At 41.0% G+C, this 72,089-nt stretch overlaps 3 protein-coding genes across 4 annotated transcripts; 1 reads left to right on the top strand and 2 right to left on the bottom strand.

Annotated features, from left to right (window-relative positions):
- The first annotated feature begins 23,343 nt into the window (after positions 1-23,343).
- SH3BP4 (SH3 domain binding protein 4) lies at positions 23,344-44,332 on the top strand. The gene is made up of 5 exons (XM_053470639.1): positions 23,344-23,436; positions 34,191-34,409; positions 37,679-40,035; positions 41,620-41,808; positions 42,753-44,332. The coding sequence occupies exons 2-5, from the start codon at positions 34,292-34,294 to the stop codon at positions 42,975-42,977; spliced, it is 2,889 nt and encodes a 962-aa protein (XP_053326614.1). The 5' UTR covers positions 23,344-23,436; positions 34,191-34,291; the 3' UTR covers positions 42,978-44,332.
- A 4,040-nt stretch (positions 44,333-48,372) lies between these two features.
- LOC128501238 (UDP-glucuronosyltransferase 1A1-like) lies at positions 48,373-65,816 on the bottom strand. 2 transcript variants are annotated; one of them, XM_053470640.1, is made up of 5 exons: positions 64,946-65,816; positions 51,114-51,245; positions 50,564-50,651; positions 49,342-49,561; positions 48,373-48,971 (listed from the first exon to the last, which is right to left on the bottom strand). In XM_053470640.1, exons 1-5 carry the CDS (start codon positions 65,810-65,812, stop codon positions 48,662-48,664), a joined length of 1,617 nt encoding a protein of 538 aa, XP_053326615.1. In that variant the 5' UTR covers positions 65,813-65,816; the 3' UTR covers positions 48,373-48,661. The 2 variants fall into 2 exon arrangements, with proteins under 2 accessions (XP_053326615.1, XP_053326616.1); XM_053470641.1 differs by lacking the exon at positions 64,946-65,816 and adding an exon at positions 54,020-54,929.
- LOC128501239 (UDP-glucuronosyltransferase 1A1-like) lies at positions 60,814-61,922 on the bottom strand. Its single transcript, XM_053470642.1, has one exon. The coding sequence runs from the start codon at positions 61,660-61,662 to the stop codon at positions 60,814-60,816; it is 849 nt and encodes a 282-aa protein (XP_053326617.1). The 5' UTR covers positions 61,663-61,922.
- Positions 65,817-72,089: the final 6,273 nt, after the last annotated feature.

The following is a 72,089-nucleotide window of genomic DNA, read 5'->3' as shown; positions in this document are numbered from 1 at the left end:
AACAGATCATCCTGACTTGACCAACTCATCCCCATCCAAGCAGTCCTCTCCTACTGTTTCACTTCCCCTCAGCCAACTAGATTGTAAGCTCACAGGGCCCTCTTCTCCACCTTTTGTACCAGTTTGTTATTGTTTGTGATTTAAATTTTTTCCTACCAACTCTGATTGTAAAGGGCTACATAATCTGCTGGTAAATGTAAGGTAACCAGCATGGCCCTTCTTACTGGGAGGCGGGAAATGTTCCATTTCATTGCATGGAGAAACTCGTAGCCGTGAGTTTTGTACGTCAGTAGTACATTTAGCCAAAGAAGACCATGGGTTATTGCAGGGCCTCATCAGTCAAGGGACCCTTGGGACATATTTCTATCTACTTATGAAATTAAGACACCAACAAGAAGTACTATACTTTTACACATGTAGTACATTTTAGATAAATATTAATGTCGCTTTCACTGCAACTGAAAATACAGACACATAGGTAGCAAAGAAAAATGTTCTTTCAATTACTGAACACTATGTTTTCTGTGTGTTTCTCTATTTCCGTCTTGGTGCTACATGAGTTATTGTGTGGGATATCAGGTATTTGAGATTAGGAAGCTGCCAAGTTATTTCACCCCAGCTGCTAGCATGACATGACTTACTTAAGAAGGAAAAATACCCTCAATGCACTCACATGATGATTTTGCAGAGTTTATTTCTTCCAAATCTGGAATCAAACTAAAAAATAATCAACTGGCTTATCTTTATAATAGAATCTCAAAGGCACCCGTTCCATGCTGTGCCATTATTCAATGCCAATATCATAGAACACATCTCTGTAGCATTTTGATTTAGCCTAGCATTAAAAAATGGATGACTGTAGTTATAATAAATTATACATTGCTAATTTTGTAAGTACAGGTGATGACATGACGGGGTGTGACCCTATATATATATATATATATATATATATGTATGGATAATCACAATGAAGGGGGGAACAATTGGCAGAAAAGGATCATAGTCAAAGTCCAAGGACCGGGGTCTAAACAAACAGAAAACAGGACCCACAATAATGTAGGCCCTGGAAGTACAATGCTCCAGCAAGGGAAGCCCTTATAAAGGTTATAAAGGCCCTTAATTAGTGGACGAGCAGCAGGTGTGACAGGAATTTGAGACACACCACCACATAGGCCGTCAACTCCCCTCTGCGTTGCAAACAACGCCCAAGCTTGAACTCAGATGACGTGACGCGACTCCGCTGGGTTCCGGCATTCCCTGGGCGGTAACAGAGACGTTGCTCGCGCAGAGATAAGCAGCCTGCCTGTGCAGAAGCGATCTCAGGGGTGGCTAAGGCCCCCTAGAGTAGTGGGCCCGGTTGCAGTTGTGAACCCCTGCAGGCTCAACGGGCAGCTGTTATGGATCCCCCAGAAATGACAGGGCCCAGAGCATCTGCCCCTTTCCCCCCCGCGTTAAAGATGGGCCTGACCCACAAGACTTTCTGGTCCCATCGTTTTTGACACCATTCTCTTTTGATTACCTATATATATATATATATATATATATATATATATATATATAGCAGGTAACACCTTGGGTGTGGATACTTAATTCTTCAAGTCAGTTTTTTTCTGGATTGTGTCATTTTTGTATTTGACATTCTCATGCCTTTACCACATGTAAAGATTGGAGCTGGGTACAGGGAATTTCTGCCCCTTTAAAAAATATTAAGGGTGGTAAAGAAAACCCAACCTTGTACTGATTATGACAAGAAGGGAATGAGATCTGGTTATATTGTGGAAACTGAGTGAAGAAACTAAGAGGAAAATACAAGGCTTGTCAGGATTTTCTAGAATAAATATAGTAAGCCCGTAATCTTCTTACCTTTGTTTTTACTCTCAGATTCCAATAACATTTACAATAACAGAAAATATAATCTATTGTTAACCTAGGGTGTTTTTATATTTAGACTATAAATTGCATTAACCAATTGCTTCCCATTGAACACAGTGGCGGGGTTTTGAGATTCATTTGTAAATTATTCGTGTATACGTTTTGCTTGAATACAATATAACACATTCAATACATATGTATAATAGGAAAAGTCATGGTCTTATGTAGTAGTATATTTTGTGACATTGTAAAGGCACAAATCAAAAGTTACCCCAGAAAACATTTCCTATGAGATTATTTCTGGATAATTAGGTTTTGATTAAATGTGACTAACCAAAATATTAAACAAAAATAAATCAAGTGATACAGAGAAAGCCAACAGTGACTTCTCTTACATTCTCCCACGATTGCATCATGCCTCCATGTTTGGATCTGGTCTCAAGTTACATCATGACATCATTAACATCAAGTTAATTTTACATAAATTTGCCATTTCATTATTAAAGGAGAGTCTTTATTTTATTGCAATAAAGGTCCTTTATCCGTAGACCTGAAAGGTAATGTAATATTTTGTGTACTTTCCAATCCCAAACACCATGCTGAGCTGTTCCTTTATGGCAATGCTAATGAAGTCCTTTCTTTCATAAACTTTCATGAATCAAGGGGTTCCTCTGAGTTTTTAAGCTGGGGCATTCTATATTTACCCCAAAGCATTATAATAAGGGTTTGGTTTGTTTGTCAAAGGCCAAGACAATCGATCTAGAGCACATTCTCATGATACATATGTAGGTGTTTAAAGCATTAATTAAACATTTGAATTAAAAACAGAAAACAATACCGTATTTTTTTTTTTACAAAATTCTTTACTAAACTTGGTACTAGTAAAACCCTAACTCGATTCAATGAGCCATCTAAAATACAGCTTAATCAAGAACAAAAAAATGATGCTAAAACCATACTGTAAGCAAATCAACTCTTGGGACACACTTTGCAAACGTAAGGATGAATTTCCTCATAGTGAACTATCTCCAGTAACTAAAATAGATACTAGCCTACATATACTCACTATAACACATATACACACACTTACACTAACAATCACTTGCATTGTACACTCACTTTTATACCCACTAACACACAGATGAACAAACTCACTCTAACACACTTACACAAACACACTCATTCCTAAAAAAATGTATGCTAAAAAAACCAACTCCATCATGTCTCACTCTTCCAATTACATCTCACACATCACATCTCACACTCTTACTTTCCCTAGAGCGTTTCCTCATAGATGCTTGCAAGGCAGTCATGTAATGTCGTGTAACGTGATCCCACTGTACTCCTGTTTCTGTAAATGGGCTGGCTCTGTTTGATGTATTTTGGACCGGTTTCCCCTGTTATCTAAGCAAACAAAACTTCTGGGCAAATAATTTAGATCAAAGTAATCAAATAATGTAGGATTGTTTAAGCAGGGTCCTCCTAACCTTTTGTTTCTGTCCAAAATGTAATGCAAGGCTGTATATATAACGTCCTGTTTACCCATTGTACAGTGCTTCAGAATATGATGATGCTATATAAATCAACAAAAAATAAAAAAAATATTTAGCTTGTGGTATTCAGTTATGATACAGGGGATAACTAGAAGTTAACAGAAAGTATGTGCCCTACAGAGCTGACAATCAAATTAAGTGCCAAGACCAACAAACCCGTAGGCATTATTTAGGTGCACATGTTTGGCTTTAAACCAACAGATCAGTGCAGGGTGTGGTTGTTAGCGTCTTGGAATGTTTCTATGAATAGGTGCAAATTTAGATGATTTCTGATATGCAAAGAAAAGATACTTGACATGTTCTGAAAGCTAGAGAGATAACAAATATAATGTGCTGTATGGTAGAAAGGTCATAGACGTGATAGGACAGAGCTGACATAGTCAAGTGGCAACAGAGCATGAAGAATGAATGTTATTATGGCGTCAGAAGAAATCTGATATGTTAAGGAGGGGCAAACAAGTGACAAGAAGTGTTTTAATACAGATGGGAACTTAATAAAGTGAAAACCAGGACTGTGGTACCTTCTCACCTTCTACCTAAAAGGCGTATTATGCCTGTGTGTGTGAAAATCCCAAAAACAGTATATGTGATAGGCTGTGTAATTGGCCGTATTTGTGGGCGGAGTCTGGGGCATATTTAAACCCCTACCCCTTGTCTCTCAGTTGATGACAATTGTTTAGAAAGAACGGTGTTTGAAACAAGACAACAAGACACAATGTCAATGCTTGTTGGTACATGTGCAATGGAGTACATATATGCAGTCACATGGTGGTGCACTGCAGAACAGAAGTCAGGAGGCAGTGTTCCCTTTTGCTTGATCATTAAAAAATATATTCAAGGCAACTACCTCATATGATGCCGATTATTCAAGGGAGAGTCTTACCCACCGAAGCTTAATTGTTTATTGTTGAAAACTGGAAGCGTTTGACGTAGGAAAGTCAGCGGCACCTAGGTTACAAGAAAATAAAGGACGACAGAAGAGAGAAGGAGAATCTGGAGATGCAAGCTTTGATGGAAAAACAAAAGTGAACTCAGTCATGATATTTAGACAATAGACTGGCAGTGACAGGAAAAGACATCATCGATAAACATACACATGTCATAAACTCGGGCTGGGATTTATTTAGTTTGAGACATTTCCTGGCCATCCATGAAAAGATTGCACCAAGACAGTGTTTTGTAAGACTGAGGTGTGGTACGCAGAGATTGACTTCCCTGTCACCCAAACAATGGTGTTCCTTAAAGCATAAATAGTCAACAAGTTCAAAACGGAAAGTAGATACAAGGCTCTCAGGATATACTTTAAAAGTGAAAATGTCATCCACTGTGTTTTTTTAAGCCATTTCTTTAAACCAACACTCATCTGCCTCCTACTTATCAATTATCTTCTCCTGCTGCATCCGAATAATTTTCCATTGTGAAAACTAATAGTGTGTCCTGTGTGTCTTGCCTGGATTGAATTTTACTCTTAACACCATTTTAGTTTAAAATGATTAATGTGTAATTTGATGCTATTTTTTCGATATTTTGGTAAAATACATTTCACACTTTTTTCCTTTTAGCAGGAGATAAAAATATAGTACTCACTTCATGGCCCCTGGGATTTTTCTGTCACCATAATGTCTTTATCGCTAATTAGATTTAGTTTATTTTGATTAATTATAAATCTTTTTCAAAGTGTATTAAAAGTACATTATTTTTACCAGTGTTTCAAGTTTTATATTATTGTACTTATTGGCAAAAAAAGAGATGGGGAGAATCTGGGGTAGGGGATAGTGAGGAAAGATGTATCTGATGGGGTGAAAGAAGGGGGTATCTGATGGGGAAAAATGCTACCCCCCCAGATTTTTAGGGGTTCCTACATCTATGCTTGTATGCTTAAATGTATGGTGTTAGAGTGTGCGTGTGTGTATGTATACTTGTATGTTTTTATGTGTAAGTGCATGGTAGAGTTGCTATGGTGTATGGTGTTGGATGGGCTGTGTGTGTCTTTATGCGTAAGTGTTTGATTATTAGAGTGGCTGTGTGTGTATGTGTAATTGTATGTGTATGTTGTAAGTGTGTATGTACTCGTGTATGTGTAAACTGTTAGTGTGTGTGTGTATATGTATGTTTATAGTGTACGTGCGCGCTGCCCCTGACCATCCTCATACCTCTAACATCCTAATTCATTACAATTCCCAACCACAATCATTATCCCCCAACCACAATATTCATATTCCTCTCACCATCATCACCATAGTTTGCACCACAATCATCCCCTTCCATCCTCATGCTCCCTCACAAAACTTCTCATTGTCTCTATACATATGCTTTATCATCTTTCCCTTAGCATTCTTCTCTTCATGTTGATACAATATTTAATAATAAGAAGAATAATAATGCATACAATTAAACGCAAGGGCATAAATAGAAACCACAGGGCCCTGGTGCGAAAATTACTTAATAAGAAACCAACCTGCCACCTATATCCCCAAACAGTTTTAAGTGTCGCTTGGCTTGGCTTACCATCTCAGCCCCCAAACAGCCTGCCTGTGCACTTACACGTTCATGTTAACACACACACTCATGCATACATTCACATTCTAACATACATAGAAACATACTTTCTCTTGCACCCCTTATTACACCCGCAGCTCTCTGTCTATCCGACCCTTTTGAAGCTGTTCTCACTGCACGCCATGTGCCCACAGCTTCCATCTCTGGTCCTAGCACACAGCTTTGCTTTTACTGCAGGGTCCCGTCTGGCTGTGCTGAATATGAGGTTGTATACCTGTGTATACGCGTGCCTACAAATTCAGCCGCCAATGCAGCTGCAGGGGCAAATTAGATGGCCAGCCTTAAGACCTGGCCTAGGGAAGGCGACTGCCGGGAAATCTCCCTGTATCTGTATGCTTCTGTGTTTGTTGTATTGCAACTCATATTGTTTCATTAGGCTAAAGCGGTCTGAGGGTGAAAGGTATTGTAGGCTACAGCTGTCTACAGGATGGATACTGCCCAACTCATGCTTGTTATTTGAGCAACCACTTTTCAGTAAACTAGCCTACTTAATCTGCCTTCTAGGTGGATAATGAGCCATTAGTTATGTGCTGTTAAATTCAGATATTCATAATGTTTGCAGCTACGTGACTGATCCACAGATTGCGTATGAACTGATTGTTGTTTTATAATGAGTGGATGGACGAAATGGGTGCTTATACTGAGCTGTACAGCTCCAGGCTATAGATGAATATTAAACACTTTCAAAGAAATCAAGCTCTACTCTTGAGAAACCTTTAAAGGCGAAGGCTGTTCTACTCATAAGAATGCAAGTTTTTCATATTTTAGCTACTGAAACCATATTCATAGTGTTTATTATATGCATGGCCAAACACTGAAAAATATTTTTTGTTGATATTTTCCTTGAAAGTTTACACAGGATATGGGCCATTTCAAAGAAAAAAAATACTTTTTTGAAGCCAAATCTTTTCTGACACAATACACACGTTTTTATTTATTTTTAATAATTTTGGGTTGGTACAGGGAGTTTGGAAACTTTTTTGCAATACTATTTTTTTATATATATTAAAAGTTCAATTTATAATCTATGTATTCCAATGTTTTTCTTGTAAGTAGAAGTGGCGAAGGGTGGTATTAGAGGTAGGGAAAGACAGGGCTAAAGGTGGGCACAAGGCACCAACCCACCGTACCCAAACAGCCACCTTAATGGTGCTCAACTGCAGAGCATTGGTGGCCACCTTGGAGGTCATGGGGATCTGCCCTGCCTTGGCCGGCTAGTTGAGATCAAGAGTGAGACTGCTCGGCTGGACAGTGGAAGCAGCCCACATACTGTCCTGTGGGAAATGAGATGTTTTAAAATTGTTACAATCCAATCCAATGCCAAGGGACACAGACTGCACAGAGAGACAGCCATAAGCCCTTATGTTATAGTTTTCATCAACTGCTATTGCTTACAAAAAAGTAAATAATTACATATATCCCGTGGCTTGTAAAGGTAATTTTAGGGTCCCCAAAACACACTAATATATTTGTCCCACTTTTTATCTCTGCAGTTACACACCGTACAAGAATTTTCCTTCTACTTATAGTCTTGTGTGTAGATTATAGGTTATCTTCGCAATTAAGTATTAATGATAACTATTTGGTCGGTTTCATTGCTAGTGAGTCGTAGCCTATGATTTCCATTAGTATTTTGATCTTGATAAGGCTGTGCTTGGGTCTCTGGTCACGTGTGGTTTAGTGTTTCATTAAGTCGCATCTAGGCAACGGCGAATTTTTGGAAAGCTTGTCAAAGGAGTCTACATGGTAATAAAAATAAAATAAATTTCTCCACCTAATTTTAACGTTACTAATGTGTTATAAATCACGTGCCTTCTGTACTGTATTTGTGACCTGGCTGGTTCCTGTAAGTGACCAATCTCACCTATTACTTAGTGGTTCCGTAGTAAGTAAAGGCCTTATTATCACATCTGTACAAGGCATACTTCCAACTGTCCTATCTTCCACAAGATAGTCACAATTCTTGGGCACTGTCTCGTTGTCCCGGTGAGTTGCCACAATGTCCCACTTTTGTAAGGGGAGCATGGACTGGTTGGGCTTAGACAAACCCTGCTAGTTAACATAGTTACTAATGCATGGAATTTTCGGTGCATTTACCTCAACATTTTTTAGAACGCGTCTGTTTTAGCTAACAATGTATTTCTGTCTTGTTTGTATCTGCTAACTGTACCAAGTTTTAGCGCTCTCGCCCAAACTATCCCTCCTGGCACAGAAAGTCCACTCACATTTAAAGAGTTAATAAGCTGTGCTCTTTAATGTTTAATTAATACTTCCACTCATATTTTTTTATGATCTTAAGTTGTTGTAAGCACTGATAATGTTAACGTTAGTTCTTTCACTCAAGTCCTTGCTTGCTATGATCCTTTATCTGGTATTTATGGTCGGCTTCACGTAACACAATCTTTAACATATCCGGTACAGATATCCATGCAGCGACATAACTTTTAATGTTTTCATTTTTTTTTATATTTTGGTAAGGGTGTCTTGTTTTAAACAACATTACATCCAGAAAATGTCCTAAGTCAGGCTTAAAGCTATGATAAAGTAGGAACGGAGAAGATTATAAAATGTTTTAACTAAACCACTTGCTTGCCACAAGATATTTCTTAGTGATCCTGGAATGCTGGCTGCACCCCAGAGACATCTGCTGTGCCAAGTAAATGGAATGTTTCATCTTAAAATGTCAGGTTTTATACCTCGGACTCCTGTGTACACTTTGTGATTCAACAGACTGGCATTTTGCTTGGTATATACATGGTGCCACCTTGAAAAGTACTATGCTGCATGTACTTAGCTTTCCTAAGTATAAAAAGACCCTTCTCATGGGTGGTCCAAAGCTATATGATTTAAGGCAACTGTAACACGCTAAATAACACAACACATACACTCATGTCTGTGTGTAATACTTGCAAGGTGGTGTAATAAAAATGATTGGACCCTCCACCCTGCAAATGCACTTTAATGCATATGAGGCATCAACACAGCTAGGACCTCTCAGGGTTTCGTCTGGAGACCCCGGGTGAGGCGCTACTTCTCCAGGTCTCCGGGTCACAAAGGGGAAACTTCAGGTCGCAGGACCTCCTACCTGCATCCTACAAGGTAGGAGCTTCAGGTAGAAGGAGCTAGAAAGTTCCCGGGTATGAACATCAATACGCCCGGATGTAAGGAGTTTTTGTATGAAAATGAGTACAGTTATTCATTGGAATCCTGTCATCGTAATCATTTTTCACAAGTCCCCTGCTCCAGCACAAGGCTAATGCAAGATTTCAGTTGCTCAACTAGATAATTCTATTTATGCATCTCATATGCACCTAGTTCTCCCCAGTCCAACCCTGAACAAAGGCTTTGACATAATGCTACCTATGGCTTTATCAACATGTAACACCAGGAGGCTTTCCTATTTCATGCACCGCATGGACCGCATTTCTTTCCACAGATCACCTCTTTTTTCCTCATATGGTACCGAAGCACTGGGATGTAGGAGTTCTAAAGACAGATTATAAATTATATGTGTTGGATGTGTGTCTTTATGCTGAGTTTAAACCAGATCTGGTAGTTTAAATGTGCTATTTTTCATAGAAGCAAATGAAAACTATATAAAGCAGATAATTGTTTGTTTTCTACTTGGTTGTCATCTTTGATTTGTTCTATTTTGCAATACACAAGGAAAAATGTCTGTTACCTGCCATCAAATTATATGCTTCTGTGTTTCCTTGGGGAACAAGAGCCAATGTGTGAGTGTCCTTATCTATGTACAGAGACATTTCTTCAAGCCCAGGTCCTTCCCACTATACTTAGTTTTGGAACTTTCCTGGGATGGGAAAATGTGCTGCTTACTAAGTGTTTAAGTGTTTACTTGTTGGGATATTATTTTTACACACAGCTTGAGAAGATCTATAACATGTAAGAAAGGTCTAACTGGAAGGTCGAGGGCTGGTTGAAGTAGACCTAACACAAAACAAAAGCACAACTATATAAGCAGAATGATTTGTGGATTTAAAAAAAATATTTTTATGATATATTTAAATATTTCAAAATGTTAAACAAGAAAAAAAATCGATATTTACATAGTTAATAAAATCACAGTTACCAGCTCCACCTGTATATACAATGGCGTCTGTGGGCATCTCTCCCTGGGTCTCTCTTGCCTGCTCAGCCAGAACAAAATTGACACCAGCTCGACAGCAATTCTTCAAATTCCAAAGATGTCTTCTGATGCCCTTAGGCTCTTACAAAATATGGGTTTTATCTCTTTTTTCCAAAAAACCCCTTTACCACTGATTTTTATGGCAATGCTAATGAAGTCTATTCCTCCATGGACTATCTTTAGTCTGTGTCCATTTGGGTGGCTAAGAGTAATGCCAGGCAAAAAAAAGAAAACAGCTCAATATTTTAGATTTTTTTTTTAAATCTAATACTACTAATAAAAAAAGCGGGGGGGGTTTCCATTTTAGCATTTTCTAATTTCTTTCTTCTCCCCTTTTCTTTATTATTCTCTCCTAATATGGTATTTTCTGCCTTTGGATTACAAAAGCTCAACCAGTGCTCGGCACAGCGTGTCCATGTTCTGTAGTATTGTACCCGATAATTGAAAAGGTTTTACTAAGTAAACAATGGGCACAATGACCTGTTACTAAGTGTGTGTATGAGCATATTTATCCATAGATCTCTATGTCGATTATCTGCTAATCTATTTATTTGCTCATCGAGAACCACTTTTGTTTCTATTTATGTAACTGCGTCCCCTTTTCTTTGTTTCTTTCGTTCACTCTGGGACAGACACCAGAAGTCTATGTGCCCATGTCTGGTGCCAAGGAAGCTGGAAGCCCAAGGTGCCTTCTTCGAGCACCCAGAGCAGTTTCCTGGGTGCACTCACAGTTTTGGTAGGGGCTCATCACTGTGGGGAGCAATTAAGTGCAAGAAGATCACATGCTACATGGCTTTATTTTCATTTCCCTGGCCCTTTTCTCACCATATAGCACTTTGTTCCCTTTACCTCACAATTGCATTTTTGTAAATAGTTTTTGCGTGATTTTTTAAGTGGTGTAAAACGTGATGCAGGCCAAACAGATTCACAGATTTCGAACAGTGGAAATGCAGCAGTGGAGCTGGATCCCGGCTTTCTTGGTGGGAGAGACGGTTGATGCCTTGTGGCTCTCTTCTCTTCCTGAAGGTTACAGTGGTCCTCTTCATTGCGCTATGAGTAGTGTAGCAGACCCCGTCTGAATGATGGCCAAAACTTTACTGATGATTTTTAAAAGCTTTATTGTAAACTTTCCTTTAACTCCAAAAATTCACCGTAAGAGCTAAACAAAATACAAATAATATGCATTAATGACTTATCCCTAAATTATCTATCTTTTGCATATTACTAGTACAACGTAAAAAATATACAGACCTTATGCCTTTTCAGGGGTTTGCTAAACAACCTTGTATATGAGGATGGACTCTGATAACTCTTGTTGATATGCTGGCTCTCTTGTATTACAGTTATGACCAGTATGACTGTTATGACCAGTATATCCCAAGACCATTTCCTTCTGAGTAACAGTCCTACCCCAAACACATTCCCCCTGCAACATGGACAGTGTAAACCCTATCCACATTTAAAACTTGCAAAAACTATGAGAACATGAATACAACAAATTATAACATAAATGACAGAGTTAAGTCTGTTACACTCCCACCAAATTATACATGTTTTCCAAACATGAGTAATTTCCACTTAATAACACATTAATAACTATAATAAATTATAGTGAAGTCCTTTAGAACATTCAGTCATTCAGCTTCCAATAATAAGATCAACTTCTGTGCTGGTCTCTCTACTGCTGAGATCTTGTTTATCCGTTCTCCTTTCTTGTTTAGTGTTTTATCACCAAGTGCTATTGTGGCCGTCCTTACTAGTCCATCTGGGCTGATTATGGTGTCTATAATCCGTCCAAGTCTCCATTCATTTCTTGGCGAATTATCATCTGCATCCATGACCACATCACCAATTTGAAAATTCCTCTTGGAAGCATGCCAACACTGCCTAGTAGCGATGTTGAGAAGATACTCCTTTTTCCATCTGCTCCAAAACTGTTCAGTAAGATACTGTACTCGTCTCCATCTCTTTTTCCCATATAAATCTTCTCTTGTGAATTCTCCTGGTGGTGGAAGGGCTGTGGTGGATTTCATGGTAATCAGATGGTTAGGTGTAAGTGGTTCTAAGCTCTTGGGGTCATTTAGGTTGTCCACTGTAAGGGGGCGACTATTGACTATAGCAATGGCTTCATAAAACAAAGTGCGTAGTAAAGCATCATTGAGTCTGCCCGATGAGAGGGAAACTGTAGCATTAAGAACACTCCGTACAGTTTTGATTTGACGCTCCCATACACCACCTGCATGACTGGAATGAGGGACATTCATAACAAAATCACACTGTTTATCTGCAAGAAAAGCAGTGAGCCTTTTTGAGTCAAGCTCCTGTAATGCTAAGTTAAGTTCATTCTTTGCGCCGATGAAATTGGAACCTTGGTCACATCTGATCTGCCGTACTGTGCCTCGAATTGCAATAAAGCAGCGTAAACTGTTGATAAAAGCATCCGTGGACATATCTTCTAGCATTTCTATATGAATGGCTCTTGAACAAAAGCAAGTTAGAAGCAGACCATACCTTTTGTGCTGTTTCCTTCCTTCTTTAGTCATGAAAGGACCAAAGCAATCCATACCGCAATACACAAACGGTGGAGAAGGCTCCACGCGTTCTTTGGGGAGATCACTCATCCTCTGGCCTTCAACAGATTTTCTCAGTTTTCTACAAGTTACACAATTGCGAATGTAAGATGTGACAGCTCTGTTTATTCCAGGTATCCAATATCCGCTAGATCTGATTTCATTAATTGTGAAACCTTTTCCTTGATGCTTTACACTTTCGTGATAGTGTGCAATTATCAACCTTGTTATATGATGATCTTTAGGAAGAATCAGTGGGTGCTTGAATGAGTGAATGCACGACGAGTGGTTTAATCTCCCTCCCACCTTGATTATACCATCTGTCTCTAAGAAGGAGTCCAGGTGATGAAGTTTATTATGACCTGGAAGTTGTTTTCCTTGACTCAGAGCATCTATTTCTTTCTGATATATTTGTTTTTGGACACCCTTAAAAATCAAGCGTTTTGCATTATCTTGTTCACTTACGGATGCAGGTGAATGGGTTTTATCTTTCTTAATCCGCCTCAGAAGGCGTGCAATGGCCTTGACAGCCTTAGACCAAGATGAAAATTTGGACAAATGGTCTACAAGATCTTTACTTTCTATGGTCTTTGTTTGTAATGTCTGAATTTTTCTTACTTCTGGGTCTCCTACTGTAAGTTCTAATACAACATTTGAGGTTGGTATTTCCTTTTTCCATAAGAATGAGGGACCAGAGAACCAGTTAGATGAGAGTAACTCATTTGTTGTTCTTCCTCTAGAAGCATTGTCTGCTGGGTTTTTATCCTCATTTGCTGTTTCTACATCACCTCTTTCAATTATGTCCTTCATGTAAGCAATATAGTCCGTCTTGTATTTTTCATTTTTACAGAACTTCTTGTGCAACTGATTAAGTCTGACTTTAACAAGTTCTCTGTTGTCAGGTAAATATGGACGTTGTTCAAACGGAAGGGGCATTTCATGTCCTTCAGCATTTTTCTTTATGCTGCCCTTCAGTTTGTCTAGGAACGCAATAACATCTTGCGAGATTGTCTGGTCATCTGCTGTGACGTCCTTAAAGTCGGACTCTAGTATACGGATTGCATCCACAGGTGTCAAAGCTGGTATCTCCTTTGTGGTTAATCTGTGACAAAGACTGACTGCTGATGATACGTTGATGCGTGGTGTGGAGCAGCCCACAATACTCCATCCTAAGTCTGTCAGAATAGCATAAGGTTCATCTTCTTTACCTAGTATGACTTGTCTGGGAGCTAGCACTCTAGGGTAGTTGTAGCCAATCAGTAAACCTACTTTACAACTGAGAAGAGGTGGCATTTCGTTTGTAATTACCTTCAAGTGAGCCCAGTTATTTGCTGTTTCTTGCGTTGGTATGTGATCAAGATTAATAGGAATACACTCCTTTGTGTATACTGGAGGAAGATTGATATACACTGAGGAATTGTACCCTCTTACACGAAGATTAGACACTCTTTTACTTTCGATGACCATATTGTCTCCTATCATGGTGGTGAGGTTAAGTTTTATTGGGTGAGTATCTACTTGAAGTACGTTACTTAGTTCTTTGTCAATAAAAGTACTGTCACTCTGAGTGTCTAACAAAGCATAGACAAGCTTTTCATCGGATGGATTTTTAACAGACGACACCCATACAGGTACTATCATAGATGTCATGACTGAATGACTTGTGCTTGTGATGTTAAGTGACATGGCATTAGTAGTTTCACCATTCTGTACATGCGCATTGCTTACCATGGACAGTGATTGTTTCCTATCTTCGTTAGCCTCATAGCTGTAATCGTGAAGACATGTGGGATGACGTAACTTGCATACGTCACATGTGTGGCGACGACGACATTCTTTGGCGCAGTGACCTGGTTTTATACAACCATAACAAAGTTTATTATCTTTGACATATGCTCTTCTGTCTTTCAGAGACTTTTGCATGAATTCTGGGCACTTACAAAGTGGATGATTGTCATCTTGACACAACATGCATGGTGTTTTTAACTGTCCCTTTGCTTTTGTCTGTTTATCATTGTTTAAAGCTGTTTGAGTTTTAAAGACAGTTGCTTTGTTTCTTTTGGTTTCCTTTTGAGACTCACGTAAATGCAGAGCTTGAAAGGAAGTAATAGGATTACACATAATCTCTGCTTCCGTTGACATGAATTTTACAAAGTCTTTAAAGGTTGGAAATTCTTTGCTATCCATAAGGAATATTGTGACCTGGCGGTACCACCTGGAGGCTGCCCAGTCAGGAAGTTTCTGTACCAGCTTTTGGTTTTCTTCACAGTCATTTAATATTTCCAGGCCTTTAACATGAGGTATGGCTTGCAGACAGGCATTTAAGAAGTCTGAAAATGCTCTCAGACCTTCTGCATCTTTGGACTGTATTCTAGGCCACTTTGATAGCTTCTCCCGGAATGCTCTTTGAATGATAAAGGGCTGCCCGTATCTTTGGTTAAGCTTGTTCCAAGCATCTTTGTAGGATTCCTCATCATTTCGATAAAAGGTGCCTTCAAGACATCTGTGTGCTGAGCCACTCACGTACCTTTTCAAATAATAAAGTTTGTCAGCTGCAGAGATGCCCTTTCTATCTATAAGTGACATAAATGAGGCTTTCCAGTTCACAAACTGAATTGGGTCTCCGTTGAAGACTGTAGGTTCAGGTGTGGGTAACCTGTTGATGGCAATGCTGTCCTGAACTGCTTGAGCAAGGAGAGCCACTTCACTGAGATTTGTTGACTGAACAACATTGTATTGTGGATGTGTTGTAGAAGAGATTTCGTTTCTCTCACTTTCATGTTCATTTTGTATCAAGTTCAATTGACCTTTCGCTTCTTGTTTTATTACTTCATCATATGATTTTACTCTGGCACGTGCAACTTCCAAGTCCTTTTCTAACTGCAGCCGTTCTAATTCAAACTTTTGAATTTCTAGCTCTTTTTTGAGTTGCTCTTCTAGAGTTTTTATTTTCTCCCTTTGCTGTCTTTCTAAATGCATCATCTTGTATGCAGCCTCTTTTGCAGCAAGCTCTGCCACAGCATCTGCTCGTTTGCTTGTTGCACCAGAAGATTTAGAATAGCTGCTGACACTTGCTTGTGAAGCATTAGAATCGTATATAGAGCGAACATAGCTATGAGCTGAAAGTTCACGTAGACGGCTCCTTTCCCTTTCTGCATCAAACTCATCATCTGCCATGGTTAATCTTTCTAACACAATTTTGACAATGTCATTGGTCACAGCTTCACATGCATCAACTTTACGTCTTAAATCAGACACAGGTGTTATATGTTCCCTTATTTCACTAAAGATTTTCATAATACAGTTCATTTTATTTTCCAGAGAATCAGCAATTTCAGTGAGCTGCTTATCAGATATGTTTGATTTTAACTCATGTCTCGCCTTACGAACATCTATTTTCCATTGTTCATACAAAGTATTTAGCCTTTTTTCTTTCTTACAACATTCATCTTTCTGGTAAGCAAGCATTTTTTCTGTAATAATATGTGGACGTTCTGACCGTCTAGGTAGTTCTTCCCTTTCTTGTACATAACACTGTAGTTCAGATATATTTTTATCTTTAAGTTTCACTGCTCCCTTCATATTATTTTCCCTTTTACCTTCTATTTCTGTATGAGACAGGCTTTCATATTCTTGATATTCAGTGTCCATCTCCATAGTGAACTCTTTTACAATGTCCTAGCACCTTAGACCATCATGCTGATTCCAATATGCTGCAGTCCCTTAAATATTGCCACCTTAAGCAACCATGTGCAGCAGGTATTTGAACCAACGAAGGTGAAGCTCTTACTGTAGCAGACCCCGTCTGAATGATGGCCAAAACTTTACTGATGATTTTTAAAAGCTTTATTGTAAACTTTCCTTTAACTCCAAAAATTCACCGTAAGAGCTAAACAAAATACAAATAATATGCATTAATGACTTATCCCTAAATTATCTATCTTTTGCATATTACTAGTACAAAGTAAAAAATATACAGACCTTATGCCTTTTCAGGGGTTTGCTAAACAACCTTGTATATGAGGATGGACTCTGATAACTCTTGTTGATATGCTGGCTCTCTTGTATTACAGTTATGACCAGTATGACTGTTATGACCAGTATATCCCAAGACCATTTCCTTCTGAGTAACAGTCCTACCCCAAACACATTCCCCCTGCAACATGGACAGTGTAAACCCTATCCACATTTAAAACTTGCAAAAACTATGAGAACATGAATACAACAAATTATAACATAAATGACAGAGTTAAGTCTGTTACAAGTAGAACCAAGAAGATCCCATCTTTCAGCTAATGTCTGGGAGGGAAGGAAGAGGAGGCTTGGGGTTCTACCTTCCCACATTCTTCCCAGCACATGCACCTCGGAAAAAAGCAAGGTATAGATACAAATGTGGAAATGTTTTTTCCTGTGTGGTTAGATTAGGAGGAATGTAGTCTTACAATGCAGAAAAGAGGCATGCTGTGGGTAACAGACGAGATGTGGATCACGGAAGAAAAGTATTAAAAAGAGGAGAAAATTAAGAGAATATAACAGAAGAAATAGGAAAGGGGAGTTGGGGAGCTGTGGGTATCATAAGGAAAGACTAAAGAACATAAGGAAGAGGTGCTTATGGAAAAGGGAGAAGAGGATGAAAAGGTAGACTTTATGGTCATCTCATCTCTATAGGCCTAAAATGCAATAAAAAGTGTTTTTGATGTATGTAAGAAATTAGAGGCCACATTGATGGGGTCAACAGGGTCAAGGGTAAACCCCCCAAAACATGGATATGACTGAGACTGATTAAAAAGCAGAAGGGAACATACAGAAGAATATACAGATGGAGATGTATGCGTAAGCAAGATAAAACATGAGTAGATGGGGAATGCAGAAGAAAGTTAAACTTGCTGTGGAGAAGGTGTGTATGAGAAAAGATCCACCCAGCCAAAACATTTTCACTTTCCATTGTATTCATGCCTGGGTTACAGAAATAATTCCTGGCCGCTGTCCTATGCTACGCTCCTCCTTTGAACACATACCTAGTGCCTTGCTGTAATTAGCCAAATACGAGGGGAAACCTGTTTATCTATTTGCATGTGTATCTTTCTGGCTATCTCGTATGCTTTTCCGGCTAGTAATTTTTTTTTTTTACAAAGTATCTATCCCTTGAACTTTAGAGGGGGTATTCTGGAGCTCTGGGGTAAGAACTTATGTATTTTTAAAAAATAAAGTAAAAAATACATATTAAATACTATTAAAATACTTACTAGGTATGTTAATATACCGTATTTGCTCGATTATAAGACGAGGTTTTTTTCAGAGCAAATGCTCTGAAAAATACCCCTCGTCTTATAATCGGGGTCGTCTTCTAATCAGACCTCAAATAGAGGTCTGATTAGGAGACTAAGATCCAGATCCCCCGCACCGCTGCAGGGGACCTGGATCCTCCTATCGTCGCCCCCCCCCCCGCACGCACGCACGCACTTACCGGTGCTTCCGGAGGTGAAGTTGGCAGCGGGGGTTTGTATGCGTCCGTCGCAAATACCTTCCCCGACTGTCAGAGATCAGAGTTCCAGAGTTCCTGATCGCTGACAGCCGGGGAAGGTATTTGCGACGGACGCATACAAACCCCCGCTGCCAACTCCACCTCCTTCCGGCTGCCGCGGAATGAGACGTCAACCCGCTGCCCCGGCAATACAGCAGGAAATTGGAAGCACCGGTAAGTAAGTGTGTGTGTGTGTGTGTGTGTGTGTGTGTAGGGCATTTCTGGAATGCCTTACACCCCTATATGCCACTCTGGCACTTAGGGGGTTAAAAGGCATATTATGGGGCAGAGTGGCATATAGGGAGGTATAAGGCATTTCAGGAGGCAGAGTGGCGTTAAGGGGGCATTTAATAGAGCACTCTGCCTCCTGAAATGCCTTATACCTCCCTATATGCCACTCTGCCCCATAATATGCCTTTTAACCCCCTAAATGCCAGAGTGGCATATAGGGGTATAAGGCATTTCTGGAGGCAGAGTGCTCTATATAATGCCTTTTAACTCCCTTAATGCCACTCTGCCTCCTGGAATGCCTTATACCTCCCTATATGCCACTCTGCCCCATAATATGCATTTTAACCCCCTAAATGCCAGAATGGGATATAGGGGTATAAGGCATTTCTGGAGGCAGAGTGGCACATAGGGGGTCAAAAGGCATACCATGGGGCACAGTGGCATATAGAGGGTTAAAAGGCATATCATGGGCCACAGTGCCATATTGGTGTGGCAAGCCTGGGGGCAGATGTGCGTAACTGGGGGCAGGTTGGAAAATACAAGGAAATAAAAACAAAAAAAATATTTTTCTCAATCATAGCTTTTATTAAAAAAAATAGTTTACATGAATTAACATTTACTGGTAAAACTTTTTTCCTTTAGGGTCGTCTTATATTCAGGCTTTTTCTTTTTTTCCTAAGTTAATATTCAGATTTTGGGGGGTCGTCTTATAATCAGGGTCGTCTTATAATCGAGCAAATACGGTACATCTATTGCTAATAAGGCTAATTGGAGCATTGGACTGTTCTTGGACAGACTACACAGCCTAATTGGTTCGTTCCTGCCATCGCTATCTATGCATCTAGGGTGACCGTGTCTCCTGGAATTGTAGGAACTGTCCCATGCCCTGGGCTATCACGTGCTACAGGCCTCAAGAGAAACCTCAGCTCCATCCCCACACAGTCCTACTCAAACCTAAATCTAACAGAAATCAAGATACAGAAGCTTCAACGGGGACGATAATTTGTCCAAATCTGTATGACGGATATTCCAGTATCCCAATGAGCACCCCGAACGATGTATTTTGTAAGAGACCACAAATCTGACTGGTGCTGACTGGTGGTAGGTTCAGCCAACTCATCTGCGCAGAGCATTTAGCCAAGGAGGGAGGGGGCAAATGTGTTTAGAGTGGGACACTACAGAAATTTAAAGTGACCTACCAGCTACAGTATCACATGCAGTAAAGTGCATATGATGGCTGGAGTGTCCCTTTAACAAACTTTTCTGGAGCGTCAGTCTCCATGTGTGTACAGAACAAAAAAAGGTCTGCCAGCCCATTACAGCTGTTATTTCCCATAGAAAATATCCCCAGATATGTATTGCATTATGTATAGAAAAGAAAAAAAAAAGCTATCTGTAATTTTGCTCTTCTCCTTAATGCTCCCTGTTTCTTAAAACTGTGTTTAAAAGTTTATTGAAATAGTACCGTTACAGAGGCCTGACGTTCCTCCAAAGCCCTCCCCTATGTATAACATTATTATATCACAGCAGTCTGACCACCTAGAGCCATACCCACTTGTCATTTCATGCTTATGCACGTGACACAGCAAAGCTTTACATTACACAGTAATAGCCGCGTTGGCCAGTGATGGGCAGAGAGTATTACCAAGTGAGATGTTTTGTGTGATGGGAGTGATTTGTGTGATACGTGTGAGGTGTTTTGTGTGATAGGTGTGATGAGAGCCATATGTGTGATAGGTGTGATTGGAGAGAGGCATGTGAGCAGTGAAGACAGACAGGATTAAGAGCCCCCGCTTAAATGTTTTCAACAAGAAATTACAGCAAAATGGTATGTTATTGTAACAAAAGAATAAGCTTATCCCATAGTACAGGGGCGTCCAACCTGCGGCCCTCCAGCTGCTGCAGGAATACATCTCCCATCCTCCTCAGCCAGCCCCTTAGCTGAAAGAGCATTATGGGAGCTGTAGTCCTGCAGCAACTGGAGGGCCGCAGGTTGGACGACCCTGCCATAGTACTACATAATAATAAGAAAGTTGGGGCAAAAACATCTAAGTGGAACAGCACCTTTAAGGCCACACAATCTCAGACGTGAAAGGAAATAATTAGCAGTTTAGTTTGCATGAATGGCAGTGTGTAGTGCGTCAACAACCCTTAGGCCTGCTCTGTTCATATGAATCTATTTTTGATATGACATGTTGCAAACTACGTACTAATGAATGTGCAACTTCCTTAACATATTAAACATTAAAAAGGGGTTGGCGTGATTGCAACATTTCCCATTATTCAAAGTGTAAATTGGAGGAACACATAACCAGGACCTGAGATCATGAATCATACGTAGTGATAGAACTGCACAGCACACAAATACAGTAATTAACCCTGAGAGGGTCTAGACTCTGTAGCAGCCTTGTGTTCTAGGTTTAGTGCTGCTAAAAAAAAGAGTGTAGTGTAAGTGTATGAGTAATGCTGCTAGAATGGCTAGTGGTCAAAACAACGCTTCTCAGGGTCTCAGTGCTCAATCTCTGGGTTGGAGGAGCGGTGTTTAGACACGCCCACTAACGCCCCCATTCCCCTCCCTCCTCCATGCTAATTTAAGATGTGTGAGGCTTGGCTCGCCCAAGTACGTGGCTAGCCCCACTCCCTCAAGTGGTTAATCCCACCCCTCATGAAGCCACTCCCCTGAAGAGCGAGAGCTCCAGATACCTGGAGCCTAGAAGTTCCCAGCTATGCTAGTAATGGAAGTTCCAATGAGACAATAACTTTCTAAGTGAGCTGACTCAGACTCCTGCCCTACTGTGAGTGTCTTCTCGGGAAAGTCTACATTTTAGCAAACCAGACCTGCTGTTTCGGCTTCTCTTATGCTCTGTCAGGTGAGCTTATGAGTAAGCGTCAGCTGGGGCGTGAAATGCGTTAAGCCTTTCTCACAGTTCATTCTTACGCACTGGCACTAATATAAAGAATCCTTTTCTGCATTTTATTTGCGTGCGTGAGATTTTCATGTTTCTGTGCTTGAGCGACTCAAATCAGCTAAAATATGAGACTCTCCCTGACTAAGGATTCATAGAAACAGAATTTGACGGCAGATAAGAACCAGTTTTCCTGATCATTAGCCTATAATAGTCTACATCTAGACAATGGATTCACCCCACTGCATTCACACTTCCCTGAGTGGAACAATTTGATTTTTTTTTCTTGGACCCTGAGGTTTTTGCTCCTCTGTTGTCTACTATATTCCGACGTGAGGAACAAAAATTGTGATCTGGTGCACCAAAAGTGGTAGGGCCATCGTGGATACCAGGTCCCCGATCTTTGTCTTCTGAGGCTGCACTTCCATCAGGGGATATGCGGCCTCTTCATTCCCTCCTACATCGAAGTCTAGGGAGGACCAGTTCTTCTAGAATCCCCTCAACAGGGGACCTTCTGAAGTCTTCAAGGGGGAGGGGTGGCCAGAAGGCATAAACCCCCACACTGATACCATTACTGAGCCTTCAGGGACCCAGTTTCACCGTGGCTTTCACTTGTCACTTGTGACCCAATGGTGTTTAACTCCGAACAATCCAAGTGAAGGTTCTCATTGAGCAGTGAAGGTGCCATCTACTGGCCCCAGTGGGACAGTCTATGTCAGACCGGCCCTATTTGAAGAATTTTGACCTGACCCAGGAGGAGGGGGTCTATGCCCCTCTGGGCCAGATCACCCCTGGTAACCGTGTGGGTGGCAACACAATGTCCCACCGCTTTCTACCCAAGCTACAGATAACATTGAGACACTTGGCAAACAATTATTATATATATTAAATACACCACTATATGACATGATGTTCAGTAGAATAACGTGGCTTCTGGGGATTGGTGTAATGCCATTGTCTAGAGCCAATACCACAGCATGTAGAGCCATAGACCTGGTTACTACCTTTGCCTCTATACTTAATACATGTTCAGGGCACATTTACCGGGCAGAGGGTATCTGGGGGCAGAGGTCTCAATCAGTGGACAGTCTCCAGGGGCATCTATCCAGCCTAGTGTTGAGTTAAGCCGCAATATTAGATCAGCTTCATTCACACGTTCGCTACCAAGTGTTCGGTTCGTCTAAGAATTAATTAGCGTTCTGCTTCTTAACAATCACACACCGGCGGTGATTATAGAAGGCGAGTCTGTGGCACAATGGCAAAAGTGGGGCAATCGGAAGAGTCCATTATTTACAGAGGTGATTGCATTACTATTTCCTAAGCCTTTGCACCAGAATTGTTCTTTCTTGATAATCTTTTGTCCCATTTTACAATGGATCAGATACACCCAAAAACTAATGGGGGGGGGCACGGTTCTGTGTTTGGAGAACATCCAGATGGGATTAGTCCTCCTTCCACCCATTATATTCATCACTTGCATTCCTAGTTTATTTATTTGATGTGTATATATTTCTGTTTCACTCTAAAGCTGATTATGTTGAATAACCATCTTTATCCACGACCAGATTATGTCTTGTTTACATGTATACATCCATGTATTTACTAATCTATGAACGTAGAAGGCATTGTCACGCTACCAATTGCTCATTTCATCTGAGGCAGAGACGTCTGAGGTCTTCCAAGCTTAGGTAAGTTTACATGTTTTTTTGCTATGTTGGCCCAATACAAGATATAAACTCCAGCTAAAGGCAGCACTTTCTCTTACACTAACAAAGCCCTTATCAATTCCTCATTGTTATAAACTATAGTTCCGGGATGACAGCCTCTATGTACCGTATTTTATTGGCGGTGTATGTAGTGCCCGATCAGAAGAGTCCAGAAAGGGTTAATAAGGACCTCTTCCCATCAGTGTGAGACTTCCCCTCCTCAGAGCCCACCCCCCGGGGACGGATCCTGCCTCCACTCCTCCTCTCAAAGCGGACAGAGCTGTACATTCTGGATTAGTGGAAACAAGTGGAGGTAGCGGGGATGGAGCGGTGCTGACGGGGAGCTCGGAGCATGCTGTTACTGCGAGGTAAGTAGCCGTCGTGGCAACCTAGCAAGGTGTCCTCCGTAGAGAGAGTTAAAGAGCTGAGTTTGTATGGCTTGGGCGGTGCGGAGTAACTGCAAGCCCGGCGCGGCAGCGAAGTGGTTAAATCGACAATGTATGGCGCTGCTTAGTATCTGTATGGCCATATGTTTCCGAGAGCTGCCTGCGCGGCCGTGGATCGTGGGAATCCTGCGTGGGTTTCGCCTCTGTGGCAGAGACACTTGGTGCTGTGGCTGGCATTTGTGTGTTAGTGGTCAGTGTCGGTGGCATGTGCCCATGGGGGGGGGGGGTAGGTTAATGCCCCGATCCCTTTAGCTGCACTTGAGAAAGTGTTTGTCTGAACTGATCTTATGTTGTATACACAACACTTTGTGTCACGTTAACCCCATGTGTGCTCCTTGCTGAACCCCCCCCCCCATCTGGATGCTGGGCTCTTCCCTCCCTCCTTGTGTCCTCGGGGAGGGATCCGGAAAGCTCATGTCATCGGAATGTTCTTCTGATTCTTCTCTTATTCGGACACCTTGGGGGCAGAATGCTGATCTTACACGGGAACGTAACCCTGTATCTATTAACCCTGCGCGTACCGGCGGACCCCAGCTCATCATAGACAATCACTTTATTGTATCCCATGCAGGGTTTACTTTCTGTAGACTGGTTACAAATTAACATACAATGCCAACTAGTCTGCCTTCTTGATGAAAGGCAAATGGTATTCTCAATGCCAACTATTACCATCCCAAAAAGTTCATGCCTGATGTGTGTGATTATTCCTGCTGGGGTTTTCTACTAAATAATACACTTTAACTTAAACTGCCCCTCCTCAGTAATGTGCTTTTTAATGCACCTTTTTCCTCCCCAGACACTGACCGAATGCATTTATCTACACTTGGCTTCCACTGGCCTTGAGCAGCAGGGGGTGTATTGTACTTGGTGGGATCTGCTAGTTGGAACTCTGTTCCATGATCTCCTTTTTTTATTTGTAGTTCTCTGTTTAATGGCTGTCCGGTTTCTGGCCCCCAGGACACATCCTAACGACCGCCTATCAAATCCACACCATCTTCCTTGGGCTTAGTTGCCTTTGGCATCTACTTGTAATGGCTTTTGTTAGATTTTAGCGTAATCCACTTTTTCTTTTAATAAGCATGTAATTAGGAAGCTGTACAATTCACTTTTACAAGATGGTAAAAAAAAAGAAAAAAAAAAGCTGCGGTTAAAACTTTTTAAATATTTATTGTCATTGTTTTCAAAGCCTGCTGGGCCCGTCCGTTTCCTATGTAACCTGTAGCACTGTTTAAATGGGGGGCTACCCATGGGTGGGTTTTATTGGCCCCTTTTGTTACATGGATATATTTGGCCATCTTGTGTTTTGTTTGCCCCTCGTTAAGTGAAGAAAGGGGGACCGCCGCCTCGTATCCTTGGCAATGTGTCTGTATGGCCCAGGCTCGCCATACGGGGCTTACTCTTAACCTCAGCCTGCCAGAGAAGCTTAACCGTTTGGGTGCTGGTCTTCGGGATATTAGTATGTCACAAAACTTAATTCCACCTGGTAACACATCCCCTTAATACAATAAACCTGCCTTTGGGTTTCATTGCTCCTTCACTGCACAACCTTCTTAGCAGGCGTCACATATTTACTTGTAACCGGACAGGTTTCTATGACGTCTTGTGTGATGGGTATAAGATTTGGTCATTAAGGTATGGAAGCCTGTCGGTTCCATAATTCCTCTAATTCCCTTGAAATCAGATTGCATTGTGTATCGCTCTTGTCTGCATGCAGCTCTCAAAGCCTATAATTTGACGGTCCATTTAATATGAATCTATGACTATAATTTTTTTGTGTGTTTTATGGTGTTTTGGACGGTGTCATGTATGGTGATGGTTAAGTAACCCGTGACCTGTAGTTTTTCCGTGTCGGGCTTGCGGTACATCGTAAACCCTTGTGGGATGCATTTGGTTTACACACATACAGTATAACAGTAGTAATCGAATACACTAGTCATAACACTATGAATTTTTCCGCACCACCTCGCTCTTAATGGGTTTTGTCTCGTTAAGTAAACATCTTTTGCCACGTCTCAGAGGGATACGTGAGAGCTGAAACACCTGCGGGTGTACGCTTGCTGGGTGCAGATGTGCCGAGCAGCACGCCGAGTCCCTCCAAGGTGTTCATTTTTACATTTTCTCTTTTGTTAAATCTCTCTACAGCTCTCTTTCCGGTCGGGGGTTTTCATTGAAGCTTCTGTGTTAAATATGTCTTTATAAAACTGAAACGTCCGTTGCAAACAAACTAAAAAGTAGATCTTAAAGGAACAGTCTAGCCATCCTTGTTTTGGACCAGACTGTTCCTAGTGTTGAAATATTGACGATTCCACAGTGGGGACGCTGAATCTTCAGCACCGTGTTTCTATGTGAGACAATAGATATGGACCTTTCACAGACATGGGATGGGCGAAGTGTCCGTACAAGGACATCGGTGTCCATGGCATGGTTTTTGAAGGTCCATAGAACATCATTAAATTGTCCACCACAGACCCCACTCAATGTCCACCATAAACAACATTGGTGCGGACCCTGTGGCCAGCTTTACTCCTCCATCCGCTGTCTTGGATGAATTGATAGCTTGTGATCATGAGCTCTCCCATGCAGCACTACTCACTGAAACGTGTCAGTGGGCGCTTGTTTCTCGAGGAACCGTTGCTTGGGTTGTGATCCGTGAAGCTCCTTTAGATGTTGTAAGGCTTTGCTGTACACAGATATGTTTCTTGACAAATTCTTGATGCTAACTTTTTTTTTTTTTTTTTTTTTTTTTTTAACCCGTCTTGCTAGAAGTATTTGTTTGCCGCCCCCCCAGATGGTGTACATATACCTGGAGGTTACTCTGTCTTCTATCTGGTCTCCAAGGTTATCCAACTCCCTCACTGCTCTGGCATTTCCTTTCTCTTTGCTGCCCCCATTCCCTCCCTCCCCGGACATCTACGTGCATGTATAAGCAGGACGCGATCAGATAGGAGGCAACATAATTGTACATGGGGGCAGTGATATATAATATACTTATTTACCAGACCTAGTATGTTTTCCAGAATCCACACGTTCGGGGTTAATATATTAGAGCAATATGTGGGGATAGGTATAAGAGCCTGGCCTGCGACATTTTGAATTTATATAAAAAGTTAGTTCAAGTGACCGAATTGCATACATGACCGCCAGCCTCGGCAGTATGTATGATGCCAATAATTTGAGGGAACGTTGACAGATTTAATACGTCATAAGTCCTGGCCGATTGGTATCCCGAGGAGGGAAAGGATCGGCGTTCTGCTTTCTCTTTTGATGAAGGGATTAAGGCCAAATTCTCTTCCATCCAGACCTTCCATCCGCTTACTGCTTCCGAAACATGTTAACTGTTGCTGTGCCTGCTCAGTGCCCCTTTGCTTCGCTACGCAAGTGAAGCTATTTATTTCATATTGAGTCTTTCCTCATCGCTTCTACAACCGTGGCTGTGTCTTGTCTCGTTTCTGATGTACTTGGCTTTGTAACTGTGCTCTTTAGGGGGCTTTATGCACTAAAACCAAGAGCTTCAGTAATATGTGAGGTTTAAGAGTGGCATTAAACTTTATTTTTTTTACTTTAAAGTAAGTGTTGCATATATTAAAAGGCCAGTTTGTTAACCTGCTGACTGTAACGTTCGCTCCTGCCAGAAGACCAGGCACAAGACTGCGTTGGTAGGCACGTAAACTGGCTTTTTCTTTTTCTTTATAAATCTGTTAATTTATAAAGAATTGTTAAAAAGGAACCAATTTTGCAAACAACATTTTTGTTTTTAATATATAAAAAAGGTGAACTTTTTGCATGAAGAGCATGTTTCTTAATCACTGCATGCTTTGGTTCAAAGCTGCATACCCGGGAGCTCTCTGGATTTGACCCGGAGCCTCTGGGTGAAGCTCTGCTTCCCGGGGTCTCTAGGTCAGTTTCTTCTTTCTCTGTTCAGGAGAGCTCCGGGAACTTCCCACAGCACGCTAGACTGCTGAGCAGGCACTAATGCGCCATCGATCCTAAAAGCGAGGATCTCCTTTGGTGGGGAGCAGACTGAAACAAGGACAGTTAGGATAAATCGAAAGCAACAGCCATTGCCAAAATAACTGTTCCTTTACCCAACTAATGCATTGGGGTTACCTGTTCATAATGTATGCAGTAGTCTATGATTTGAAGGTTTCGACCTGTCTAAGAAACCCCCAAAGCATGTTCCACGTGTGTGAGGTAGACCTAAAGGGACAGGCGTACTGTGCTGCAGTATTGATCCCTGTCCCACTGATAAACGTATAAATGGCGCACATTTACTTACTAATGAAGGGTGCCTCCTGTCTTCTGCGCAGTTATTCGGAGCGCTCATTCAGGCTCTCGCGCTCTATTCTTCCTTATTGCCTGGTGTAGGATTCAACCCCGCAGTGTTTCCTTCCATTGGAACGCTAGCCTCCTGGTCTTTCACATATTTTTACACTTGGAAAATAAAATGCACATAAAATGAACATGGCATGGGAGCCCCAAAAATGAAGAAACTGACCCTGAGACTCTGGGTAAAGAGGGCCCTCCTCACAATCTCAACCCCTTCATTACCCTATAAACGTACAGGTAGGCCCTCAAAAGATGTGGCAGGATTACCGATGGGACGTACTAGCCGGAATGCAATAACGCATTACCTTCTGGTAACCGTCATTGATGATGCCCACCAGAAGGTTGCTGGAGGACAGGATAGACCCAGAAGTCCATTGAGCCTTGCTTTCACATTGTGATCAGTGCAGGGAAGTTCAGAGGAAAGAGAGTGAACGTTTCACCCTCTTCCCACAAAGGGAAAAAGTAAAAAAAAAAAATAATAATGGTGAGATCTATGATGTCGTTTTAAGGGGATCTCTATCCATTTTGCACTGATAACCGTGCAAAAACAACATCCCATTGCCATGTAAAAAATATAACTCCCCATTCTTTACCCCCTAAGCCAGCAGTATTAAAAATACTACATTTTAAGGATCAATGTGTTTTAAAATAATAAAAATAGATTTTTATTTTTACATACTAGTGCAATTATTTTGTGGATGTATGATGTGGGTATATCAAACATGGAAAAGAGGAGTCTCTATTAAATCCATTTATGGTAAAAATGTACAGTAAGTATGGCACTAAAAAGTCTTGGTAACGAAGGGGTTAAGCTTCACCAAATTCCTTGGTGTTTACTTTTTGGGTGGTTGTTTCGGGCACCCTGGTATTATGGCCGGTGCATTTGGTGCGTGTTCATGCACACAACGCCTTCTCATCTACAGTGCTGAACCCCAAAATAACCTATTATTGCCCTTGGCTAACTAGTCTGCTGGGCTAGCTAACATGCCGGTGTATCGAATGGGCTAGTGGCCCAGACTATCAAATAAAGAGCCAATATGAACCACAGGTTGATTGACATTCTGTAACTGCCCATTACCCTGATTATAGTAACTGGATCTCGAGATTCTCTGAAAAGCTCTATTGAGTAAGGGATGTCGCCATGGAGAGCCTGCTGTGGGGATCTAAGGAGGGAGAGAAAGATAAAACATCAAAAATGTGTTCATTATTTTGAGTAACCCTGGGCTCCACAGCAACTATTTAACCCTTTCTTGTACAGGCATGAAGCGTAAGCAAAAAGGGGTTAAATCCTTTTTATGAGTGATTCTGAGGGGATCTGTCTGGGCATGTTTTGTGTCTCAATGTACTTGGTAACCACACTGTGCAGCCGGCAAGATCCTATGTGCCATCAGATTTGCAGGGGGTCAAGTTTTCTGGGAGGGGGAATGTGAGCGGTTACAGAGACCGCAGCTGCTCCTCTATTAATAGGCCCTGATGAAATGTGACGAGCATCAGGGTCTGACTGTGTGTGCAGCTCATGAGAGATATATAGTGTGTATATATATATATATATATATATATATATATATATATATATATATGCCAGGTCATGTCTATTTCCCCCCCCCCACTCAGTCCTTTTCCAAACACCTGCCGTTCCTGATTACGGGATCAGGGCGACTCCACTTGCCACCTGTTTAGGATTTAGGGACTTCCAGGTACACATTAACCCTGGCAGTGCCAGCAAAACTCAGAGCACTGATTTATTTTTTTTTCATTTTTAAATAGTTCTGTTCGCTAAGGAAGAAACGCATAAACCAGACATACTAACGTAACGGTTTTGTGTTTACGACTTAAATATGTTTACCTAACATGGGTAACGTTTATATTGTGATTATTTCTACTGAAAGGTTTTGACCTCTGATAAGATAATTTAGCTTTTTTTTATTGATGGGAATTATAGTCCTTTAGCAAATAGTGAAAGGTTATAATTATCTGATAGAGTTATTCAGGAGCCAAGAGGATAGAAGCCGGGGCTGAGCAGCAGCACTTGGAGGTTGCAGTTGGAATACAACTCCCATCACTTTCACCCGTCCTCAATCCACTCATATAAGGTAATATTATGTATTTTATATAGCGCCATCACACACCATAGTGGTGTACAGCGGGTAATAATGGTGTGGGTCATTGAGGCTTTGGCTAGACGTTATAGATTCTTGTAGTACAAGGTGTGGTGAGGGTTGCCAGGGGGCTTTTATCAAAAATACTGCATCCCAGTAACTTACATGGTATATGAACAAAGGGCTACAAACTGGAACAACCAGCAGGAACACTGCAGTAATTGTACCACTTATATCGCTTATATTGTCTAATCTCTATTGCCCATGCTATAAAGTTAATTAACTTTATAAAAAAAAATAATTATGCCCACATACCAAACTGTGTAGTTTTAAATGTGATATCTGGCAACCGTGCCACATGAGGCATTTTTAGGTTAAGAGGTTCAAATTTCTGGCAACTAAACAGTTAACACTAGAGGTGCTTGTTGAGGGTCTTTGTGTTTGAGACAAATGGGGCCAGTTTCTATTATGGGTGAAAATGTGTCCCTGGATACAGAATAGCAATTCTCCCCTAGCCTGCCATGGCAGGAAGTGAGCCTCTGGGTGCGGGGTCACGGCTCCCACCCAGGGTACGACAGACCGTTCTGCTTTGCGGGGAATGGTGGGTTAACTCTCCAGGTCCCATAAGTAGAGCGGCTCGGCTCGCAATGTCTCTCCGAGGTGTCATTCCTGCATGGCGTTGATGGGGTTTCCTTGGAGACCCCCTGGCTGGGAGGAGACTTTAGACTTCACATCCACCCTGTCTACCCATACTAATGAGTATTTATAGCTCGGAGCTATTGTGTGAGTGTAAACCGGAAAGGAGCTGCTCCCGCACGGTTACAAAGGGAACAGCATTGAGTGATGGAGAGCTGGGGGGTGGAAAAACCGAGCAGCCTTGAGAGGTTAGCACTGGGTGTTGGGCCATGGAGCAGCCTGTTGTGTTATAAATACACGCGGCGAGCGCAGGCTATTGCTTGGAAATGCTCCCTTAGTGAATTGTGCCCACGTCACGTGTGTGCACGCAGAGCCTGCAGAAAGATGTCACGCGTGACCTAGTGGTGCTCCATTACAGTGACACCCGATTAGCATACAGAGTAGATCCACACCTGACTCTGCGGCTCTTTCGCCATCACTTGTCCCTCCTCCTCCGTATTTCCATATTTTCCCATTCTTGCTTATTCCAGATCCACTTGTTGCACGTAATTGACGTTTTTTTTCCTTTTATTTACTAGTCCATTGACCTCTCTTAGAAGCCGCTTCTCCAGAATGATCGGGTGTCGCGTTACCGCCTTAGTTATGCGTCTGGTCTGATTGTACCTTTAAATAAGTCTGTTTAATTATAAATGGTATGATTCATCAATTATAATAAGGTACCGCAGACACGGGGAAGAATAAAATATATTTAGTTATTTCAGGGTTACTCCTAAATGATATGTCTGTATACTGGGGATGACGATGCTTCTGGGTAGACTTTGTATTGTTCTTGTTTGTGACCAGGTTCTGCTGTTCACTTTCTTGTTCTTGTGTTTGTTTGTTTTCTTAAAAAAATTGTGACCCCAGTTCTGGAATTTGCATTTGGTTTGTTTAAGCGAACGAGTAGACTTAAATAGAGTTTGTGTACATTATAGTAATGTACGGCGCATGCAGTACGCTGAACGTCCTCGCCAGGTTTTCCATAAGTGCATGGCATGAATTGAGAGGAATTATATTGAAGGAAGGTTTTATAAAATAATCTGAAATGAAACTGTGGTCTCATAAAACAAATCCTTTCTGGGTTTTTTTTTTTTTTTGACAAATCCATTCACTTTTGGGGTTTACTAAAGCGAGTGGGATGTGATTTATCTTCTTGAAGGTCCAACCCCAGTGAGCTTCTGTTGCAGGAAGAGCTTGGCCGACCCTCGTATGATCATACTTGGGCACTTTCCGGGTCTCACCTGGAGACTTCGGGAGAAGTGCCACTTCTCCACATCTCCGGGTTGCGAGAACATCATTGACACGCCCACTCCCCGCCCACTTTAAACAGTGGGTTGTCTGCTGGACTTCCTGGCCAAATTCCTGCAAGGGGGGGTCTCCAGGTAGCCGGAGCCAAAAAGTTCCCAGGTATGCGTATGATGTAAAGTTAAATCATTAAGACTTCTTCAGTCTCCTGTTTTGCATCCCGCTGGGAGAGGTTGCATGTGTTGCCCCGTTTAATGAACAGACTCCAGTGCTCTCCTTTCAGCGAGTAAACACTTTTATCTCAATTGTGTACTGTTTGAAATGCTTATCTTTTACAGCCCCGTATAAAATCAGTTAGCCTTGTAATGTTACAAAACTTTACATTATGGGGTCACATGGCTTGATGGGCAATCCCTGCATATATAGTGAAATCCCTAATGCCAGTGGGCACGGACGTTTTGTCAGGTTCTACGGGCATGGCAGGAGTTGGAGGACCCACAACCCTCCGTTTCTACGTTTTCAGTCTTCAGACCAAGAATCGCATTGCAGGGAGTCTCTAAATTAGCAGTCAGCGTTTTGGCACCGGTTGGATCTCAGGAAGTCCGTCGCGTTCGCACATTCCAATCCCGCTTCTCATTCTGTATTGGGCTGGAGCCGGATTCACTCTATAAAGGCAACACCTTTTTTATGGGCATGAAGGGGTGTATTCACTAAACATGGGGTTTATAGGGGAGTTGTGTATGTTATCTTGCCAACTTCACTATGCATCCAACCCCAATGAGCCTATCCTGCAAGAATGACTTGGTTGGCCCTGTATCATGCATAGTTAAAGCTATAATCCAGCCACCATATGCACTTTAATGCATTATAGCTGAGTGTTACTTTTAAATTAACATTCCTTTTTTATGCAAATGCATAATTCCTCTAAATCCCCCTACGCATTGACGGTCTTTCCCTGCCCCCCCCATTTATTTACATTGCAGGAGACGTGTTTGGCTGAATGTGTTTGAGTTTCGCAGGGTGTAACGAGACCCCCCCCCCTTACGAGCATGCGCAGAACATGCTCTCATTTTGTTCACTATGGAAAGCGGTGTATAATATAGCAAAAAAAATTACTCCCCGGGATTGTAGAAGGGTTGGGCTATGATGTCTGGGCACTTATCTACTTAAAGATTTTATCACTTTTTCCAGATTTGCGTAAGCATCTGAGAGTCAGATGACGGGCTATGTCTTTAGATTCAAGGAGATTCTAGAATGAATGGCCCGTTCTTCAAATTTATTTTTTTTTTTTTACATTTTATTAACTCTGAATTACTGAATGATCCAAATAACTGTTTGATTCACTCCTTTATTTTTAAGTTTAGAAGCCATTGAGCTATTAGAATTGCAGCCTCCGCAGCCCTAATCCCATTTTTATATATATGTATATACCGATTCTTTTTCATTTGTTCTTCTCTCCTTCTCCATGGTGTCACTTTTTCACTATTCCGTGCAAGCCTATAGCATACACCGGTGACTCGTAAGCCTCTGCCAGTCAGTATTAATTTTCTATTGGGCAACAGATGGTGTTTCTTAAGCTGTGTGTATTTAGGTGTTTTCTAACTTCATGCGATCCCTCCTAAATACTAATCTATCTTGGACACAGGGTCTACCAGCCGCCACATTACATGTTATGCTCGGCTCATCTGTTAGCAGTGCTGATACTCGTAGATCGCTAGCTCCTCTGTCTAGACTACTGGCCTGTGATGCGCCCTCTGCTGTTTTTGCAGGCACATTCATTCTGCTTTGGCATGTTGCATTGTGTGAGTGAATGAGTTAAACAGCTTGCTTTTTCAAGACCCTATAAAGATAACATAAGATCTCTCTAAGTAACATGTTTTTCATGAACGGAGTGAGAGGTTGGGGCTGACATAAAGATGAGATTCTGCCTTGGGCAATCAATATTCATGGTAAATATGGAGCAAGTTACCCCACGGTACACGATGGCTCTCTATAGCGAGATGGAATGTTACATTCTTTCCCAGCCCGTGTTCGTGTATTCAAGCGGTGCTACAGACATTTTTAATGTACTGCATGTTAATTGTTTTGTGTATCGGTATTTTTCCCCTCTACCCCAATAATGTAACTTTTCAGCCAACAGGTCAGTCCCTGAACTTGTTAAATGCGGGTTTACTTGATATATGGTGTGTGCTGTATGGGGACATGGGTCAAGTTGTTCTGCTTCAATCGTACCGAGGATGAGAAAGACCTTTTGGGTTTTACCCAGCACCATGGATTTGCCAGTTTTGTGTGAGTTTTACTTATGTTTTCCCATCTTTCTGGTCTCTGCAGCTGCTGGGCATCTCTGGAGTGCTGACTATAGAAGTGGATTCCGGTAGCAGAAAGGACGATTCGGGGCATGCTTCTCTAAGGAGAGGACTTGAGACTATACAATGGCTGCTCAGAAGATCAGGTCTGCCAATGCCAATGGTCTTCCTCGCTGCAAATCAGAGGGTACCTTAATCGACTTTAGTAGTGGAGTTCCTGATCCCAACTTAAATGATGTCAAAGGTGAGCGTGGTATCACCTAAATTACTTAATAAAGTGTAGATACTAGGGCTGAAACAACTAATCGATAAAATCGATAATAATCGATAATGAAAATCGTTGTCAACGAATTTCATCATCGATTAATCGGATCGATTTTTATCGATTATAAAAAGAGGTTTTTTTCAGAGCAAATGCTCTGAAAAACTCCTCTCCTTATATAATCCGACCTCAAACAGAGATCGGATTATAACACCGGAATCCAAATCCCCCGCGACGCTGCAGGGGACCTGGATTCCCCTCACTGTCGGCCGGTCTCTCACTTCCGTCTCTCTCCCCCTCCCATCTGCCTCCTCCCCCCTCCCATACATCACTCTGCCTCTCTACCCGGCACCGTTACTGACAGGCACTTTCCCTGCAGCTTCATAGAAGCCTCAGTGTAAGTGAAGGTGAGTAACGGAGTCTGTCTGTGCGATGCAGACCCCCACCGGCTGACAGAGAATCATCCTCTCTGATAGCCGGTGAGGATCTGCATCGCACAGACAGACTCCGTTACTGCCCTTCACTTACACTGTGGCTTCTATGAAGCTGCAGTGAAAGTGCCTTCAGTAACGGAGCCGGGTAGAGAGGCAGAGCGGTGTATGGGAGGGGGGAGGAGTCAGAGGGGTGTATGGGAGCCACCCTCCAATACACCACTCTGGCTCTTCCCCCTCTCATACGCCACTCTGCCTCTCTACCCGGCTCCCTGGTGTCTTGTCAGAAACGGAGGTTCACAGGAGGCAGAGTGGAGTATGGGAGGGGGGAGGAGGCAAAGTGATGTATGGGAGGGGGAGGAGCCAACGTGATGTATGGGAGGAGGCAGAGTGGAGTATGGGAGGAGCCAGAGTGGAGTATGGGAGGGGGAGGAGCCAGAGTGGTGTATGGGAGGAGGCAGAGTAAAGTATGGGAGGGGGAGGAGCCAAAGTGATGTATGGGAGGGGAGGAGGCAGAGTGCTATATGGGAGGGGGAGGAGGCAAAGTGATGTATGGGAGGGGAGGAGCCAAAGTGATGTTTGGGCGGGGGAGGAGGCAGAGTGGTGTATGGGAGGGGGGAGGAGGCAGAGTGGAGTATGAGAGGGGGGAGGAGCCAGAGTGGTGTTTGGGAGGGGGAGGAGCCAGTGTGGTGTATGGGAGGGGGAGGGGCCAGAGTGGTGTATGGGAGGGGGAGGGGCCAGAGTGGTGTATGGGAGGGGGAGGAGCCAGAGTGGTGTATGGGTGAGTTATAGTGGTGTATGGGGGGTATTATGAATTTCAGGGCATATAGGGGGTATAAGGCATATCGATATTAGGCATATCAGGGGGGCATAAAACAAATCTGGGGGTAAAAGGTATATCAGGGGGCTCAGTTGCATATCACTGGCATATAAGGAGTATAAGGCATATCAGGGGCACAGTGGAATCTGGCATATATGGGGCAGAGTGGCAAGCTGGGGGTCAGATGTGCATAACTGGGGGCAGTTTGGTAAATAAAAAAAATTTAAACAAGGCTTTTTTCTCAGTTTTTATTAAATATGAAAAATAGTTAGCATATGAATTATTTACTAATAACTTTGTATTAAAACCTAGTTTGAGAAGCACCGTGTTTGGGTTCTTGTAGCTTTTATTATTATGTCAGTAAAATAAGAAGGTGAATAGAGAGAGGCCATTGCAATAAAGAGATGAAAGTGTAAATTGTACGTTTTTTATTGCAATTTTTCTTCAATTTAAAATAATGTATTTTTTTATCCGATTAATCGATTAATCGACAAAATAATCGGCCAACTAATCGATTATTAAAATAATCGTTAGTTGCAGCCCTAGTAGATACATTTATAGACCAGGAACAATTACTGAGTGATGAGTTGGAAACCATTCCGTTGATCTCTGTTGTGTGTGCTATGATCATCCTTGGACTGTAGCTCATCTAAGTGGTGGTGATCAATGTGCTTGTTTTGTAAGCATTCAGCACACAGAGATAGCACATGGGCCTAGTGATATGGACATGCTTCCCAAGGACATTGGTAAATCCACAGAAACCTCCTTTAGTATAGAAGTACAGTTTTGATATGACTCCTGTTTGCCATTTAAGCGTTAACTAGGTATATTCTGTAATACATATTTAGGCTTTATGTCCTAAATGGGAGCTAGCAGGAGAGTTGTGGTTTTAATTCCTTCAATTCATTATGCAGGGAATAGGAAATTTGTCTGTAAGAAAGGCTGAGCTGGCCCCACATAGTTAAACTAAACACATAGATAACTCCCATGGGGAAACAAGTACTTTTTCTTTGAGCATTAAATACAGCGCTATATACTATAATGTAGGTTGCAATGTGCTTGTTTGATTTTTATTCCGATAAGCTTCCTTTTATCTGCAGACATTGAGACTGCCATTGTTTACAGCCATGTGATATTTTGGGTGACTTTCATGCTCAAACTCCACATTGAGCTGATTCTTCTAGGCAATGCTAAGGGACTATTTAGCCAACGAAATCTGTTCCTCTATAGACTTTCATTGGCCTGGGTATTTATGGTTGAGCCATTCTGGTTTTTTACCACGGGGGTCTATGATACCTCGAACATATACAAATTGCCAACATGAAAACCTTATGTTATGTAAAAATCTGAACTGTTTTCAAGTACAATATTTAAATATATGCTTTGTGCATCGCCTATGTGGAACTGTACATTGACACTTGATAAACCTTCAGGCTTCGTTGTCACCTTCATGTGTAATTGGCAGCTAAGGTGGTGTCTCAGATTTAGGCTTTTTAGTCTCTGTTTGGCATATACATACTCCTTAGATTACAGTAAACATGTTTGGTTGTCATGAACATAATTTGCTGTTACACAGCAAAAGTATAAATATCATTTATTTTTATTTATATATTTTTGAACATTTCTTTTTTGCAAAAATATCACCTCCTAAATGGTTCATTATGTAAACCAATAACACGAGGAGAAAAACCCTGCTTTTGTGAGTTTACAGTCTATAGTGGATATAATAACTTGATCGATAGTTGGCATAATCACAGGAGTGCAATAGCCAGTGGGATATAATGCTTTAGATATGACTTATTTTGTTCCTGTTAGGTTGTATTTGTAAGGGCAAACGTGGAGGTTTTCCCTTAGAAACCAATTAATGTTTCTGGAGATTGTTCTAAGTGCAGTACTCTGCACCACAATTGCTCAGGTGTTCTCTCGATATATGTGACCAAATTAATTTGCATCTTCATATTTTCTGTTTTTGACTTTTTTTTTTTCTCCTACCTTTTTAGTTTTATCTCCAAGCTCTCTGCTCATCAACGACCCTGCATCTCTAGAGAATGTAAAAGAGGTTGTGGCAATTAAGGATTATTGTCCCAACAACTTCACTACCTTGAAATTTTCAAAGGGTGAACATCTATATGTGCTGGATACTTCTGGGGGAGACTGGTGGTATGCCCACAACACTACGGAGATGGGTTATATTCCTTCTGCCTATGTTCAGCCCCTCAATTATCGCGACTCCTGCCTCAGTGATAGTGGCATGATAGATGGGTTGTTGGAGAGTGTGGATGAAGGTGTGAAGGAGCTTGACCTTCTTGGAGACTGGAATGATTTTCTCAACCAAAACTCTATCAAGACGCACAACAATAATCCTTTCATGCGACCCTCTGTTTCCAATCCCTTTCTTAATGGACCGCTTAGCTCTTCGCAGAATGTGACTCCAGATACAAAAAGTTCAGTCGATTTACTGCTTTTTGATCCACTTACGACTTCCAATGTCACCTCTACAGAAACCAGTACAGATATACTCCTAGATCTACATCCACATACTGGACGCAATCAAAATGTTGGAGAACCCACACCTGCCAGGAGAGATAACCCATTCTTCCGGAGCAAGCGTTCCTACAGCCTCTCCGAGCTGTCCGTCCTCCAGGCGAAATCTGATAGTCCAGCCACGGGCAGTTTCTTTGCTGGTCTAAAATCACCAGCCCCTGAGCAATTCCAGAGCAGAGAAGACTTTAGAACTGCATGGCTCAATCACCGCAAACTGGCCCGGTCCTGCCATGATCTGGACATGCTGGGCCAGAATCCTGGATGGGGTCAGACACAGCCTGTGGAGACCAGTATTGTCTGCAGGCTGGACAGCTCGGGGGGTGCCGTGCAGCTACCGGACACTAATATAAGTATACTTGTACCTGAAGGTCATGTAGCCGGTACAGAGACACAACAGATCTCCCTTAAAGCCCTGCTGGACCCCCCACTTGAACTAAACAATGACAAATGTACCACTGTCAGTCCTGTTCTGGAAGTAAAGCTCAGCAACATGGAGGTGCAGACCTCACTCACCTTGGAAGTGAAAGTGTCTGTCGAGTTGCACAGCAGTATTGCTTCAATGAGTTCAGTAAAAATAAACTGCTTAAGGAGCGATGCAAAGGAAGGACCCTACACACTGATGCCACAGACCTACATTTATGGGGACACTGTGCAAGTGAAGCTGGACAACCTGGAGCCTGTTATGTATTTAGTAATGGTAGCGCAAGGACAACACATTGTTCCTCCTTCCACTGTGTGGGAGTATATTAGTAAGAAGGTTACTGTGGGACTATATGGCCCTAAACATATGCATCCTTTATTCAAAGCTGTGGTAGCCATATTTGGCCATGACTGCGCCCCCAAAACTCTTTTGGTTAGTGAGGTAGGTCAACAGATCAACTCTGCACCAGTGACTCTGCACCTGTGGGGGAAACAGCAGTTTGTTCTTCCCAGGCCTCAGGACATCAAAATGTGCCTCTTCTCCAACATGACGAACTACAGAGTAGAAGCTGGAGACCAGGGTAAAATGGTTCGTGGATTCCAACTTAAATTGGGTAAGGTCAGCCGGCTCATCTTTCCTATCAGCTGCCAAGATCCTGCACAGCTATCTGACTTTACTTTACGAGTGCAAGTGAGGGATGAGCTAGGCAACATACTGTCCCAGTACTGTGTGCAGACCCCTCAGCCACCTCCAAAAGCTGGTGGTAAGTCCACAGGGCCAAGACGATTTCTAAAGAAAAAAGAGGTTGGTAGGATAGTCCTTTCTCCACTAGCAGTCACATACAAGTACCCTACCTTCCAGGACAGGCCAATATCCAATATGAAATATGGAAAGCTCTTGAAAACTGTTATACGACAAAGCAAGAACCAGTACTTGCTGGAGTACAAGAAAGGGGATGTTGTGGGTCTTCTGAGTGAAGAGAAGATCCGACTGAAAGGACAGCTGTGGACCAAAGAGTGGTACATTGGCTATTATCAGGGTAAAGTGGGCCTAATTCATGCAAAGAATGTGCTTGTTGTAGGAAAAGTAAAGCCAAACTACTTCTCTGGTCCTGAGTTGACAACAAGTTCCCTGATGGAACAGATTCTACGTCCATGCAAATTCTTAACCTATATCTATGCCTCGGTGAGAACCCATCTTATGGAGAACATTGGAAGCTGGCGTGCTTTTGCAGATGCTCTGGGTTATGGGAACCTTCCTCTGTCCTACTTCTGCAGAGTGGAGGTAGAAAGCGAGCCTGAGAGAGTTGCATCTGTGCTAGAGAAGCTAAAAGAGGAGTGCAACAACAATGAAGGCAAAGAAAAGAAATCATTCCAGAAAGAGCTCATAGCGGTAAGATGACTCCATATTTCTATTTTGTGCTTGTAGTGCGGGTTGTTTGGCTGCTTGGTTCGTGGGTACTTGGGTTTTCATGGGGTATGAAAGACATGATTGGGAGATGCCAGTGCTATTTTATTGGTGTTGCAAAATGCTTGGATAGTGTATAATATTCTGCTACTGGCACTAGGCATAGAGAAGCCTCGCTAATGTAGCAGGAATCCTGAAACTGGCTCTGTCACAGATTATTTTATGATGCATGCAGTGTTGGGTGGCCTCACATCTTACTTTTCATTTTAAATCATTCCAGTTTCAAGCGAGGAGTACAGAAATGCTTTCTGTATAGGCCCTGTGTTAACAGAGACCACTACTGCAGCGTACATTGCAAGTTAATGATTGACTGTGTACTCTGCTGTGTTGACCTTTTATTTGCTTTCATGTAAATGCTCTACCCGCGTGTCCCTCTGCCTTTTGTCCATCCTGTATTATTAATAATGTTATATCTTCACTTGCTATATTGAACTTCACTTTTTAAAAGTTAGGTCCTCTTCGATTAAGATTTTTCTAATGCAACAGGGCCAGCATATCGTAATAATGCTGAGCCAGCCATCTGGCTAGAACCTACTCAGGCCCATCAAGATCTAAGCAAATGATCTATAACACAGCAATGCAAATATTTAAAGCGTATCTTCTGTATCTGGAGCTAATAGTTCAAATGGATCGGTCAGTTTCGCAAATCATCCACTCTAAAGTTCAATACACTAAATAAACACACGGTTCTGGACATAGGTACACGTAAGCAGTAAATATATTAGAACCCCCCCCCCCCCCTTATGGGTACTGTAGGAACTATAACTGCGAGCTCAGGGTTTGTGTGACTCCTATAAAATTACTGCTGTTTTGGAGAAACCGAAAGGTGGTTCATGCAGCCTTTGTATGGTTGGGTTAAAGACCACGGCGAGGATGTAATTAAAAGAAATAGTATTTCCATAATAGTGTACTTTATAAACTAAAGGCACAAGCTATAGATTAAATACAGTTTAGACCACTCCTTTAATGTCCAGCTGGATGTAGGATATATCTGACAATTCCTGGCTTCTCCTTCATCCACAGATGAGCTGTTTTGTGGCATCTCCCCACCCTGCCAGAGTAGAAGACAACCTCTGCATTTAGTGTAAATGTTGTGTGGAGTTGTTAACTGTGGGGGGGAACATGTTTTTTTTGGTTTTTTTTTGTATTGTACATCTTGTTTGACATCTTACCGTGCTTGAAGTATTTATATTTTTGGTTTGGAAATATAGGAGTCCAAATGCGTAGTAACTCTCCCAAATTATATGTTGAATTTAATGTAATAGCATTAAAAGTATTATGTATTGGCAATAGCACATTAATATGATGGTTATATAATTGGTATCCAGATGCCTTCAACCTTAGGTTTTGGAAGTAAAAGATGAGTGAGGATAATATAGCTGTTTTTTGGTGTGATGTTTCTCTGGATATAATGCTGACACTTCCAGTGGTGTACACGTGTATTTTTATATGTTAATGGAGAATGCTGCTTCTGTGGTCTTAACTTCCATATTTTTTTCTCCCTTTTAGGCCCTTCTAAAAATAGACTGCCAGGGGCTAGTGGTGCGTCTCATACAGGACTTTGTTCTGCTAACCACGGCAGTGGAGGTCGCTCAGCGCTGGAGGGAATTGGCTGAAAAACTGTCAAAAGTGTCCAAGCAACAAATGGACGGCTATGAAGCCCCGCACAGAGATAGAAACGGAATGCTGGATAGTGAGGTAAATGGACTTGTCACAAAGTGTAGGCAATAGAGATGAATGATACCTCTGCTGTTATTAGTAACGTAACCCAACCCAAAAGTCATTTCAAAATGGTGTGGAAGGTAGCGTTTTATGCATGTCGTCAGCGGCTCGCTCATGTGAAAGAAATCCTGGAAAGGAAATTTGCAAAAGGATGTCCAAAAAACATTTGTCTGTGGTGGTGGGTCTGCATCATAAAAGCCAGAATGATCCTTGCGAAAAGGCCTAGGGTGCCTAATGTGCACAAAATCTATATATAATTATACAGTAACGTGCAGATGTCAAAGAAAGTGGTGTAAAGTATGAATGCTTTACAAAATAGACATGCTAATAGTTTAATTTTATCATTTAACAAAATCCAAAGTGAGTGAACAGAAGAAAAATATTAATCACATCAGTATTTAGTGTGGCCTCCCGTTGCCTTCAAAACATCATCAATTCTTACAGGATTTCTTCTAGAAATCAATATTTGGTTGAAAAGGCCTCTATTTGGCACCTTTTCTGGTTCTATTCAATTTTAAGACATTGCCTGTTTTTTTTTCTATTCTCACCTCCGAAGAAGCCCCACAACATAATGCATCAGGTTTTCTTTCACGGTACAAGCAAGAATAATCCCTTATGTTTTATACATAACCGGTTGTATTACATGTAATTGTATTTTATTGTGTATTTATGTAATTGTGTGGGTAACCTAAATTCGAACAGAATGAAGTAACAGCTGAACAAAGACATAGGAAAAATGTAAAAGTGTGTACTTCAGCCCTTTTCCATAAGGAGTTAAATAGAATAAGTTAAGGTAGACCCATACTTTTAGGTCTACCCCATTTCTATACATTTACTTAAGTTTAATACTTATCAACATAATAATAAACTGTATATAAATATTTTTTTTATTCTCTCCTCCCAATGTGATTGTCTCGCAGGCCATGTGGAAGCCAGCTTATGACTTTCTCCTGACGTGGAGCTCGCAGATGGGGGACAGTTACCGAGACGTGATCCAAGAGCTACACACGGGCCTAGACAGAATGCGCAACCCAATCACCAAGAGGTGGAAGCATCTGACTGGGACCCTAATCTTTGTGAATTCCCTGGAAATTCTTAGAGCCATGGCCTTCAGCACGCATGAAGAGGATGATTGTGTTATCTGAGCGCAGGACGCAGCTCACCTTTCTTTAAGTTACAAAATGCGTATGGTGGCTTTTTGTTGGCAGAGTAGTTCGGAGGCATCGACTCCAACTTGTCTATGCTAAAGGGTACTGAAAAAGTGGCCTTGCATAACTAGACATGACTGTGGGGTTATATATAGTATTTCACTATGTAGGCATAAGCTGTCGGTGATCAGTATTTCCCCCACCATCATGGGGCGCACCTACATTTGACTGACCGATCCATTGTACAGATACTCGTTTTAATGCCTTTTCAGGCGCCACAAAACTGCTTTGTTATACCAGTCTTATGGTCCCAACTTGGTAACCACAAAAAACATGCGTATCTTTTCACTGCCAGCAGCTCCAAGGTGAGATTTGCACATTAGATCTGTAGCGCATGCTGCGAGATCGGTCGTGACGCATGTGGCAGTGGATGACTCCAGACGCCCCCTTGTGGACGATTTTGCTGGCTCTAATTGAATGTATAGTGTAAATAAACCAATTCTTGAGCCAAAGGCATAAAGTGGGAGGCCAAACATTCCTCCTGGCTCCATTTTGCCTTCATATCCTGGACAAGCACAAATTTTAATTTTTCTACCATTATTATTTGTCCTTTGCTCCGGTGAGGAATATCCCTGTCCTTTTGTGTAACATTTTTTATGATGTGTTTTTTTTATTTATCTTTTTTTGACTTGAGTGTGTGTATATATATTATGTCATAGAAAGTTTTATAGATTGTATATAAATCCCAAAGCCTTGTGAATGCACGCACAGCATTTTCAGGACAATCTAATGTCACACGTGCCTGTTTAAAGCAATAAATCTGTTTTAGGGCTGGGATTGTCAACACAGAATTAAGTGTCTAACATGGGACAAGGGTGATACTCTGAATTTGTACAGCGCTTTTTCACCATGTAACTATTCCGTTCCCAGGGAAGTGATTGGGGATCGTCTATAGCCTGACATGCTGGCATGAGGCCTGCTTTTGTTTTTTTATCATCTTCTCTGAATTTCTTTACTTTCCACGAGTCCCTGTGGGTTGTTGGTGCCTTATTCATGTGTTAGAGCGACACTCTTGCCTATCCTGTTGGCTGTAGGTGGTCTGGCATACGCCTGTTGTGCTAACAGTTGGTCTTTTGGCAAACCTTTTATCTATTCCAACTGCCTCTTTAAAGGTATGAGCCATCGGATATCTAGCAGTGATATTTGGGGATGGGTAGAATATGTCTGAAGAGGAGGAGGGTCTCGTCTGTTTCTATACTTTTTTGTTCTTTTTTACTTCTGACCAATTTTCTAACTACCTCGCATTCATTCACCATAACAGTCTAATAAAAATCTAAGGTCAACTACCGAAATTGAGTCTGTCTGTCTGTTTTTTCACATTTGTGTTGCTTTTGTGGCTTAGCAGATATGTAAAGGTCATATATAGGAGTTCCTATCCACCTTTTTATGTTTATTTTATCTTTGTCCTCTCCCTTTTGGAGGCTTCGAGCCATGTACCCCAAAGAAATGTGTAGGGGCCCTAACGGTACAGGTTTCTGGATATGCATCAGTCGGTAACGTGTATTCTTTAAGGCAATGGCACCTGTACTATTTTATAAAGTTATTCTAGTGTATGAAATATTAATATAACCACATTGATCATGAATAAAATGATTGAAACTCGTCATTCTATTCTGTTTATACTCAAGGCAGTAAAATAAAGGCTTTAACATGTTTTCTAGTAGATATTAATAATGCCAACATTTGCTGTGCGGCATATTTTTTTCCATAATTTGGTATTAACATGTTCTTTTAAAAATGTATACTTCAGTGGGTCTTTTTAATTGCATGCAAGTAATATTTACATATTCACCTTTTTCATGTATGTATAAATGTTGACTATGAATATTTGTCTAACACTGCATGTTTGCAAAATGTTATCTTCAGCCTTTCCAGAATTATTGTTATTATTTTTGTATTTTTTAAAATTTAATGACATAAATAGGTTACTTTTTGGTATTGCCACGTACTAAGAGCAGGGCCCTCCTAACCTGTTCTGTAAGTAAATTTATGTCCGGTCTACCCATTGCACAGCGCTACGGAATATGATGGTGCTAATAATAATAATATAACTTGTTTCCACAAGTAATACCAATCTCGGTCGGTGGCATGTGTGGTTGCCTCTATGTGCATACTAATTTGTGTAATCTGTGAGGCTCTGTTACCATCACGTTGCTTAGTAACATACACATTTTTGTTCTATGCCAGCCTGCAGCTTAGTTTACAATGGTCTCTTCAGGCTGTCTGCCAGATCCACATCAAAAGATCACTGTCCTTGAGGTTTTGTATACTGGATCTAAAGGGCCAAGGTTTTTTTTTTTTTTTTTTTCTTGTGTCGTGTCTCTTTAGAACATTTTGTGGCATGGATGTTTGCCGGTGAATGTGTTTCCTGTAATAGTGAGGGGTGCAGACAGACAGACAGACAGACACTGCTGGAGGAGGAAGAGAGATTATAAACAAGGCGATAGAACAATGGGTCCATGACAGTCTGCCTAAAGCGAGTGTTGTACGAAGGACCACCTTCTGCTGGCTCCAGTGACGCAGCGTGGCCGTCTTCTATAAATAACACACAGGCACAGTCTAACTAATAACGTTTGCATTAAATAAAGGGAGACAGGCTGGGCTCCAACCAAAGGAGCCAAAAATAGCTACAGGTTACTACTTTATATATGAATTAGAAATTTGTATTTCTTGTAAAGGTCTGTTCCTCATTCTAGAACATTCAACCAGGTATCGCGGAGTTCTCCCATGCCATGCAGTACAGTGTAAGTATGTGTGCAATTAATGGTGGTAAGCTTGCATCATGACTTGCAACAATCATAAAGCCTTGAACTTATGTGCTTAGCACAGTACGTCGGTAAAGTAGCTGAAAATTTGATGGCCCAGCTGAACTGTTTAATAAGTAACATAGAAAGTGATTGTAGATAAAAAGCATTTGGCCTATCTAGTCTGCCCAACCTCTAGCCACTTAAAGGTACACTTTAATGCACTAGGTCAGGGGTAAGCAACCTTCGGCTCTCCAGGTGTTGTGATCTACATTTCCCTTGATGCTTTGCCAGCATTATTACTTAAGAGCATTATGGGAGATGTAGTCCACAACATCAGGAGAGCCAAAGGTTGCCTACCCCTGCACTAGGTGCACTGTTGTTATCAGCACGCAGAACTAGAATACATTGAGGGGCATGCAGCTTTAGCAGCGTGTACAGGCCTGTACTAACTAAAATACACACTATATGACCAAAAGTACATGGGCACCCCTGCTAATTATTGAGTTTAGGTGTTTCGGTCACACTTCTTGCTAACGGTTTTATAAAATCAAGCATATAGGCAGCCATCTTCATAGACAAACACTAATGGAGGAATGGGTCGTATGGAAGAGCTCAGTAACTAAGTGTGGTGCTGTCATACGATGCCACAAGTCCATGAAATTTCTGCCCTGCTAGATCTACCCCAGTCCACTGTAAGTGCTATTATTGTGAAGTGGAAGCATCTAGGAATAACAACTTAGCCATGAAGTATTAGACCGCGCACACTCAGACACACAGAGTGGGCCTCCTGAGTGAAGCGCGTAGCATGTAAAAATCCTGCCTCTGTAGCATCACTTACTACAGGGTTCCAAACTACCTCTGAGAGCATCGTCAGCACGAGCACTCTTGTCAGGAGCGTCATGAAATTAGTTTCCATGGCCGAGCATCTGCACAAAAGCCGAAGATCACTAAGCGCAACGCTACTAGGCTTTTTAACAGTGGAAACGTTTTCTGGTGTGATGAATTACGCTTCAATATCTGGAAGTCTGGTGGACTAATTGGGTTTGGAGGGTGTCAGGAGAAAGCTACTTGCTGGAATGCGTGTAGTGTCTATTGTAAAGTTTGCTGGATCGATGGTCTGGCCCCTTAGTCCCAGGAAATGGTAATGCTAACTCTTCAGCATACAATTTTAGACAACTGTATGCTTCCAGCTTTGTGGCACCACATTGGGGAAGGCAATTTCCTGTTCCTGCATGACTGTGCCCCTGTGCACAAAGCAAGGTAAAGACATGGTTTGTCAAGTTTAATGTAGAGGAACATGAGTGGGCCTGCACAGAGACCTGGCTTAACCCCACTAAACACCTTTAAGTTAAATTGGAACGAGGGCTGGGCACAAATTGCCACAGACACACTACAAAATCTTGTAGAAGTCAGAAGAGCGGAGGGTCTTATAGGCATGGGGGGGCTATCATATTAATGTGCATGGTTTTGGAATGGGATATCCAACAAGCTCATATAGGTGTGATGGTAAGGTGATCATACTTTTGATCATATAGATTATGTCTGTGTTGGTGCATTCTGTCATATACATGCTGGACACCTAGCAGACCTTATTCATTTATGTTTCTAGGAAGTATGCAAGAACACAGTAAATTTCTGCATAACTTCAGGTTCCCGTGCCTTTATTACATATGGTATACAATTTAGGAAATATTTATCGATGCTAGACTTTTAGCCCCAGAGGTACAAGGTTATTTAATGCCATACACAAGTTTTTCCTTGCAAATAAATAATTCCCAAATTATGACCAATAATATAATTTCCTTCTAACGGCATAGAAAATCCAGAAGATGCTGAGCTTCACCTAGAGACCCTGGGACAAATCTGCAGAATGTTGAGGTAGGTGCATATGTTCCTGTCTAACTGGATCCAGGGACTTGGTGTACCCACTATCCAAATACATTCTGCTCAGTACCTATTACTTTGCAGGAATCATTACTAGCTCTGCATACAAGGTAGTAGAAAGCTCATTTCTCATCTCTGGACACATCAGGAATATATTACCCAATGCGGGAAGGAACTATATGTTTCTAGTTTCAATTAAACAAATGTTTACAAGAAATAAAGCCCTACTAAGTTCTCTCGTTCCCTAAATTCTGTGAGCTGCTTCTTATCTGGGTGTCTTCAGTCACTATTGTATAAGATGTTTTAGGTTATCTACAAAATATGTTGAAATTAATAGCACTATGTGAGGAAAGTTAAATGGAAAGTTAAACTGTGTTGATTACATCGTCAAAGATAAGCCAACATTCAAGAACCAGATATCACTCTAGAACAGGACACCCCTGCTCTAGAACTAATACATGAAACATTACAGTATATAAGATATGGACTTAATGTACTATTTAGGTGTGATTTAGGCAACTGAATTTCCATTCAGACAGAAAATGCAGGTAAACGAAAACCAAAATGTTACATTGGAGCAGCCCAACAAGGACAGCTTCGTGTAACATTATCTTGGTTTTTAATGTGCAGTTTAGCACTGCAGAGATGTGGAATTCAGCAGCCCCATCCTCTGGCACAAAATCATAAGGTGTAATACTTCATTTTGGAGCAGTAATTGACAGACATTTATTCCAGAGCAAAACTACAGGAACATTCTACGATACAGCATAATATCTTACAGTAGAAATGGCAGATATTACAAGAAGCGTAATGTTCTAGCCCAACAGCTCGCAAATATTGCTCTAAAATGCAATTGTTTAAAGTATAACAATCCTGTAGAATACAATATTTCTCTGTTTGATAATGAAGCATTACCACATTCAGATTTAAAAGAAAGTTATTACAATGCAGAAACAAATCATACAAGTGGGTTGTTTTCCTATGATTGCTTTACTGAGACTTAGACTTTGGTTTTGGCTTTGATTTTGGCATTGGCCTGGAGCTATGGCCACAACAGCGTCGGAAGACGAAACAGCAACACTTCAGGCTGATGAAGATTGTGGTGAGTATCACAAAAAGGAGTAATCCGATAACATCTAAGGAGTGGTACTGAATGAAGTTCAACTCGTGGGCTGCTGGGCGCAAATGTGGGGCACCTTTGTGTCTCATCACAAACTCTACCCAGTGCACCGCAAGGTCCAGAGGATGGATTGGTCTATCAAGGTGGAGAGCAGACAGACGCTGAATGTTCTCCTTGTAACTAAATGACAAAAATGAACATAATTAAAAGCTCAGCCATCCGCAAATGATTTAGAACAAGAAGTGATTTTTTTTTTTGTAAACTGATCTTACGCAAGATTTACTGAATATACAACAACGGATCCGAATGTATCTACAATAAAGTAATATCCTAAATACATATTATCAGGATATAATTAGACAGAGCTTAAATTGTATCTGATGTTCAAGAGTACCATAGTTACAGATTGTCAGGATAGGGCCATTGTCATAATTTCACAGCCACACTTGAGATTTCTCTAGTGTTGTTAGCTCTATGCCTTTTCACTGTGTGCTGTGGACAATTCTTTGAAACGTTGAGCATGTGTTATGAATACAGGTTTTGTACTGACCTTGGATTGTTTATGACAGTATTCAGTGCGTTGCTAAGATCCTCTGGAGTCATGTCCAAGACATTGAGCATCAATCCAGCCCCTCGTGATTGAATCCTCACTGCGTTATCCATTTGGTCACCAAACAATGGCAGCATGACCATTGGGACCGCATTGCAGATACCTTCGTAAATGCCATGTGATCCAGCATGGGTAATGAAAGCTCGAGCCTTGGGATGAGCTACATTAAATATATAGAAAACCTTCATATATCTGAAGACCATTGTAAATGCACAAAAAACAGTGTTTGTTTACTTTCTTTTGAAATAAGAAAACTACTCCGTGGCAACCTTTTTGTGTCAATCCTCATATGTGTAATGCTTAAATGGACATTGCCAACTTTTGCTTTTGAGAGTTGAAGTGGATTGTCCATGTGGCTTGGTGTGAATGAGCGCCAGGATTTGAGGAAATTTCCCATTGCTCACGTGGCGTGCGAGGACCTTGAAGGCATAGAAAAGAAAGCAGAGGCCTACCCCCACCTGAGCCAACAAAGGTAGGTTGTGTGTGCAAGTATGTTTGTGTATATACATTAGTTTGTGTAAGTATTTTAGTATCTGTGTATGTTAGTAAGGATGTTAGTCTTTGTTGGTATGTAATTTTATGTGTATATAGGTTAGTATATGCGTGTAAGTATTTTAGTGTGTACAGTATGTATGCTACTGTGTGTAAGGATGTTGGTCTGTGTAAGTTACTGTATGTATGTTAATATACAGGTATATGTGTAAGTATGTTGTGTGTATGTTAGTATGTTACTGTGTGTGTAAATATGTTTGTACAGTGAAGGAAAAAACATTCTGATCCCCTGTTGATTTTGTACGTTTGCCCACTGAGAAAGAAATGGTCAGTATATAATTTTATGTTTATTTGAACAGTGAAAGACAGAACAACAACAAAAAAATCCAGAATAACACATTTCAAATAAGTTATAAATTGAGTGAAATACTGCACTCAACTGCCACTAACCCTAGGCTTGTCTCTGCTCATAAGGAATGCTTATAAGAAGATCATAAGGCATTGAGTGATGGTTAGGGGCATGGGAAGTGCATGGGAGCCCAGGCTTTAAGCTGGAACTGGGCCCAAGACAGCTGACTGTTGAGACTTACAGTTCTTTAAAATCCTGGTGTAAATGCTTTGCGGTTTGGCCCTCTTGTGTTCTCTGCTATATTAACTGAAAGATACTTACCAAGAAGGTCGTTCTGTGGCAGCCACTTAACAAGATGAGTGTTTTCTGCAAGATTTGAAGGCACCTTCCCTGTGTATCTCCATATAACCTGAGTATAAAGATGCAAGAAATATTTTACCATGGCGGCAAATTATTTTTTGAAGATTGAACCACGAATTTACATGTCATATACAGCTTTATTTTTCTTGACTAATTTAACCATAGCATATATCAGTCCAGCTCAGTCTTTCTAGCAGTAGAGTAATATAGTATAGGAAGGTCATGTTTCAAATAATTGATTCCACCCTATGACTATGCAAGTATTTGAACAAATTATTCTAAACTCACATGTCAAAAGAACAATGTAATTTTGTATTATTAATACAACACTGATCAATATACCCCTAGTCCTTAGAATGAGTAGCCAAAAGCAAAATCTCCAGCATAAACACACTGTTTTTTGGCTAAAGATAATGTGAACCTGTAGTTTAACAACAGCTTGCAGTCAGTCATACGACCATTTTTTAATATTGCCCTTTGTTCCTCACCCTTGTATAATTTAGTTTCGTACCGTTTGTGGGATGGTTCCTAGAGCCTCTGCAATGTCCATCGCCTTCTCAATGGGAATCTCAGACACCATGGATCCCAATGAAAAAACTACAAAGCCATGTTCTCCAGAACTATTCACAAGATTCTCAAATTCCTGTTACAAAAGGAAAGTGACAGGTTGAATTGTTTGGTTATTCAGGAATAAAGGATTAGGGTATATTTTATAATACAGTCATGATACAGCATTGTACTTCTATCTTGTATTAGAAACCTGTTATTCATTTGAAAACCCCCGAATATATTATTTGTGAAACCTGAGGGGGAGCTGCCCCTGGCTGGGTAATAGACCCCCGGCGAGCAACTTCAGTAGTCCTGAGCAATATTTAATACAGAGATAGGCTGGTGTGGTTAAAGATTTAGAATGATGGCGATGGAAGCTTCATAATAGGGCAAAGCCTCTTAATACGCCCTCTCCCCCTATTCCACAAAAGGGGGAAGCTCCAGGGCATACCCTCACCCTCTATTAGAGGTTATGCTTGGAAGCCCTGCTATTTTACAGAAGTTCACAGGGAGGCCAGAATAATGCAGTCCGATTCGCTGAGAACGAGAAGCGTTTCTGCACCTCTCTTTCTCAGCAAATTGATCTGTCTGTGGACTTTCTCAAAAGGACGGAGCCACTGGGACAGCCTCTCCGTCGTTTCCAAATGTAAAAAGGCCTCCAATTTTAGTTTGAAATGCAGGAAACTACATTTGTTGTCTGAAAACAAATGGACCAAGTCCAACCATTTGCGCTTCAGCTTAGGTTACAGATCTGCCGATTCTATAACAGCGCTGAGCTTTTTACAAAGAAAGAGTAGAAGTTCCATATTACTCGAAATAGCCTACACAATGTCTTTGCTACCTTAAAGGCTATATTAGCCATGCAATGCTCAGAGAAATGTAAAAAAAGCAAGAGTTTCATCTTAAACTCTACAGGCTGAACAAGCATGGGTTTTTTTGGAAAGTTTGCCAGGAGAAAGCCACTTCTCTATAAAAGAACATGGCAGCACCACTTAGGTTTGCAAAGTTGCATCTAAACAAACCACAAGACTTTTGGAATAATGTCCTTTGGACAGACAAGATCAAGGCGGAGATGTTTGGGCATAATGTACAGTGCCACGTTTGGCGAAAGCCAAACACAGCATATCAGCACAAACGCCTCATACCAAATGTGTCAAATGTGAGGCCTCGTCTGACAGCTAAAGCTTGGCCAAATTGGGTCATGCTACAGCACACCAGCAATTTTACAACAGAATGGCTGAAACGGAAAGGAATCAAGGCGTTGCAATGGCCCACCTCAACCTGATTGAGGTCCAGACCTCAACCCAATTGAAATGCAGTGGGGGCACCTCAAAAGGGCTGTGCATAAACAAATGACTGCAAACCATCAATGAAATGAAACCACATTGTAAAGAAGACTGGGTAAAAATTATTCCACTACGATGTGAGAGACTGATAAAGTCATACAGAAAACCATTATTTCAAGTTACTGTTAAAAGTAAGTTAAAGCTAAAGGTGGTGGTACAAGCTATTGCATCATAAGGTGGATTTACTTTTTTCACACATGGCTTCTCCATTTTGGCTTTATTTTTGTTAAATAAATCATGATATGGTGTAATGGTGTCATGTGTTGCTGTTCATTTGAGGTTGTATTTACCTAAATGTAAGACCTGCACAGGAATAGATATGTCCTGACAATAGAATTCAAAGAGGGTGTTCTTTCTTTTTCACACGACTGTACGTACACATTTTTAAATAAAATTGTAAGATCTTGTTAGAATATTTATTTAAAAAATGTTAATTTTGGTCTATGTTTCTTGGTTGATCTAAACCTGTAATGCAGGGTTTTCCATGTGGTACCCTTTTAATCTATACCCACAATGCAGGTTTTTCATGTGTCGGTTGATCTCTGTTTCCTTGTGGTTTTCATTTGATCTATACCCCCAGTGCAGGGTTTGCACATGTTATTCAGTTGATCTTGTTTTCCACATGGTTTTTATTTGATCTATATGCGTAATCCAGGGTTTGCATGTGTTAGTTGATCTCTGTTTCCATGTGGTTCTCACACCCCTACACATCCTCGCTCTCACACACACACACAAGTAAGCATCCATGCTCACATGACCCCGATACGTTGCTGTCTCCCCGTGCCTGTTCAAAATAGTTTAGAACTATTTTGAACTGGCATGGGGAGACAGGAACAAGGGGCCGCAGGGGTTGCACCGGCCCCCCTAGAGGCACAGGCTGTTGCGACCCCTGTAGTTATGCCAGTCCTTTATGGCCCTTGTACTGAAAAGTTTGGAGACCCCTGCTTTAGGCCAACACAAAGGCACAGAAAATGTATTTTTTATATTATTAATGCATTTTTATTGTGCACACCAAGCACATTGTAATTGAAACAATACCACAAAGAAAGTATGCAGGATTCCTTATGGTATTCTTCATGTAGATTAAGAAATTGGTATTAATGAGTAGTAGGGAAGAGAATGTGAATTATAATTTATTGCTACAAATTTCAGTAGGGTATATTGGCAGCTTTGGGGAGCTCTGTATTAAACCAATAACAATATGTATTATCAACCAAACTCACAGAGTCAATAGCGGAATCTTGACGAAAAGTGTGCAGCAAACTGTGTAACAAATAACATTAGACAAGGTTTCCTATAGAGCAATAAAAGTAATTATTTTATAAATAATAATAATTTACATAATGCATAGACTGTATGATGCAAATGCCACATTTTTGCATAACTTTTAAAAGTACTATCAATTATGCATAACTATAATTTACCCCGTCATTCACCTTCATCTACTCAGTCATATTATATTCATGAGAAAAGTAATGACTTATACCATTTAAAACATGAGCTGAAGCACTTTACGTCATACCTGGTTCAGTGGATTCCGGTTGATACAGTTGATACCGCCTATAAAAACCATGTTTGGCATCACAGGTCTAGGGAATTCAAAGACAAAGTCATACCTCATCAGCCAGATTGAAGCTCGGCTAAATAGTTCTACAGCAGTGATATCCCTCTTTAAAAAGTCAGATGCCAACTGTGCATAAGGGTGGTAGAATATCCGGCTAAATACATAGTCAGTTAATCTGACTATAAAGTTTTTCATCTTTTCGCTGAAAGTCATGTGGTCTGTATATGTGGTAAAGAATCTTGGCACATAGGATGGTGGGCTTGGAGACTGAGTGGCTTCCTGGTCCATTCCAAATGGAGTTCCGCGCATGAAGTACACAGAAGGAATAGCCAGGTGTTCAGCAACTATTTCACCGCATGGGAAGACAGGGTCATTCAACGCAGCATCAAAGCCGTTTTGTTCCAAATTCTTGATAAGGCTGGCATTTTTCAGTAAATATTCACAGGACGACAGAACCAAATTTGTGTAATTTGTTATCCTTTTATGCAGAGTCACAATTCTTTGTGGTAAAGTCATCTTTTTAAAAACATCGTCAGTTCCTTCTTTAAGATGGTTGTCTATAAATTCTTTGGTGTAAGGTACAGAGAACGTTCTCACAGTATAGTTGTCTAAATTCCTAAGGAGGAAGTTGGTTTCAGGGATGACCAAAACAATCTGGTGACCTCTGAGGGTCAGTTTGTCCACCAAACTTTTCATACTAAGCCAGTGACTTCCATCTTGTGGAAACACAAGAAGCCTCCCGCCATAAGCTAGACTTAAAGGCCCTAAAAGAAAGAGAATTCTAACAGGAACGAGAGAAATCATTTCAGCTACAGCTGCCCAGTAAGTACGTCTCAGGAACTTTTCTTTTGAATCCTTTGGCCCATTGCATTATACGTAATTGAAAGGGTACATTTGTACAAATAAAGGCAGTCCAGAGTTCATTGGTTACATTTATTTATGATAGCACAACGACCTTTGCCTTTCAAACAAACACTAAAGGGGTCAACACAGTTTACCTGATTGTGACAAACCATTGTAAGAACAGTAGAAAATATACCATTAAAGGGAATGTCAGACGCCCAATTTATATATAAAAATTCATGTAAGCAAGCGAATTCCAATTAAAATAATGGATGAAAAGAATATTACTGCTTTTCCTATGGGGAGCCGGATCTCTGTGCGCATGCTTATGTTCACCTGTATTTTATTGCTGCAGAATATCTGCATGCGGAATATGCGATTAGTCTGTGATATATTCTGGAAGGATGTGTGATAGTCTTCAAAGCAATAAGGTAATCTTCCTTTTTCAATTTTCTCCAACAAATATGGAGGGTAGTAGAAACCATATAGGGCAATAAGTATGTAGTAAAAAGGGTTTATTACACATAAAAAATACTTTACTTTTAAAACATACAGCAGCCAGCTTCCATGGTTTAAGATCCAGGCAGGAAAATAGACCAAAATAAGTCCGGAAAATACAATTCCAAAATAAAAATATTAAAATAACCAAAATAATCAGCTCAGTAAATGTCCGCAACATGCTTCGCCATATCAGGGCTTCCTCCTGGTGATAACGTTACCATAAGGAAAGGCCCGAATTTCCATTTAGGAACATAAATTTAAATCCCTGTAGGATGTAACAGCTCTGGGCCATAAATGTTGGCCCTAGCTGTCAGAGAAGAGACAACATAGGCATATTTAAATTGACAGTATGGTACCTAGCAATGTGTGCTAAGTAGGCTTTGGTTACATGAAACAAAAAGGCAGAAACACATATATAAAGTTTTGCATGGATGTCTCCTAGGTCCAGTATTCCCAGTGTAATTTACATGTTTTAATCCATCGTTCACTACAGTTACTACAGTTTCACGACTACAGTTTCACTACAGTGCTGCCTTTTCTAACTTGAGCTTGGACACTAAGGAGCAGTAGTACTAGTTTTGGCTATGATAGCCCCAAAATTTAAACCCAAATTATCAAGGATTTTAGAGGAGAGCTCTAAGTTAAGTAGAAAAATATCAATACTGAAATAAACTGTAAAAATTAACATACAACAGTTATACAGAACAGGAGGTTCCACTTTAGAAAAACTAGTAAGGGCGACATGCACCTGGCAACGTAGAAATACTACTAATTCACTCAATACAAAACACTGAAGATAAAAAAAAAACAAAGAAACAATGACACTAACTAACCAACTTCCTCATAAACTCTATAATAGGTCTCAAAATGCGAACAGAAGGAGATCCGTGTACCAGCTCAAGAAGTGGAGTTGTCTAAGTGGAACAGCACCTTTAATGTGTCACAGCTCATTTTATGTTCCAGTCACATCCTCGAGCAAGACATGATTGTGTGGATAGGGTAATAGGTAAGGTAATGATGAGTAAATACTCCAACTAAAAGGAATCTTGCAAAAGCCCAGCAAATAATCGCCTAATGCATTGCCTAATTTTGTATTTATCAAGCATTTTGAAAGGCTAACAAGGTTCCAGTTAGTTGGAGTCTTACCATTTGCCGGAGCAGAGCATTTTAAGAAAATGATAATACTGTAAAATAAAAAAAATGTGGTGTGATATACAACCACCAGGAGGAGCCACAACCCTCAGTGTTTGTTGCAAAATAGTTAAAAATACAGAGAATTTAATAGATATTATATATTATAATAATTATATGTATGTAATTCAGTGGTGTAACTGTATTAACTATACAACAAAGCGTAATATTATTGATTATATTATATATATTTATTGATTCCACATCTAAGCACTATTCATTAATAAAATTTCTGGTATATTGATATTAATTAATCAAGCCTATATGTTTACGTCTGTTGTAAGCGCCATGGGCTCTCATCTGAACTATTTTTTGTTTTATGTCCAAAATTTCCACCTACCTTTCCTGTGATTCCATTTTTTTGTATATATGCAAGTAATAGTACATTTTATTTAATAAAGCTAAAATAAAATGAGAACAAATATCCTGTAAGCCCTATATACCTTTACCCAGCTGCTTTTCAATTTACTTGTGTGCTTGTGGCTTCCCTCCTCCCATTAAAGTGGTGCCACCTGTATCCTGGACAGCCTGGAGGTGTCCCTGTCTCTGCAGTGTCGTATATAGGCCGCACCCTAAAAGTTTGGTGCTTTTTTAAAGAAAAAAAACTTTTTCTTTAAAAAAGCACCAAACTTTTAGGGTGCGGCCTATATACGGGGGCGGCCTATATCCGAGCCAATACGGTAATAACACCATATGCTGACACACATTCACATTAACACCATACTCTAACACACACATGCTCACATATGCTAACAGCATATAGTAACACAAGTGGAAGCCATACAATAACACACACTCTTAATACCAGAAACTCACACCATCTGACAAAATACAAACACACTGTAAAACCATACACTAACACAAATCCACAAAATATTTAAAATCATACACTTACACACACACACACACACATATACTGCATATACATATATATGCACACAGTCTCACTCCCCTTCTCTCTCCCTCTCACAGCTGTATATCTGCCTCTTTCGGTTCTCCCTGCTTCACTGCACGCTTGTCGTCTTGAAGCTCGCACTCTATGTGGGACCAGGACAGAAGGGAGCACAGGGCCGGGAATTGGGCTGAGGTAGAAAGCATCGGAAGTAAAGGGCTTAAGAACACTTGAGCTTCCCCATGCTGGGCTGCCCACCACAACATGGTTTAAGTCCGTTTTAGCCTACGCCTAGGGAGAAAAGGTAGACGTTGGGGTACTTTCTAAGTAGGGGCTACTTAGGAAGTACCCCAGCATCTACCTAATCTTTTGTGGGTACTTCTAATAGCAATCGTTTTGTACTTAATAATAATTAACTTTCAAAATTATTTAGGCATATAAGTAACATTTTGGTTTTATCAGAATACTGTATTTCATACATCACAGGCTGAGAAACTCATATTTAATATATGAATTAAAAGAGAATTAATTAAGAAAGTTAAGACTGTTCTGTATGGCAAAAGTGTTCAAACAGCAGGCATTTTGTGCCTAATAATAACCCCAGTTACCTATTGCACAGCTTTGCTGGGAGTGGTTTGTGCAGCTTAGGCAGTGTCTCTATTTGATCTTGTCTTACAAAAAAAATAGAGACACTGCCTCTATTTCATTTACTTTCAAGGGTGTCTTTTACAAACATCAGAAAGTAAAGCCACCAAATTGAAGGGCATATATATATATATATATATATATATATATATATATATATATATATATATATATATATATATATATATATATATATATATACACACACACACACACATTACAAAACCTTCATTGTATGGTTCAATACACTACATTATTATTTATTGATTAATAAAGTGCCACAAACCACTGCACATTATTCCGTATAAATAAACCTTTGTAGTGATGTTTACATATAAAAATATAATATAAAAAATGTATAGTATGTGCTAACCATTATATATATGCATCAGAAAATGTGGGGCCCCTTATTGAACAAAGGGACTGGGCCTCCCCTCCCCAGATGACTTCAGGATTTTTTCATCTACTCTGTTTTCTCCTTTGTTGGTGGCAATGATGGCACAGACAGGCTGTTTGGGTGCACTGACAAGCTGTCTGTGGACAAAGATGCCACAGGCAAGTCGTTTGAGGGCATAATTGCTACAGGCAAGCCATTTGGGGGCAAAGGTGATACATGCAAGCTGTTTGGAGGTATTGCCAAGCTGTTTGGGGACAAAGATGGCACAAGTGTGGCTTGCCAGGAGATGGAAGGCAGTGCTGCTTTTAAAGCGATTTTTGTGTATTTTATGTAACCCTGCTTGTTCTTTACAGTGAACCAGCTCTCACATAGGATATACAGTATATTGCATTTGTTTTTTTTCTCTTTCTGAACATGAAGGGACATTGTTTCTCTTTCCACTCTTCTATCTCTTAACAACTAGCACAGGCTTATGCCGAATTTATGACAAGCTGTTTGGGGGCAAAGTAGGCACAGGAAAGCTGTGGCACAGGCAAGCTATTTAAATCACAGATGGCGCATGCAAACTGTTTGGGGGCAAATATGGCACAGGCAAGCTATTTGAGGGCACAAACACTTTGGTATTACCAGCATTTATGTATAAACTTGTCTTAAAATATGATATGATCTTCATCTAAGTTACAATAATGAACAAACACAATCTGTTTTAACTACCGGTAGTACCATGAATACATTGAATACATAATTCAACTATTCACAGTGCAGGTTGGAAAAAGTATGCGAACACCAAGGATAGTCAGGAGTTAGCAAACCTGAAGTCCAATCAATGAAACGGGATTGGAGGTGTAATTTAGAGCTACTCTGACATATAATAAAACACTCAAACATTTTGAGTTTGTTATTATCAAGAGCCATCTGCTAATGTGAACCATGTCTCATAAAAAGACCCTCAATCAAGAATCTCACAGAGTTTGCATACGTATCAGTCCACAGCAAGACAGATTATTTTTTAAATGGAGTCTATTTAGTACTGTGTCTACTCTCCATAGAACTGGCCACCCAGCATTGATGACTCCAAGGGCACAACGCAGAATGCTCAAGAAGGTAAACAAGACTACCAGAGTAATAGCTACAGGCTTGAAGGAGTTTAATTTAACATCGCTATTTGTCTGAAGTTTGCCAAAGAGCACCTCGACCATCCACAGCGGTACAGGGAAAATCTTTTGTGGACCGATGAAACTAAGGTTGAATTGTTTGGGAAAAACAATAAAGACATGAAAGATTATCATTGTGTGTCATGGGCTTAAGTATATTGTAGTTGCCTATAGGTATGCCTTAAATATAGATCAGATCACATTTTATGATCAATTAATGCAGAAAACCAGGTAATTCCAAAGGGTTCACTTACTTTTTCTTGCCACTGTATTTGCACAGACAAGATGTTTAGGGACAAAGATGGCCAATACAAGCTGTTTGGGGAAATAAATGGCACAGGCAAGCTGTTTGTGGGATTAACAAGCTGGGTACAAAGATGACACACACTGGCTATTTGGGGACCAATATGGCATACATTAAAAATAAATAGTTCTAAAATCCACTCCTTATCTGCTGCATTTACATCTTCAGGTTCCGGTATGAGCGCACAGATGTCATCTAGTGTCTCATGAGAGTGAGTGCTGGCTTACACTGAGTTTAGTGCATGTGCAGTATCAATATAATGGCTGGAATATTCAAAGGAAACATAAAAAATAACATTGAAGCGTGCTGATTGCAGCTAATTGGGATTGGAAGTTTACAATAACCTTTCTATATAACCTATATAAAATCCAGCTGCATTTTTCTTATAACATATTACACATTTTAAACTTTTACTTGAACAGAGTGATTGGCGACTGACCGATTTTGTTAAACAGGGGCAATATGTATAAACGGGTAGTGGTGCTATAAGTGTGATAGGACTTGTTAATGACGTTTGAGCACCCCTGGTCATGTGGTCGATATCTTATGGTACATAAAGTGTCAGCATTGAAAGGGTTAAATGCCCTCAGTAAGGTTTATTTTTGCTTGACTGCGCTTGTGCAGTGTAATTAATGCCTCCTCTAGGGTGTCTACATTTAGTATAGTAGTCAGGTCTAGTGGAGGTTAGATTAAATATTTGATGGTTTGAAATGCACGTACTCAATGAATTCCTTTTAAGCAGAATTTTCTCAGAATCTTTTTGGTTTCAATGTAGTTTTTTCCAATTTTAAAAATTACCTCTAGGATGTCATTGTGTTTAATACTTTACCCATCATTGCTTACCCGCGGCACTGGCTGCTTTTCAGCGCAGCTATCTCCTCCTATAAAGATCATTTTTGGCATCACAGGTTCTGCAGAGTGCAGAACAAAATCATATTTAAACATCCACAGTTCTGCTTGGCTGAAGATTTCCAGCATATTCACATCTTTGTGCAGGAAATGTGAGGCCAGGCTTGTGTATTCGGCATTAATTTGCTGGCAAGCAATATGTTCCAATACCTGAACCAGAAAACACTTTATACGCGGTACTAAATCTGTCTGATCACAGTCAAGGTTAAAGTGTTGAGTTCTTGGGCAGCAAGTGGCCTTGTTGTCCCAATCACAGGCAATTCCCGGCAGGACATAAATAGCTGGGACAGAGAGATTTTTTGCAAGGATTGGACCACACGGAAACCAGGGATCCATAACCGCAACATTAAACGACATGTTGTGCAGGTATTGAAGAAGGTCTGTGTCTGCCATTAGATGTTGACAAGTATTACTAAGGACTGATGCAGTATATTTCAAATGCCTATATACTGTACTAATACCACAGAGCAAACTGTTCATTAGCGGTTCTTCTTTCGTGATGTCCATGTCTGTAATAAGTCCAGATGTAACTAGAGGTGCCGAGTACATTTTCACAATTAAATTCTCAGAAGAGACCAGATTGAAAGAGCTTCTTGGTATCACTACCACTATCTCATTTCCTTTTAACTTCAATTTGTCCACCATTGGAAGCATGTCTAACCACACATCAGCATTCTGAGGAATAACCAGCACCTTTCCACTTTCAGATACAATTGGGACCGCCAGTACAATACAAATCCAAAGAATCATGCGGGAAGAAGCCATTCGTGAAATCACCGGCCTTCAATGCAGAATAATCAACGTTCTCTTGTCATACAGCTCAAACCTTCTTATTTCAAGCCTACCAAAGACTGATGTTTGGTAGCTACTTAACTGAACTGCTCCACTAACAAAGTATTTATCGCAGTGACTCAGACATTGGTAACACTCCATATCAGCATAACACATGTACCATTGTTATACAAAGATATGTTTTAAGTGTATCATGACAAATGCAAGAATAATACATAGCTTTTCAAAGGGCAGGGTATTCTAGAACTAGGGCTAAAGGTACGTTTGAAACATTCTGGAGACAAAAATCCCCAATGTTATCATTGTCCATAACCCAATTTACTACCAACCTGCCAATATGACTTTAACTCTAGTTAATATTATTACATGGATACACCTTTTCACTTCATATTTCACTATGGAAAACACGAGAACATGCTTCTATATTTTCATTGGTATCAATAAACTTACTTTTTGCTTAAAAAAACAGTGTTCCCAATATTACAGTATTTAAATATTTGCCCAACTGACTGCAGATTAAGAGGAGACTGTGTGGTCTTCCCTCCTTCTGACCCTAGCGTGACTCTGTGAGAGATATCCTCACACCGCATGCGCAGGGCTGGGGAGAAGCACACTAATATGCACTATTACATATTAAATGAACAGTGTGGGTCCAGCGAAGTCATCAGAAAAGGACACGAGAGTCGCGGTTAGGGCTGGCAATAGGTGTTCAGGTCACCTTTGTGGTCAAACCCTGTACTTGGAGGTACAGAGCAAATAAGTAACCCATGGAAACCTAACATTGCAGGTATAGATCAACTGAAAATCACATACAAATTCAGTATGGAAGGTATAGATAAAAATGCATGGAAACCCTAAATTGTAGGCATAGATTATAGGTTACATACCTCAAACAGCTTGTCAGTGCACCCACGGATTCACAGAAAAAAAGGTTGGAATACAGCACTCAGTAGTGAGATGGTACCACCAAGCCCTTCAATAAATCCAAAATAAAGAAGCAGAGGCTCAGCACTCAAATGGTAAGGTGAGATTATTTCACGCAGGCAATGTTTCGACACACAGGTCTTTCTCAAACCTTAGACCCATGGATTGTCTGTGCTATCTTTGCCAGAGACAAGCTTGTAGATGCCTGCAAAGAGTCTGTCTGTGCCATATCTGCCCCAAAACAGCTTTCCTGTGCCTACTGTGTCCCCAAACACCATGGCTGTCCCATAATTGCCCCAAAACATACTGCTTTTGCAATCTCTGCCCCAAGCAGCCCCAACAGCCCCAACTTTTTCAGCTTGTCAATGCCCCCAAACAGCCTGTCTAGTTCATCTGTGCCAAACTTCTCAGTCCCCTTTTACAGCTTGCCTCTGCCATTTTGCCCCCCAAACAGCATGTCTGTGCCATCTCTGCCACCAAACATCTTGCCATTCCCCTTAAACAGCTTGTCTGTGTCATTTTTATGTCCCCAAACAGCTTGTCTGTGCCATCTTTGCTCCCAGATTAAACACGCAATCTTTGACACTAAACAGCTTGTCAGTGTCCCCAAACAGCCTGCCTATTCCATTTTTGCCCCCCAAAGCTATCATCCAGGCTAACACACAAACGCCTACACAAGTACACATACATATTCATGTATGACCAGGCCTTTGTGGAAAATTTTGGAGTAGCAGGAATGCAGTGGGGTCATGTTATGTAAAAGCAAGACTTCTCACGCAGTGTACAACTGCCAGAGAGTTAAGCTCTGGGCCCTTGGTGTGCACAGAGAGCAGATTTAAAGAGGGTGGATAAGTGGCTGCAGGGCTCATCCCAAGCTTCAAGAGTGGTGGGCCAATTCCCCCGTGTTAAAGGTGGCCCTTGACAGCATCTTAGATAAAAATCTAATTATTTTATGTCAGCCTTCTCCCTTAATGGTCAGATGTGGTTTTAAAAGGAATGGCATGTTTCAATACTACTGCTCATTTGATGCGAGAAAAATATTAAACGTATCCCTAATCTTTTTGGTCCAAATAAAAAAGAACAATGAACAACAAATAATAATATACACATATATCTTTCTTATGTCACAAGTAATTCAGCTTTGTTTGGGTTTAAAAGTCTTCAACAAAACCATCTCTTGTCAACCAGATGGCTCCATAGCTGAGCATTTCCTTCAGACTTACCCCCTCTTAAAAAACTTTGATTTTGTTAGGGAGAGAACATCACAATCCACGTGCATGAATGTGCCAAATTAAAAGTTTTTCACCAACTTGGGTAGTCAGTAAAGTGCAATGGATTGTACTTGTAAAGGACACATGTGACAAAGGTAGGTACTTAGCATGTACCTAACCAGCTGACAACATAGGATCTGGGAAAAGAGAATCACTCTGGCTACTTAAGTAGTGATGTGAATGCATATGTCCGTCATAAGGACTGTTCCCCATGTATCTTGTCATAAACAAACATTTCCTGTGGACAGGCACTTGGTAAGAAAAAAATAATGTGTAAGACACAGCATTAATAATGTTTGGCTGTTTTGAGGATTGGTAACATTAATGCTAATGTCTGGTGCTTCTACAACCATATGGAAACCTCTGTAACTCAACAAATCCATAACTCGATACACATTCTAACAGTGGCAACCATCAATTAGCATCACCAGTGTTTTTCTACTCTCAACCAGTAAAGGACTGTAATAAACAGAAGCAGCAGTAATGTAGAAACAGACACAAACAGGGACATGGCATCACTCAACAGAATGATTTATCAGTTAAGTATTTCAGATTTCACTGAGTAGCTGGCGTAGGACATTTGACAAATTTCTGGTTTAACCACTCAGACTTTCAAATTTGTTTTAATATGACATAGGTAGCTATCCAGCTTCAGTAGGTCATCTCTGTTGGGCGTAGGCATTGTGATTCAGCAACAGGTTGGCTTCCCTACAAACAACTGTATACTCTAAATGATTGCTAGTAAAACAAAGCAATTATATTGTTTTAAACCTAAAATTCTAGAAGGCTTAGTGAAAACTAAAATAAGGTAGCTCCGTGAAGAGTTCCATCCACTGTCCTCAGTAAACTCACATAAACACAATTACAAATCACAGATTTTGCAGCTTGGTCTTTCTTACAACATGTATTGGGATACCATTGACCATTCATAATGCATAAGTAATGAGGTAAGATCTCAACTCACCTTACAAAATGTATATAATATCTGATTATTGTAATATTATTTAAAGTTTGCAGCAATAAAGAAGCATACTAATCTTAGAAAATATAAAAATTTCCACCTGGGTCAGAGGCTTTCTCAGGACACAGTTGATTCCTCCTATAAACACCATGTTGGGCATCACTGGTTTCGGAAACTCTAGGACAAAATCTTGTCGCATTAGCCAAATGGCTCCATGGCTAAGGATTTCTTCCACAGTCACGTCCCTTTGAAGAAACCCTGAGGCAAGATCTTTATAAGGGGAATACACTACATCACAAAGTGCATGCATGGATAGTTCAAGTATAACATTTTTCAATCGTTCAATGAACGTCATGTGGTCAGTGGAGCCTGAAAACATCCGCGGGACATAAGATATTGGTAATGGACACTGGGAAGCCTTTGCATCTAAGTTGCAAGGGATTCCACGCAGAAAGAAGATGGAAGGCAAAGACAGGTGTTCCGCAAGTATCTGGCCACATGGTAGCATAGGGTCTGTAAAAAGAGCATCAAAGGAACTCTCCTCCAGATAGTTTATTAACTGGCTGTTGTTCAACATATGGATGCAAGTATCCATCATCAGTGCTGCTCCTTCTTTCAGCTTTTGGCGGATCTTTTGAAATTTCTGAAGTAAGGGCCTTGGAGAGAAAACCTCCATGGCAAAGGAAGTAAAGTGATTTTTCAACTCTGCTTCTGAATAGGACACAGGGTACATCTTCATCTCGAACTTTTGAGATTTCCCCAGATGGATACTGATCTCTGGTGCTACTACAACCACCTCATGCCCACGCTGACTCAATAAATCCACAACAGGACGCATACTCAGCCAGTGGCTTCCATCAAATGGCACCACCAGAAGCTTACCACCCTCAACCAAGCTTAATGGACTGTAGGGAATTAGAAGCAAAGTGGCTGCAGTAACAAAGACAGGGATACACCTGGCAGCCATGGTGTCTGTTTAAAGTACTAGGCTTATCAGCTAAATTATTTCACATTTGTACTATAGCTTGTTACACAGTAACAAGCCTTACTACGTCACTGACCAATAGGTTAAACATTAGGCAATTGCTAGCAAATCTGTCTAAATGTTCTTTGAAAAGCATTTTATACCAACAAACTTCCATGCGTTTGACTGGATATTTGGTTCAGTTAAAGCAAAGCTCGTTAAAACGATTAACATGCTGGTACCTCACCCTTGTTGCAATATTGGAATTCCTAATCTCCCTTCAGACTTGTGCTTTCACAGGTGTTGGTCCAAAGATTCATTCATTCACATTTGGTGAACATGCCCCCATATAGTCACTTCTAGTCAGAAGTGTTCCAGATGTTATCCCAGATTTTCAAACATCCAGTGAGAAGCAACCCTTGAGCGGCATTATTGAACAAATCAATTCAAAAGTTATTAAGACAAGCAACAAGCTGGTTAGGCAGATGTGTCTAACTACTTGGCTATGTATAGCCGAGGTCTGGAGATCATGACCCCCTGATTTGTTGCACATTCATAGGAAAACGGATTTTATCTTTTAGGTGGGCCAATTTATAGCACAAATTGAAGTCATCCTGAAAGCCTACCCGAAAGCTGGGTGTCTTTGCCTTTTGGGAGTGGGGGTGCTAATTTGAGCTAGTGGGGATTAAAGATTAGAGGGATTTTGAGGAGATGCAGCTTGAAGGATTCAGATGGAATTGCTGGAGGAATAATAAATACCAGGTGTACTGACCACACAAGTTAGATTAATGTTTTGTCAAACATTATACCCTTCACTTCCCCAATGGTATATTTTTTTGGGAGGGGGGTACTTGAGTCATATTTATTGCAACATTTCGGGGGGGGGGGTATCCTGCCTCCTGACAGCTATAAACTCTACATCACTAGTGGCATATGGTTAACCACTGGGGAGTCGGATACACTTTACATAGCCTCACTCCTTTTTACATTATGTGAGCCTGATGGGATGCATCTAGGAGCTCCATCTTTGTATTGGAAGAAAGGGTTTTTGTACTCCTTATCATTCAAACTCTCCCCACTAGTACATTCTTGGGTTCTGATTAAATATTTTGCACACTGTGAATTGTACAATGTTCATAATATAGCATTGGGGGATGTATGGAACCTTTTGTTTTTGCTTTTTCCCTTTGTTTTATTTTACTTTATACCTTTTCACTTTGGTTTTATTTAATAAATCTTCAATGCAAGAAAAAAAACCGGAGCGCAAGCATATTTCAGGAGCATTTGTTTCATCGTGCTGGCTAAAAGGGTAAGCGATATAGATCATTCACCTCTTATAACACCAGAACACCTGACCTTTTTATCTTGCATGCTTTCCTGTGCATAGTTCATGAAAATAGGTCATGAGAGAGAGGCTCAATCCTTCCTTATCAATGACTTATCATTTGGTCAATATATAATTGGCAGCAGATCATTCATTGCCTTTTTTACAGTGTTTATGAAAACCTGGTTAGCAGCTTATAACCCAGAAATTGAACTTCTAAGTAGGATATTGCATAGTACAGCCAATCCATTTCCTGACCTGAAGCTCTGTCCCTTATTGTCAACTCACCCTTATAATGGTTGGCTAATTCAATTAGAAACTCTAAAGGAGAACTCCCACCATTTTTTCTTACTAATATTAGATTAAAACATGTTTTGTGCTATACAAATCATTTCTATGTGTTCTTGCTCTGTTATCTTAGCATAATCTAAACCAAAACACCCGATGTCTAAAGGCACTGGAGAAAAATGAAGTAAAACTAGATTTTGTTGTACGGATATACATTGCTGTATACAGCACTGTACTTTATGCCCAAGGAGATTTTTTTTCATGTGACTTTCACTCTTTACAATAGGGCATAACATAACATCATGCGATCCTGAGAACGGGATGCTATAGATTGTAAGATTTGAGCAGGGTCCAACCCACATTCTGTTGCTGTTGTGTTATATACGTTATACTCTTTGTACACAGCTGAAGAATATGATGGCACTATATAAAACAATAAATATTAATAATAATTGTATTTGAGTATTTAGTATACACCAAAAGTGAGTGTTTTATATATATATATATATATATATATATATCTTATTTTAAAAACACAGTTATATAGGTTTATCTGGTGTACTGAACTGTAAAATGTAGATCCGTGAAATGTGAGCAATCGTAGTGTGACTAAGTGTTTCAGCTTGCACGAGCTTCTATTACACTCTGTTTATCGAGTGTGTAAATGACTTCTTACTTTGATATATTTGAAAAATGTCTAATGGGTTAATAACTACATGGAAACTATTTGTTCACTGGTAACGCATATCTTTATCCTCTGAATGGTGATTTTTTTTTGGGGGGGGTGACCTTTGCATGCAGAAGGCTAGGTAACCAGTTCTTTGAGTTCTTCTCATCAGCAATGTCCCAGGGGAAAGGTTAGTCTTACAGTTAATTATTCAACACAAGATACTGACTAGTCTCAAATCCAGCCATGTACTAGCTTTGAAGTCAATGCAACCGTATAAAGGTACACTCCAGTCACCAAATGCACTATATGCTGCAAACAGGGGTCTGTTGAAACCACTGTGCGCTTGTGTGGAAAGTGCTCTCATTAATTACCTGAAGGAGACCAGCAACAACTAAAGAGCTATAGTTACTACGTGTCACGTTGTGCTTGGTGTCCTGCCGCTGAGACTTGCTACCGGCAAGCAGGCAGCTGCGACACTCAGTAAGGGGTGGGGCAAGCTAGGCGGCGGACTTAAAAACCCGGAACTGCTATGCAGAGAAACCCTAGTGTAGTCCTGCTATCTTTGATTGCTGCATCGGTTTATGATGTTTTAATTATGATTTCCAGCTTGTCTGACTATGCTCTGCCTTCCTAATCTGTGTACCATGCCTTGCTATCCTGACTACTTGTTCTGTATGCTGACCTTGGCTTCGTCTGACTACCCGTTTAGTGTACTGAACAGGGGTGTAACTAGAAACCTCAGGGCCCCGGTGCGAGAATCTGTTAAGGGCACCCCCCCACCCCCAACCCATCTATCCCTTTCTCACGATCTACCCTCTCCCTCCCTACCCCCCTTCTCACGATCTACCCTCTCCCTCCCTACCCCCTTCTCACGATCTACCCTCTCCCTCCCTACCCCCCCTTCTCACGATCTACCCTCTCCCTCCCTACCCCCCCTTCTCACGATCTACCCTCTCCCTCCCTACCCCCCCTTCTCACGATCTACCCTCTCCCTCCCTACCCCCCTTCTCATGATCTACCCACTCCCTCCCTACCCCCCTTCTCACGATCTACCCTCTCCCTCCCTACCCCCCTTCTCACGATCTACCCTCTCCCTCCTTACCCCCCCTTCTCACGATCTACCCTCTCCCTCCCTACCCCCCCTTCTCACGATCTACCCTCTCCCTCCCTACCCCCTTCTCACAATCTACCCACTCCCTCCCTACCCCCTTCTCACGATCTACCCACTCCCTCCCTACCCCCCCTTCTCACGATCTACCCACTCCCTCCCTACCCCCCCTTCTCACGATCTACCCACTCCCTCCCTACCCCTCCTTCTCACGATCTACCCACTCCCTCCCTACCCCCCTTCTCACGATCTACCCACTCCCTCCCTACCCCCCTTTGTAGGTCATATGCCGGCGCACAGCGTGAAGCGCCGGCACCCGAGACAAACGCCTCACGCTCCCAACACTGCACTCTGGGCAGCGCCGAGGCAGGCGGCGGCAGCAGCAGCAGCAGCGGCATCCTGGATTTCTGTCAGTCAGGGGGGCCCAAGAGTTGCGGAGCGGTCGTTTTCAGCAACCGCTCGGCACCCCTTGGGCCCCCCTGACTGGCAGAACTCCAGGGCCCGGTCGCAGTCGCGACCCCTGCGACCCCGGTAGTTCCGCCACTGCTGCTCTGCATACATGACCTGCCTGCAGTGCTTTGCTACCAATACTCAGTGACTATACCTAAGCCTGATCTTTTGGGATCATCAAGCTATCTTGGGGCTCAACTCTTTGCTAGGTGCTTCAGGGTGAAGAATTCCTGCGTTGTGTGCTCCTGGGTTACAGGGCTGTCTTAACAGCATTGTAGGCTCTTGGGCAAAGCAATACACTGGAGCCTCTACCCACCCCCAAAAAATACATGATTGGAGTAAAAGTTAATAAACAGAAATATGCATATTTGTGTGTACATGTAGGGGACAGCAGGGCATAAGCCAGCTGCTTTGAGTCGACTGGGCAGGCATAGTCAACTGGCAGAGAAGTAGGACCGGTCCTACCATGGGTCCAGCTGTGCCTATTATACTCAGGCGCCACTTGGGCGCAGTGGGCAGGCGCAGTGGGCAGCATTGGTTGAGGAGTGCTAAGACAGGAGCACCCTGCAGTAGCAGGGCAGTGGCACCTTGCCACATGAAAACATAAAGATCAACCAAATAACATGTGCAAACCATGCATTATGGGTATAGATTAAATGTGAATCAGATGGAAACCGAGATCAACTGAATATCACATGGAAACTATGCATTGTGGGTATAGATCAAATGAGAACCACACGGTAACAGAGATCAACTGATGTGCGTGTCTAAATTTTGTCAAGGGCGGATCCAGAGGCTGACCTCGGGAGGGGCACTCATTCTAACACATACCCAGACACTCGCACTAATGCACGCACCCAGAAATTCAGCATTAACACACACATACACTTGACAATATTATACACACCCAGAGACTCACACAAACAAAAATATATTCAAACTAACACAATCAGTCACACACATACTAACATACCCAAATACACATGTTCACACACTAACATACCCAGATATACATGCTAACATACCCAGACACCCATTCTAAGACAGACAGGCTTAATGTTAGTCTTACTATCATTACAGGATATAGTGGTGTCTGCATAATGAAAGTCACAGACAGAATATTTATAATCCTGTGTTGTGCTACAAAACAATAAAAAACTTTGATTTAAAAAAAATAAAATAATATTCATAATCCACAGTCCAAATGTTGTCAGGTTCACACAGAAAACATATTCAAGGCAGCATGTAGTGTGCAGGGGAATACCATCACCATCTAGTGGTCAGAAACTAGAACAAACTTCATTATCTTCCAGAGAAAGGAAAACAATGGGTTAAATTCATGATTATTCATTAACCATTCATTTTCCATTGAATTACTATTCATTAATCAATCATTAACAATTGTACTACATGTTTCACCTTTCTTGGATGATTGAACAATGAATGATGCACTAGAACTGTATTATTATTAATAGAAAGAGATAAATACATTATTGGCAACACTTCGTTAATAAAAAAAATATATGTGTAGATATGAGCTGACCACTTACTATTAGTATATGTTGTAATTGGGGACACAAAGAGCAAGCTCAAAAATACAGTAACCTCAACCATATTAGAACACAAATATAAAAAAGGGGGTATGAGCTGCTCGCTTCACCACTATTATGATAAAACCTAGGTAATCAGAGAAGAACATAAGTAACAAGAATAATTATTATAAAAAATATATAGATCTTACATTTACGTATAAAATATGCTCCTATTTCTCAAGATAAAAAGTCCTCATACAAAAAGACCAGCATCTGCCAGGCTTCTCTATGCTCACACTATGCCTGACTTTTGTGAACTCTACTTAATTTCCACTGCATTACTTCCTTCTTAATTTCCAGCAGAACGCTGTCTAGATTCTTTCCAAAAAATTCAGGGGTAATCACAGTGCTATCAGTCTCACATAGGGTCTCAGGGGAAGAAACTGATAGCCCCTTTTTTCTTGTTGACCTTGTCTTTCTTAGCCAGTGCGTTATTCTCATGTGATTTCTTCAAGGCCATTTTATCTTATTGTTTTTCCACTTTGGAGTACTTTGGCTTAGAGCAAGAACTCTTCCATTGCACATCCATAGTTTTTTCTCTCTTTATTCTTCCTTCTCCTCTTCTTTTTTCTCTTTTTTTATTTTCCTTCCTTTTTATGCTGTCCAAGGGTGTAAATTCTGATACCAGTTAATAGCATAATGATGGCAGCAGTGTGGTTTAGCTATGGTGTTGTTCAGACCAATATTGTAGCAATGAGAAATATATATGGGGTATTGTTATAAGATGAAGGTGATGCAAAATGGCAATGTATACCTTTATTCAACATTCAGTCTTACTCTAATAGATCTGTAGGGACCACTTAAAGGTAACACTTCAAATCCAAATCAGAAAACATTGCGATCAAAAC

Source organism: Spea bombifrons, chromosome 7 (genome assembly GCF_027358695.1).
Source record: "Spea bombifrons isolate aSpeBom1 chromosome 7, aSpeBom1.2.pri, whole genome shotgun sequence".
NCBI lineage: Eukaryota > Metazoa > Chordata > Amphibia > Anura > Pelobatidae > Spea > Spea bombifrons.
This window is presented reverse-complemented; position numbering and strand designations above follow the sequence as displayed.

What these genes read in the sequence shown, in the direction of transcription:
- SH3BP4 (XM_053470639.1), top strand. Translation starts at nt 34,292, where the DNA reads ATGGCTGCTCAGAAGATCAGGTCTGCCAATGCCAATGGTCTTCCTCGC. An exon ending in CAACTTAAATGATGTCAAAG is followed by an intron (nt 34,410 to 37,678) that starts GTGAGCGTGGTA and finishes CTACCTTTTTAG; the next exon opens with TTTTATCTCCAAGCTCTCTG. An exon ending in ACGGAATGCTGGATAGTGAG is followed by an intron (nt 41,809 to 42,752) that starts GTAAATGGACTT and finishes ATTGTCTCGCAG; the next exon opens with GCCATGTGGAAGCCAGCTTA.
- LOC128501239 (XM_053470642.1), bottom strand. Translation starts at nt 61,662, where the DNA reads ATGGCTTCTTCCCGCATGATTCTTTGGATTTGTATTGTACTGGCGGTC.
- LOC128501238 (XM_053470640.1), bottom strand. Translation starts at nt 65,812, where the DNA reads ATGGCTGCCAGGTGTATCCCTGTCTTTGTTACTGCAGCCACTTTGCTT. An exon ending in TAGGAACCATCCCACAAACG is followed by an intron (nt 50,652 to 51,113) that starts GTACGAAACTAA and finishes CTTTATACTCAG; the next exon opens with GTTATATGGAGATACACAGG. An exon ending in GCCACAGAACGACCTTCTTG is followed by an intron (nt 49,562 to 50,563) that starts GTAAGTATCTTT and finishes TATTTAATGTAG; the next exon opens with CTCATCCCAAGGCTCGAGCT.